Source organism: Myotis yumanensis, unplaced genomic scaffold, assembly GCF_028538775.1.
Source record: "Myotis yumanensis isolate MYYU_CA2020_CCGP unplaced genomic scaffold, mMyoYum1.0.hap1 SCAF_1, whole genome shotgun sequence".
Lineage (NCBI taxonomy): Eukaryota > Metazoa > Chordata > Mammalia > Chiroptera > Vespertilionidae > Myotis > Myotis yumanensis.
The window spans coordinates 47,738,638-47,810,726 of record NW_027223752.1 but is presented as its reverse complement, the minus strand read 5'-3'; the positions used below and the strand labels follow the sequence as shown (position 1 = coordinate 47,810,726).

The 72,089-nt window shown below is 39.1% G+C and overlaps 1 protein-coding gene and 1 non-coding gene across 2 annotated transcripts; both read left to right on the top strand.

Annotated features, from left to right (window-relative positions):
- Positions 1-32,120: 32,120 nt before the first annotated feature.
- Positions 32,121-46,998, top strand: TMX1 (thioredoxin related transmembrane protein 1). Its single transcript, XM_070419774.1, has 8 exons — positions 32,121-32,346; positions 35,837-35,952; positions 37,609-37,654; positions 41,033-41,161; positions 44,361-44,406; positions 44,501-44,602; positions 44,723-44,789; positions 46,521-46,998. The coding sequence occupies exons 1-8, from the start codon at positions 32,195-32,197 to the stop codon at positions 46,697-46,699; spliced, it is 837 nt and encodes a 278-aa protein (XP_070275875.1). The 5' UTR covers positions 32,121-32,194; the 3' UTR covers positions 46,700-46,998.
- Positions 36,071-36,203, top strand: LOC139000729 (small nucleolar RNA SNORA70). Its single transcript, XR_011469691.1, has one exon. It is a non-coding gene; the product is annotated as a small nucleolar RNA SNORA70 (small nucleolar RNA).
- Positions 46,999-72,089: the final 25,091 nt, after the last annotated feature.

The window sequence follows — 72,089 nt, the reverse complement described above, 5'->3', positions numbered from 1 at the left end:
TCTTTCCATCCTCCTTCCCTTTTTCTAGTTACCCTTCTCCCTTCTTTAATAGGATCAGTTTCCCATGCCTGATTGCTGGCCTCAACCCCACTACATCTCAGCTGACCCCATAGGTTGGCTTTCATTGCCATTGTTCCTATCAAAATCTAGCTCTTTATGCCATTTTCCCTTGATCCCCTTCTCCAGTTGTTCCTGGAGCCAATCTGCTTACACAGATTGAGTTAATGCAGTTGTGCCTGTCCAGTGTTTTAAAGCATTACATTGGTGGCTTCACTGAGTTTTATTTTGAGGTTATAACCTAAAACTTCACCAAAGGTTAATATAATAAATTGCCATGTGGAGAATGGTTTGCATCTTTTCCTGAATCACTGTTGAAAAAAAACTTCATTCTGCTGTTTCCAACATACAGAGTCACTTTTAAGAATTTAGTGTCAGAAAAAATGTCTTTCACTTGACAAACTGGTGGCTTTGCTCTTAACAGGTGATAATCATATAATGAATCATAATAAAAATTTCACTTAACTGGCTTCAGGAAACTTGGAGCTCAGTTAATGTGTACGTGCAGTTTAGGTTTGGGACATATTTATTTATTCTTTTCTGTGGCCTCTCTACTAATGGCCTTATGAGAAATGTATTTTTGATTTGGGGACACCTCATGTTTTCTTAGAAGATAACAAAATATATAATATAAATTTGATTATAAAATGTCATTCCTCCCAGAAGCCTGTGGAAGCAAATGACTTAACACAAGGCAGTGGGTATGATAATCTGGGACATGATATGGCCTTGGAGGAGATTTTTCTGGACTAGTGGTATTTTTTAAAATTTTATATTTTTACTAGAGGCCCGGTGCATAAAATTTGTGCACTCGGGGGCGGGGGGGGGGGGGGGGGGGGGGTGGTGTTCCCTCAGCCTGGCTTGCGCCCTCTCACAGTCTGCGAGCCCTCGGGAGATGTCTGACTGACAGCTTAGGCCCGCGCCCCATGGGCCTAAGCCAGCAGTCGGACATCCTTAGCGCTGCCGCTGAGGCGGGAGAGGCTCCTGCCACCACCACTGAGCTTGCCAGTGGTGAGCCCGGCTCAGGGCTTCTGGCTGAGCGGAGCACTCCCTGTGGGAGTGCACTGACCACCAGGGGGCAGCTCCTGCATTGAGCGCCTGCCCCCTGGTGGTCAGTGTGCATCATAGCGACTGGTTGTTCCCTCATTCAGTTGATTTGCATACTAACCTTTTATTATATAGGATTGATTTCAGAGAGGAAGGGAGAGGTAGAGAGAGAATCATTGATCAGCTGCTTCCTGCATGCCTCACAATGGGGATCAAGTCCCCATGACCAGAAATTGAACTGTGAACTCCTGGTTCATAGGTCGATGCTCAACCACTGAGCCATGCCTGCCAGGCTGGACTAGTGGTCTTTTGCTGTCCCCCAAATCACACTCTGAGGGTGCTGCTTTTACAAGCCCAGGCCCTGCCCATGGAGACTCTGCCTGTTTGTGTCAGGAAGAGAGAATTTGGTGACAGCCTGCTGGGAGCTGAGAGAGTTGCCTTAAGAAAGCTATTCAAGGTGATTTTGAAAAGCCAATTTATAACCTAGTCTTGCTTGGAAAGTTATGCAGGAAGAGTCTTTGAGAGGAGGAGGTGGAAGAGGAATTTATCAACAAACTCTTCTGATATAAATATTCAAACCTAGTTTTCATTGGTCTAAATGCTATTTTTGCATCTAAAATCATGCCCTGAGGAAAAAAAATCAGGGCAACTAGGGCATGCCTGTGAGCACCTGGGACTTCATAATAGTTCTAGTTCTAAGTAAAGGTTCTATTTCTTCTATTCATCTCCCCCAACCTAATTCCCGGCTAGTTCCCACTTAACTTAGAAGAAACCTTCACTTTAAAAGCCCCTTCACTGTGGATCTTCTTTACGTGATGTAAAATGGCCCCTTTTAGAATTTCATTCTGCGCAGCTGGACAAGCAAGGGGGCGAGGCAAGTTGCCACAGAAACTGCTGTCGGTTCTAGGACTCTTTATACTTTGCTCCTAAAAATAAGATGTAAAATGTACTGAGGGTGTGATTAGCACAGCACAGAAGGGAATTTCTAAAAAGAGAGCCAAGCCTTGCGCCCCCACAGGAACGGGGGTGTTCTTCTCGTAGCTGGAGGACAGGACAGAGATCCGGGAGCAGATGCTCAACACGGCTCCTCCCTCCAAAGGTGCGGGGAATGACAAATGGGAAAGTGGCTTTTGCAAAAGAAAACAGTCTCTGATCAAGCATAACACATATAAATTTCAAGGTTGGGGTGTCCTGAAATTACCCAGGAAGGAAATAGAACTCTTCTCCCCAACCTACAAAAATGCCATAGAAACTTGGCCAAGGGACTAGATCAGGACTTTGTATGTAGTTCAGTGTCTTGCCCATTACAGGATGCTGTCATATACCACCCTTGGCAGGTGGGCCCCTAGTCAGCCTGGACATGCTCAGTGACCTTTACTTCTTTAGAAGACATCTGACAGCTGGACTTCTAAAATGTTGTTGGAGTCTACCTTCTGTCACTTCCACTCACTTGCTTTCGTTTGCCTCCTGGGACAACCAAGAAAAGTCCATTGCCACAATATTTTTTGTGTGTCTTAATATGATCAACTTCACTTACTCCCCAAAAGGAGCAATTAGCCCAACTGTCCATTGACAGCTCACAGAGGCTGATCAAGCTGATGACTCAGTTCCTTAGATCTTGGCTTCGATGCAAAATGAAATGCCATTAAAACTGTTCATTTCATGGTTACATACAGAAAATGTGTATGTGTTTTTCAGCACATTTGACATCTGCTACTGCCAGGCACTGTGCTAGATGTACACATTATTTCATTTTATCCAGTTACAGGAGGTCAGGACCTTTATCCTCCACATTATAGAGCAGTGGTTCTCAACCTCTGCCCCTTTAAATACAGTTCCTCATGTTGTGACCCAACCATAAAATTATTTTCGTTGCTACTTCATAATTGTAATGTTGCTACTGTTTTTAATCATAATCTAAATATCTGATATGCAGGATGGTCTTAGGCGACCCCTGTGAAAGGGTCGTTTGACCGCCAAAGGGGTCGCGACCCACAGGTTGAGAACTGCTGTTATAGAGGAAATTCAGTTCAGTCTGAATGGGAGCATCCTCGTCGGAGTGGGCACAGAGGAAGATCAGTGGCAAGGGCACAGACTTCTGAGTCAGAGGGGGTTGAGCTTGAACACCAGTTCCTCCTCTTACTAAATTTGTAACCTTGGATAAGTTATGTAACCTCTTTAAACTTCAGGTTTCTCATCTCTGAAAACTGGGATGATAAAATGTCATACGTTAGTGGAAGTAAAAGAAAATGTTTAAAATGTCGAAAGTATAGTGGGTGTTCAATAAACCCTGGTTCCCCTTCCCTTTCCTTGCAATCCTAGAGGCCCCCTACTGCTGTTGTATAGCAGAGCTGTCAATCAAGTCACCTTAGATGCAGATGCAGTCAAGCCTGGAGAAGCTATCTGTACAGATATTAAATAGTCAGTCTGAGCAAATGAACCATTAAATGACTAAATCCTTTGCAAGCGGAATATGGTGAAATGATAAGAGCTGTTAGCATAAAAGATTTTACCTCCCCCAAGGAGGTAACATGGAGATCTCATAGCCTACTAACCTGGAAGGAAAAAGTAAATATGTACATACCATGAAGATAAAGGTTAAAATAGTCTTTGTGCAGGGTCTGAAATTCCTTGCTGTGACTGCTACTTCTTATCCTTCTATCTTTACTCGTTTTCACTGTGCCTCACCTGTTCTTTATATCCCTAAAGGGACAGACAGACAGCCCCTGGCCTCAAAGCCCCTTGCTTCTTTTGCCCTCAATTTCTTCCTACCCCAGTGGACCTCACAGGCAGCCTTTTTAGTGAGGCTTAGACTCCTTTCATGATCACCTCGCTGGGCCCCAGCTTCAGAGAAAATGCCACCCAGGGTAGGAAGGGTCCCTCCTGACTTTCAAGGGAATCTAATAAACATAAATTCTCAGGGATGCTAATACTGATTAGGGCCTCACTATTTTTTATATAAATATGAAACTCAATTAAATAACAGAGACACTTGCATTTTGGAATGCTTGCCAGACAGACTAGAGTTTAAATCCTAATTCTGACACTTTGAGTGTTGCCATGGGTCACTTGCTTAATCGGGCCTTGACTAATACAGACATTGATTTCTCCGACAACAATGCATTGCTGTTAGATGGGTTGTTCTGCTCCACAGAGCTCTCCATGAATCCAGGCTGGCAGGATGGCTCTGCCATCCTCAGCATTAAGCTTCACCATCACCATTCATGACCCATAATCATCATTTTCAAACAACTGGGAGAAAAGGGATGAAAGAGTATATAAATATAGGATAAAGAATTTCCTTTAGCCAAGTAAATCCAGCACTGTACAGAGGTTAACACTTAGTCACATAGTTGCTTCGAGTTAGTTAAGGGAGATTGGAAACATAATCGTTAGTTGATCAGCCATGTATCCAGAAAGGAGAGGACAGATGTGGGGAGACAATCAAGACTCTCCAGCATAAAACCCTATAGGATAGTGATTTTATTATCCCCATTTTACAGATACATGAAAATGATATCCGTTGGCCTGACCACAAACAGAAGTTGCCTGCTTGATAGAGCTATGAAAAAGGTCATTGGAAGGCACAGTTGACATGCCAGGTATGAAGAAGACACCCTATGAAGAGTGGGGGGCTGTCTTTCAAGAAGTAAGTCCAAAGCCATTTTATGGTACTGTGTCCCAAACAGGTTGGCCACATGGGCTGGGGAATCAAGGGATAGAAGTAGGAGACAGCACTGCTTCCCATTATTGCTAATGACCTACTTGGGGACTTTGTGCTTCCCATTCTCACAACATTGTCCCTGTGGGTCTAGAAGGTCCTTGTTCACAGAGGGGGCTGCCAGCTGGTCACTTAAGGCTCCTTGTGCCAGTAGACTAGCGGGCACACAAAGGAGTTCGCACACTGCCAGACATAGTTGATGCCGATCATTATGAGGAGGTAAGCCTGATACAAAATGGGGGTGGGAGGAACATAATTGGCATTCAGGTGATCTACTGAGGCACCTTGTGATCCTCCCATATCCAATTTTAACTGTAAATGGGCAAGTGTGTCAACCACAGACTGATAAGGCAGAGCAAGGTGGACCCCAGACTCTGCAGTGATGTGTATCTAAGTCACCCCACCAGGCAAGCCTCTTGGACTATGGAAGCAGTAGCCAGGGATGAGGGAAATCAAGAATAGGTGGTAAAGGAGGGCGTTAATAAGCATCAGTTACAGCCTTGGGACCAACTACCACTGTAGAAATCTACTTTCTTCCTCTAACCTTTCTCTTGTAAGTTTCACTGGGAATTGTGACAAACTAGAATTCAGGACTAGTTATATCTAGATGGGGTAAACTTAGTGTGAGAGGTCAATGGATTTAAGCACTGCATGGTTTGTTCTGTAGCAGATGCTGCTACACCCAGATAACCTATACCAAACCTATGCACATATCTTCCATCTTCTTCAAGTGTCATGGCTAGATGCTTGGGAGGTTATATATCCCCTTACTGAGGACAGACAATAATAGTCTGTTACAGGCAGGACGACTCTGCATTGTGATTTTTACCCATTGCAACCCCTCTACCAACCACATATATGACCCCCGCCCCAACCCCCCAAATGGATCAGGCTACAAGAGACCACAACCTTCTTCAGTATTTTGCTCTTCCCTATCCTGCCTCATTCTTACAGGTTTCTCCCTCACCCCCACACACCTTTTTTTTCTTCCTGAAAAGCACTCCCTCAATAAAACACATGCCCCAAACCTCTATTGCAGGCTCTGCTTCTAGGAACCTAATCTGAGTCTGTGCTATTTCTGACTCTAGGAGGCAGAAACAATTATTAAGCTGATTCAGACCAACTGGAAGACAGATTCAACCAGGGGTAGACTTCAGAAGGGAAAATAATCCCATGATATATTTAGGGGAAACTTAAAAAAACTCCCCAAATATAAGTATTGGTTAAGCCTAAAGACTGAAGAAAAAATAACTGAGTACAGCTGATCTCAAAAGCCAAATATTAACTAGCAATGACAGTGGTTATTTAAAGTAGTATTAAAACCATAGATATTTTGAAGAAATTTAATATCTGAACAGCCATTAAAAAGTCTTCCATTATCTTCTGAATTGGTCAGACTCTTAAAGTAGTTTATCCTATTTGATAAAAGAGAGTGTGGAGAAACTCCAGACCATGTAGGATACAGCAACGAAATTTATTAAAGTGGGAAGAGTATGGAAATTACTTTAACCTCTTGGGAGGTGGAAAGATGAGTAGATTTCTGCCCCTACCTGCCAAATCGTAAATGTTTCTCTTACCATTTGAGACAGCATGGAGGGACCTGGAGAGTATTATGCTAAGTGAAATGAGCCAGTTAAAGAAAGACAAGTATTATATGATCTCACTCATATGTGGAATCTAATGAACAAAATAGATCCAAAGATGTTGAAGCATGCAACAGACTGACAAATTTCAGAGGGAAGTGGGGAGAGAGAGGTGTAGGAGGGAAGGAGGTGGAAGAGATTAACCAAAGAATTTACATGCATATATGCATAACCCATGGACAGACAATAGTGTGGTGAAGGCCTGGGGAGGGGGAGGAGTGGGGTGGAGAGAGTCAGTGGGGGAAAAATTTTTTTAAAGGCACAAAAAAGAAAAAGAAAAAGAAAGTAAAATGCAGGGGGGGGGGGGGGGGGAGTTTATATAGTAGAGGCCCTACCTCGTTGAATCACATACCCACTCCAGATAGTCTCAATACCACATTTCTATCTCAAGGCTGTATCCTTGGATCATCGTCTGGGAACAGGGAAGGCAAGCAAGTGCACCTTCCAAAACACAGGGGAGGGAGTGAGGAGCCGCTGATTGCCCAGGGTCTGCCCAACAGTAAGTACAGAAACCGAGAGTAAGATCTTAGAAGCTTTTATAGCAATTTGATCTTGCTGAAATCCAGTATTGTTTATTAGTAATTCAATTGTATTTTACAAAACTATTGGTCTATGACAGTGAGAACATTTTTTAAAACTCATCCTTTATCACAGATACTTTGAGAAACATTAGTTTAAATATCTCCTGCTGAATTACAGGATATACTCAAAAGTGTCTTGATTAAACAAGATGGTGAATAAATCTGTGAATCTAAAAACATACCAAATGGCTGAGCTTGAGGAAAGAATGAGCCAGAAATCCCCAAAGCTGATTATATTGGAACACTAGAGGCCCAGTGCACGGATTCATGCACCAGTGGGGTCCCTCAACCTGGCCTGCGCTCTCTTGCAATCTGAGGCCCCTCAGGGGATGTCAGACTGCTGGTTTGGCCTGATCCCTGCAGGCCAGGCCGAGGGATCCCCACCAGGTGCACGAATCTGTGTACCAGGCTTCTAGTATGCATGTAAGATCTTTGGTTAATCTCTCCCCACCTTTCCCCTTCCCCCCTTCCCTCTAAGATTCATCAGTCTGTTCCTTGTTTCCATGCCTGTTCATTGAGCGTCTGCCCCCTGGTGGTCAGTGCACATCATAGCTACCGGTTGAATGGTCAAATGGTCAAATGGTCGAACAATTGCTTAGGCCAGCGGTTCTCAACCAGTGGGTCGCGACCCCTTTGGTGGTCAAACGACCCTTTCACAGGGGTCGCCTAAGACCATCCTGAATATAAGATATTTACATTACGATTCATAACAGTAGCAACATTACAGTTATGAAGTAGCAATGAAAATAATTTTATGGTTGGGTCACAGCATGAGGAACTGTATTAAAGGGCCAGAAGGTTGAGAACCACTGGCTTAGGCTTTTATATATATAGACGATATGTTGTGTTAGGACCATTTTAAACTTCAGATCTATCCTTGAGCAAATTTAATATGGTTCTCTCGGTATAAAGTTTATCAGTATGTAGAAGATCAAGATGTGAATATTGAGATAGCTGGTTTCATTATTTACTTACCTGAAGGCAATGGATTAGAACCAGATAGTTCCTTGGGAACAGTGCTCACATTGAATTCTTTTATTGAGCTGACTATGGGTAATGGGAAGGACTCCAAAAATAAAGTTAGTAATATATGGATGAGTGTGTGCAGAAAAGAGTAGGAGGAATTCACTGTTCAATCCCAGAGCAGTGATGACTGACATGACTAAGGCAGTATATAATGGAAGACATTTCTGACTGAAATTATTAGGAGATGAATGAAAGTTTCAATCTCTTAGTGACAAAGATTTCTCTCAACCTCAGTTTGAGTTTTGATTCTCCCTTGGTTATTCTGTCATTTGAAATCTTAAAACAGCTTGGCATTTCCTTTTAAAAAATGCCACCAGTCATAATTCAAGTAGTAATTTAGCTCCACAATGTTAACTTTAGGTTAAAACACAGAGTAGAAAGAAGGAATATTTATATTGCAGGGGATTTTAAATCCATGACTTTTATGATTTCTACTATAGATAATACATGGTATAATTATTAGTTAACTTCACATCATTATTCATCCATTCATTTTATACCATACTAGAGGCCCAGTGCATGAAATTTGTGCACAGAGGGGGGTTGTCCCTCAACCCGGCCTGCACCCTCTCCAATCTGGGACCCCTCAGGGGATGTCCAGCTGCCAGTTTATTGTGCCATCAAATGCCACTAAGTTAGGGTACTTCCTCTCACAATTCAGGACTGCTGTCTCCTAACCACTCGCCTGCCTGCCAGCCTGATTGATGCCTAACTGCTCCCCTGCTGGCCTGATCACCCCAACTGCCCTCACCTGCTGGCCTGATCACCTACAACTGCCCTCCCCTGCCACGACCCACTTCCTCCGCCAGGACCCGCCTCCTCCACGCCACACAGAGCTGCAGGTCCCCCAGGCCTCACTGCGCGGAGAGGCCACCTCTGCTGTGCGCATGGCCATCTTGTGGCAGCCATTTTGTGACGACCATCTCGTGATGACATCGAGTGAGAGCATCATGTGAGGGTGTGACGCCACCTAGGCTTTTGTTATGTGGGAAGATGTGTTGGGAAATAACCCAAATGAATGAACTAGATTAATAGAAAGTAGATTGGAATAAATCTAAGTCTGCAGTATGTAAGATATTCGTGCCCATGGGAAATGGGAACTTTATTTTTCCTTTTGAATGTATTATGTTTAGAAAATGGTCTGAGAAATCCATTGCTCCTTTCATTCATTCCAGCAGCCAACTGGGCTAAAAAATGTACATATATCAGGGTCTAAATGCTTAATGGCTCTTATAGACACAGGCATGTTTTATTGGCTTTTAAAAAATGAGATCAGAGATGTTTCTTACATAATCCTAGGCAGTGTAGAAAGCATTTTTGATCTGATAACTCATTATCTAGTGTTCTGCCTATAGTCAAATTGCTATATAAAACAGACTCGAATTTTTAAGAAAGTTGTATTTTAAAAGGAGACTTTATATTAGATAGCTCTCTCATGACCTTGTTCAACATCCAGTTCCATTGTATAATCAATCTTGCCTCCATGAAATTCTTTGTAGTCTAACCTGAATTTTTTCAGTAATCATTGAATCTCTCTTTCTACAGCTTCTTTCTAGAATTGCTTTGCTAAAATATGGCTGTAGGACAATGTATGGGACTCATATTCATAATTATTTGAAAGTTTTCTCATTGAACTTGAAACTTGCTGGACTTTTCCTACCAACCATACACCAGAGGAGGCAAAGCAGGACTCTCCTGATGGAAGCAAAGCAGAATGTGTAGGAAGAGATGGAAGGAAAGAAAGATGGCAGAGGTGGCTGTGTCTCCTGGGAGTTTAGTCTCCAGGGAAGGCTTTATACTAGGGTTTCCTATCCGTAATCCAATACTCCCCTGTGGCTAATAATTTCTGATTGCTTTTCATGTATTATTTCCAGAGGGAACATTGCTCTTAACAAAAAATACCATGCTATATCAGAAGAAAGACTCAGTAAAAATGGCAAGTGGGTGAATGTAGAACTTACTAGCTCACACATTAATTATCCCTGGTGAGGCAAAGTGTGGGTGAGCTTAATAAAGCTTTTCAAAACTAAATTTCAAATGGCTGATAGATGTCTATAGAGTCCGTCAACACATATCCTGTGTAGATATTTTTTTCATTGATAACATGAAATTTTAAGAAAAGTTTTATAAAAGTATACAACAGAATCTGTTGAACATAAAATCCAGGAGCCTTTCTTCACATTAACTATGTTACAGCTCTTTCATGTATATACTAGTAAGCATAATAAAGTACCCTAACTTAGTGGTATTTGATGGCACAATAAACTGTTATAAAAATTTCCTTCTCCCTGCAAAGACATTGAATTCTAAGGTATACTAATACTGTTGATAATTGCCTTCAATTAATTGTTGTTTGAGGCTCTATAAATACATATTATGTGGGGTAATCCCTAATATACTCCAGTAAAAAATACATAGGTTCAAACATTAATGTAGTAGAAAGGTTGATTTTTGGTTTCTGTGACCAGGGACTGTGGAATTCCTGATTTTGATATGCAAAAAATCTTATTTAATCTTTATTTGGCTTTATTCCCTTTTTGTTTGCTTTATGTTTGTTTTTGAAAATTAAACCTTTAAGTAAGTCTACATTTCTCCTTACATACTTGGATTGAAAATGGTAGGTAAATATTTTCTAGTGTATCTCATTAAAGGATGATTATTGAACTTATATTTCTTTGGATTAATTTAATCACTGTCTGTCACTGTTGTTATTTTATATTACTACTTAAGCACAGAGATAAACTATTGCATATTACTTTTATTACACTTATTATATCTATAGAAAATGGTACCATTTGTATTAAGAACTTTTGAAAACTATAATAAAAATGCATTTATAAAAATTTATTAAAATGCATTTATAAATATAAAACAAACTTCACTTATTTATGAAAATTCTAAAGAAGTATCAATAGAAAACTAAGTTTAATCTGTATAAATTTCCTTCATCATTTAATAAAAAGATAAGGATTGGGTCAGTTCATGCATTTATCACATTTGAAGTCTAGGACTTTTTTTCCATAATGAGGAAGAAATACTAATTTTTTTTTGGCTAAACAAGTTTGTTGGTTTTTTTTTGTGTGTGTTTGTTTTTAACCAGAAATGCTGTACTTTTGAGCATGATAAGCATATTGTTAGTCAACTGATAGCTAGCTGTTTCCTAGTTTCAGTAGTACGTGAGCTCAGCAGTCTTCTCTTAATGGGCCTGGGGAAATATAGAGACCACTTACAGCCATGGCGGGAACAACATACACCTCTGCCTAGCACGAATGCTTCCAGGAATCCAGCAGGTAACACACAGCAGAGAGGTAGAAGGCTAAGCCACCTGCTGCTCTAGGAGAGGCCATGCCAAAGGCAGGTTTAGGGTAGGAATGTTCTGTGGCGAAAAGCAGCCTGTTCCCCATCCCCTGCTGGTGCTAGCTCCTTCTTTGCTGCTTTTAATGTAATGTTAAAATGTGCTGCACCTGGGCTGGTAGTGGCAGGGGAGAAGGCTGTGACAAGAGAAGATGAGGGGAGTGATGAAGGATCACATGTCCACTCTGCCCAGGGAATGTGTCACTGGGTCCCAACTCAGAAAACAGGGGAGGCCTCTACATTTTCTATGTTCAGCACCTGCTGCAATATCACACATACCTTTTGTGTTAGCCCAGAAGTTAGTGCTGCTAGATAGCACCTTCTTGATTTTATAATCCAGCTTCCAGACGAATAAAAATACCATGTCCTTAAACATCAATTTAAATGACCCAATGTGTCGAAACTTGAAGTTTCTTGGTGGCTACCAGACCCTCCTTTAGTGGGTAATTTTACTTTGAGATTTTATTGTGTTTTTTTTTTTTTAAAGATATATTGAACACATCAAAGACAAAATAACTTCAAATTTAGGTCATCGGCAGCTACAATTTATATATGTCAGGAAATAAGAGTAGAGACTATTTAGGCATGGTCATTTGAATACAAAGAGCCTGAGATGAGTATTGACCTTAAGTTACCTCCCCCCTATTCATCTTATGCTCATGTTTCCATTTATATCGTTGGGTTCCTGAATTTTAATAGTCAGCATTTACAACTGTTTCATTGATTGTCTCCCATTTGTTTTCCAGGAAGCGTGTTTTTTTCAAAAGCATCTCATAAATCACTTTTACCCACTCCCCCATTCGAGCAGGATATGTTCTTTTCTAACAATACACGTTGAGGCACAATTTGTTCTCAATCCAAATGATATAAAATTGGCTGTGAGCCACTGCTCAAGTTCCTGTTTTTATATCTCCCCCTGCTTTTGGAAAAGATACCTCCTTTGAACACAGCTCTGATTTCTGTTCCCCTTAGTAAGATGCATGCAACATCTTAAACTTAATGTTTTTAGAATTATTTTTATTTCATCTCATTTTAATCATCTTTGAATTTCATCATTTCATCAGGGTGAACCAGAATTTCTGTGGAATCACATTGCCCAACAAAGGAGAAGCTAACAAATCCTTAAAATAGTATTTTACTTCTTATGAATGATAATTATCTCGAATGTTGATTGTTCATCATAGGCTACAAGGGAAGCCCAGCGATTTGCTGGTAGATTGTAGCACTGTATGAAGAGGAGCAGGTCTTCAGTGTGGGAGTTTGGGTTTTAACTCCCACAGGAAATTGCTAATGTGCTAACATTCATTCTTTAACTTTGTGTAAGTAGTGCCTCCCTCTGGCCTGACTGCAAGGACTCTCCTTTCCTCCTGTCCAGTCAGGATGGGCTCTGCCCATGGACAGGAGCTGCTTGACCCAAGCTGCTCGCCTCCCTCTTCTTTTCCCTCCTCTCTCTTCATCCCAATTGCTGCTCCCTGAAAGACCAGGCCAATTGTATCTGGAGGCTCAGACTGACCAAACTGGGGCCCACAAAGCATTTGAATAGATAGGCAAAATACCCCTCTCCACTTGCCAGAACTCCAGAAGTCTCACCCCAGTTCCTGTGCCCTTTGCTAGAAGGAGAAGGGAAGCCCCAGACTATGACTTTAGTTTAGAGCTAAATGTTCACAAACCAACAATAGTACCAATGATGCTTCTGGTTTCTAGAACTATTAGCACAGTATCACAATTCACCTGTATAATGCCCATGAGCACTGGAGAGATCCAACAAAGGAAAATACAGAAAACTGTGGTCTGTTTTCATATGACTTCCTTCATGGAGAAGAGATTTACTAATTTCACTGAGAATTGCCAAGAACTGTCAATGTATTACAGATCCAGTGGCGCCTAAGCTCAGTGTATATTTCCCAGCCTATTTTCTATGTCTAAATGCTATTTTTTCCTTGGGAAAGGGAAACTATAATCCAGTTGTAACATTTCCCCCAGTAGTTGTAAAGTGTTCCTTCCGTTTCTGTCAACTGTATTTCAAGATGGAGAGTGCTACTAGAAATTTACCAGCCTGTCTGGAAGATGTAAGAGTAGTAGACAGATCACTCAGATAATGCGTAACATACTTCAAAAAGCTATATAATGGCTGCAAATGGTGCTACACCTACTCCCTTCAAAAATATGAATAAGAACGTTTGTGAGACAGAAACGTCATTCAAAGGAAGTCAAGACAATGTAATGCACTTGGGACATACACTACATTCATGAAATAGAATATTCCTAATTTAATTAGGAATATTAATACCATCCAAAATTCTGCATCAGGATGGAAGAATCTTTTACTAAAGAGATAATCTGATCTTTACATTTTATAGAAGAGGATATTTTACATTTTGAAAAAATAATTGATCTTCATTGTATAAAAGAAAAAGGAACAAGTTTTATAGCTTTACCCAACTTATACTCCCAAATATGATACACTTTAAATCTCATAGTAGGTCATATCACGTAGAACAAGTTCCAGACCTGTCTTTTTAATTTTAGCTTCATACTACACTGGGCACCATCTCCTACAACTATGATGTTAACGTATTTCACATGATATATTAATCAGTGACACCCTTATGTGTCAGGCAGCCAGCTGGACCCAGCAGGTTCCCATAGCCTAGCAGATGGCCCACCATTCAAAAACATTGCAACACTTATTCTTCAGGGGACTCCTAACCCAGGCCTCTCCCTTAACTCGGATCAATTTTTTTTCAACGATGTGTGGAAGTCATCCTATTATCTTCTGCTACACAAAAAAAGAGTTCACATTTCAGATCTCTGTTGAGAGCTAGGGAGGCAGAGATGGAAGGGAATGTTTTTGAGCCCCCAGTGGAGAGAGTGTATTGTATCCTGTAGACAGATGAAACCATAGGGCAGGCCCCCTATAGCTACCCTCTGCTCACCGCACCGTCTGCTTCGCAGCTGGGACAATATTAGTGGGCCGCGTTAGACCACTAAGTCACCCCTGCAGATGGCCACCTTTAACCTGAAAATCAACCCAATTGCTCCAGATGGTATATTAATGCCAACCCATAGTCTATTTAAGATGATTTGGGCAGTCAAGTAGGTCCTAGACTTATCAGGGTGATCACTTTGGAAGTTGTATAAATGTCTTACCACTATGTTGTATACCTAAAACTAATATATTGTATATCAACTGTAATTTAAAAGTAAAAAAGTTTTTTGGAAAAAAATACACGATTTGGGCAGCAAAATCTTGAGATAAACTACTTAGTTGATTTTTAAAAACACTTAAGGGACTTTGTATTAAAAGAAAGTTCTTTTCTTAGAATGTTATGTTTTGTCTATAGTAATTTGAAGATGTAAGTTTACATATTCGGATAAGTTAGCCCTAGTAGCATAAAAGAGCCAGTTACAGATCCTGAACTATTAAGAGCTCTAGGAAGATCACTGTGGTTTGTGGCAAAAGTCATGCATAAAAATCCCTTGGATAGTTCTCTCTAAATTTCGGAATCTAGAAATGACTTTGTTTACTAAAAGAAATTTTAGATAGCTATACCTTAGCAAATCAATATTTTTATATGTTCAACTGCAACTCAAAATTCAGGTGTTGCTGTTAGTTTGAATTAGGGCAAAAGGGTAACCTATAATTTAAAATAGAACACAGCCAAACTGGTAAAATTCAATCTCAAAGTTCTTCATTAAACGGTAAATTAATGGAAACCAAATTAGGCCATGAGGCAGAGGGATTTCTAATTGTAAAATGAACCAAAGCAGGTCATTAAATTGACAAACAGCATGAATATATCTGATTCTCAAAACCAGAGCCAGTTTGACAACCATCACTACATAGGAAAGCTCTTGACTTGGCATATACAGTGGAGGGAAAAGGGCAAAGAGGAAGAGCTTCCGAAACTGGGGACACATGAAAATCTTAGTAAATCATTATATTTTCATAGGTCTTCACAGAACAGTCCACTGCTGTTTTCATTTACTCGAATATACTCTTTAGGACATGTTCTAAAGCCTTTCTAGTGAATCTTGGTGATGGTGTAGGGAGGATAACAGTGTTAAAAGGCAGCACTTCCTATTGCAGCTTGGACTCTCCAGAACCAAAAGGGTCATGAGAGAGCCAGAGTGAGCAGAAGGAAGACTTCTGTGTGCGTCCTGCAAAGCTTCTGCAGCACCCTCCCTGCCGGTCCTCAGGTGGATCTGCAGGGCAGTGATTATTGAGGCTGCTAAGCAGCAGGCTCATAGGTTGGTGCTAAATTGGATACACATAATCTCTGCTCTGGTGGGGGCGGGGCTTAAAGTCAAGTCTATAGAGCTTGGGCAGAAAGAATCAGGAAAAAGAATGATTTTCAATTATTGTCATATCTCCTCATAGAGAAGAAGAAAAAAAAGTAGAACTGAAAAAGAAATGGAGGAAAGAATGCTGATGCAAAAAAAACGAAATAAAAACAACTCGGAAATAATAATGGCTAATACATTTGGAGAATTTACAGTGCCAATTAGCTATTATTTTTATATATACATGCACATATTTAACATATTTACATTTAATTACATAATATATATTTATTAACATATGTTGAACATAGTTTTTAGGATGACAAATCCTAAACACACTATAAACAGTGATGATCTGGCTACTTATAAATGTTTGATACCCAGTTCTCAAAAAAAAGAAAAAGAAAGAAAAAAGTCATATTTGTAATGATTGCCAATTTCCATGTGTAAATATTTCCCCCAATCGTGGCCAATTTCAAGCTACCAATATCGCTGAACATGGGAGTCGGGCAGAAATTTACAGTAGCCCACCTTTATATACTATTTGCACCATACAGATACAATAGATATAAATAACCTAAAAACATAAGTAATAGTAAAATAATTAGGAAGTAATGAATTTTGAGTATTTACTACCTTTTACTTAATACTAGAGGCCCGGTGCATGAAAATTCATGCACTGGAGAGGGGTGTCCCTCAGCCTGGCCTGCCCCCTCTCACGGTCTAGGAGCCATCAGGGGCGGGAGGAGACCAGCGATCGGGGAAGGTGACGCCCCCATCACACCTCTGCTGCTGCTACTTCTGGCAGCACAAACCTCGGCCGGCCCTGGTTACCTGAGCCTCGAATGGCCCTGGGCGGCTGGGCAGCTGCCATCCGAGGCTTGCCTGTACCTCGGGCCAGCCCTGGACAGCTGGGGAGCTTAGGGAACTGGGGGACTCTGGAGGCAGGCACCGCCATCTTGTGGCTGTGGGTGCTGCCATCTTTGAGGGCATAGCAGTCAATTAGCATATTCCCTCCTTATTAGCTGTGGGCGCCACCATCTTTGCAATGGTGTGAGGGTCAATTAGCATATTCCCTCTTTATTAGATAGGACAACATTTATTTAACAACTTGAAAATTTAACCATTGGCTTTTGTAAACAAATACAAGTCCTCACAGCACTTTTTATGAAATAAGTCCTATTATTATCCCCATTTTACATTAAGAGGAAACTGAGGAAGAGAGAGGTTTAGTAATTTGTCTAAGGTGATATAATTGGTGAATGGCTGAGTTGGGATGACACGCAGGCTCCAAAGCTTGTTTGCCTCTCTGGCAGGGAAGTACAGACTTCAAACTGCCCCCAGAACCCCAAATTCACTTCAGTTTACACTCTAATTATTAGTTGCAGCAAAAACTATTTTGTAGATCTTTCGTGGAGAGGGTAGTTTTAAGAAGAGGTGGGTGATTCTCTAGCCTGGATAGTTAGAGGCTGGTTAGAGGGAGACCCCAAGGACTGCTGCTTCTCCCTCTGCACCCCAGCAGAAGGCTGCATCCAAGCTCAAGCTAATATGCAGAACCTTGTTGACATTCCTCAGGGAGAACAGCAATGTGAAATTACTTTTCCTCTTACATGAGAGTAAGCATAAAATGTCATTTCTGGCTAAAATGAATGATTTTATAGAATTGTAATAGTCATTTGGGCTAAATTCATATTTTCTCCAGAATCCTCACAGAGCTCTTTGTGGAATTCATAATTGAAAATGAGAAAGCCACAATACTTGGGGGGGAAATATGTTATCATTCAAGCAAAAAGTTTGTTATGAGAGTTAAGTAAATATTGCAGGTCATAACCATCACTAACTAAACTCACAACAACATATGACTTTGTCATGACTTTTATTGATTCTCATTTTTTGTATATATTTTGAAGTAATAATAATTCTAAAATTTAGAACAGAGAATATTAGAATATTAGATAATTTGGAATAGAATATTGACATTGATATTACATATATATTTTTATTGTAATTTCCCATTTTAATGATTTGTAATGAACAAAAAACAACTTATACCATTAATTGCTTTTTTTTACTATAACATTTTGTGGTGAACTAATTAATAACTTTAGATTCATAAATGAATATTTCAGTAAATTAAATCTATGTTTATAATCTATGATTCTGGGCTGCATTATTTATGAAACTGAAGCAAGTAAAAAAATCCACATTCATTTTTGACAAAAATGTAAATCACTTCAAATATTTTTGAAGTGAATAAATGTATAAAAATATTCATTGCTTAGAGGCTAATTCACTTGGGTTATAAATTTATGAAGATTGTGCTTCCTCTGGTCTCCATGGCAACAATAGTAAAACAAGTTAGCAGAAAAGGTTTCTCTTAATCTCCATAAAAGGGGTTAAAGCCTTTTTATGATATATAAAAATTTAAACCATCAAATCAAATTTATATTCAATCAGCTTCAAAGATTTAAAAGGTGATCAATGCACTTGAATGTAATGAAACCAAAACCTGTTTCACACTGACAATTTCAATGTTGTTTCAATAACCAAACAACTCAATTACCAAATTCTGTGCTAGGCTCCAGTGTCCTTTACAGCATGAGGATAAAAACAATAGTTTCATCTATTTTAAATCTCACTAAACTACTCATTAATATATTTGCTTAATGAACCTCATTATTTTCCTTGTTCAGGTTTTCATTTTTCATTCTACTAATAACATTGGCCACATTCCCAGGAATTCATTGGCTGCCACAGGTGGAGGCCGGGTCATGCTACAGGCAATGGCAAAGAGATCCAGAGGAGAGCTGAAGAGATGGCGGTAGAGTTCTCATTCTGACATATGAGCAGTGCCCTCAGGCAAGTGATGGCAATCTGAGCCTCTACTTGGCCACTGCATGTCCATTTTCCCTCTTTCATGCCTATCCACGAAAGCCTACTGTCTGCGTTAAAGCAGTGCAGAGCCATATAACATTTGAGATCTCTCAGTAACAGAATTCACGATAATCTATTTACTCTACAGCGTCGATTTTCAACCTTTTTCATCTCATAGCACACATAAACTAAAATTCTACGGCACACTGAAAAAAATATTTTTGCTGATCTAACAAAAAAATAGGTATAATTTTGACTCATTCATACTGGATAGCTATTGTGTTGTTGGCTGTCGACATTTTTTAAATTTGACAATCTAAGGGAAAAGAGGTCAGTGCCCCTGACTAAATAGTCAGGTATTGCATGTTTTAAAAATTCTTGAGGCATACTGGTTGAAAATTGCTCCTCTACAGGTTCAAAGATTAGGTGTGATGGTGTGATAACAGGGCAGGGGTGAGTTTTGCAAATTCTGCAGTCACGAATTTAAATTGCTTCTGCATAAGGAAGACATGAACGCTTTCATTGGGTTACTACTATGGGCTAGGCAAGGACTGCTACAGGTTCAACAAAATCTTTTCCTTTACCTCCTGGTCACAGAGCTAAACAACATTTCCCAGCCTCCCTTGCCCGTGACTGAGTTATGGCCCGTGGAACAAGGACAGAAGGATGTTGACCATTTCCAGGCCTATCATACAAACTTTTGAAGAGATCTTCCATACCTCCTTAGTTCCCACTTGCCAGCTGGATGCAGACAATCCAGCAGAGAAGTCTGAGGTCCTAGCAGATAGTGGGGACAAGTTCCCTGAATGACTGACCACATTGGAGGCTATTCTCCAACCCACATCCTCCTCATCAGACTTTACATGAGAGCAAAAAATAAACTTCTATTGTGTTAAGCCATTGACATTTTGAGACTTGATTGTCATAGCAACTAGCCTTACTTACTTTAGTATAATAGCAAAGGGGAAGCAATTTTATACAATATAAAAATTTTACCCTAGTGCCTTTGCCAATGCTGCCCTCTTTTTGTTAAATCTATACTACTATTTGCAATGGAACAATGCCTCTTGATGCGTATTAGGTAAGTCAAAAATAGCTATTTTTAATAGGAAAACAGAAGGCGTTATAGAAATTCAGGGAAGGGGATAAATATGTAAAATGTCTGACTTTTAGTAATTTCATTGCATAAAAATTCATATGCAAATCATGCACAACATAAAAATACAGGCAATCATCTCTTCCTAAACAGTGAATGGATGGAAATGAATATTCAGCAACAACTAGAGGCAATAAGTAGGCTAAAGTAATATTATACTGGAAAATTATAATCTAAATGCATAATATTTTAAATTGCAAAACTGGAAGAAATTTCTGTTGACGTAAGAAGCCTCTCAAAATTGTTATAGGTAAATATAACTTCTCTATTAAAAAAGTGAAAAGGAGCCAGTAAACCACTTATGAAAAATCAGTGAATCAATAAAGTGACAGTAAATAGCCTTAAATTGCTAATCTCCAACATACTTTTATTTCTTTAGCTTAAAAACTAATATTAAAAAGTTACTTGCCAGTAAAATTTACAATCAGTATGCAGCAACTCTTTTTCCCAAATTCCTAAGAAATTGGATTCTTTAAAGTTTTACGTATTTATTTTCATTTTTTGAAAAGTTCTTAATGATATACATTATATTGGTCTAACTTAAATGTCTAGTATGATTGTACATTTTAAAAGTGCCAATAAAACATGAAAGTTTGAATATTTAAAAGGAAACCAAATAAAAGGGTATCTATCACCTTTTATAATTGGTAGATCTTTATAATGAAAAAATAAAAAAAAATCACTAAATTCTAGCTTAAATAATAATACAAATAAGTAAGACATTTAACATCCAACAAACTACCAACCTCCAATAAACTATCAATGGCCATTCTGATATGCTCACTTCTTTCCCTTCCCTACTTCAAAGAATGGTTCTAACAGTTAAAAACGCTAATGTTTTTGAAAGCACCTTCTAAACTGTAAAGCATGATATGAACACAGTGTAAGATCTCATCATTCTGATTTGAGGAGAAGGTCATAACATAGCAAGTAATAGCATATGAGATTTAAGTTTCCTTCATTCAGTCATCAGTCCCACCTTCGTATCCAGGAATATGAAGATTTGAAGACACTCTTCGTTTATTTAAATAACATTTGTGTAGGCATGGGTATCACCTTTACTCTCTCAACTTTTTTTTTTCCAAAGAGGAACAACAGAAAGGAAACACAAGGATAAAGACACTCAGTAAAATTTTTCCAATTAAAGGAGGCCCAGCCCTGTGAGCTTTCCTATGAGTCACGCAGTCCTATGAAATTTCTACATAATCGCTGCCCCATTACAGATTTATGAAAGTCACATATTGCCACAAAGCTTAACATTAACCAATATTGTCTCCATAGTCTCATAGTTTCCCCATTATACCTTTAAGGTATTCATTAAATGTTTCTTAGGAAATAAAGAAAAATGCCTCTTTGCTATAATGGATGCCTTCTATCAGCTTGAGGCTTTAGAATAGGCTGTAGTTTTCTGAAGATGAGCACATTACATTGCAAAACTAACTTTCAAATGACTGTCATTTGATTTTACATATATATATACACACACATATATATACATATACATTGAGACGATTATAGTATAGTTCTTGTCAATAACACTTACAGGGAACTTAAAAATTTTTGGCTAAGGATCTACAAAAGACTGTGGAAAAACTGGCTTTCATTAATAAATTGCCTTTTTTTGGCATACAGGCATAATGGAAAGGAGATTTTGAGGGAATAGATTAAATATGATTTTTAGAAATTGGGTTCAAATGGCCACTAAATGTGAAAAGAGATAAGGGGTTGTGCCTACATGCATGTAAAGTCCTTAACAAACTCTATTTCATAAAGTCTTTAAGGATTAAGCTCAGATATTAACACAGATCTACAATATTGAGAATACCTAAAGTCAATACATGTCTAAACCTAATTATATCACACCGTGGTTAATCCTACAAAAAAAAATAAATATTCTCCCAGTTCTGAGAATTAGAGTGAAGTTGTTAATCCCTCAGGCTCTGAAATCTGACAGACCTGGTTTGAATCTGGCCTCTGCTACTGTGCACATGGTTTCTTCTCTTCAAAACCCAGCTTTTTCTTCTGCAAAAAGGAGATTAGCAATGTTTGTCTCCTCCGACTGCTGTGAGGATTAAACAGCATAAGGTGTGGACACCCCTTAGTCTGGTGTCTGGTACACAGCCATCACTCAATAAGCGTGGTTTCGATACTATTGCTGTGGTTGTTACTACAATATAGCCAACAGGCAAAAATTTCTGATTGCAGGGCCATGGGCTACTAGTGCTATATGCTAACCTATGAAGTCTATAGTGTGACACTTTTTATGTTTTCCAAAACCTGTTTCACACCGACAAAAAGGCTTTCTTATTATAATCACAAGAAGCATCCTCTGCCACCTAGTGGCTCCTTCTGACTAGTCAAGAGAAACATAAAAAGACATGCCCCTGCCCCCAATGATAGTGATAGCAGTAATAGTAATAATAACCCACCATATTTATTTTAAACAAAGGAACTGTGCTGTAGGTTTTCAAAAGAAGCAAACATCATAGAAAAAACTGCTTACATTTAAAATATTAAAATATTTTTCTCTATAATATTATACTGATCAAATTGTATTAGAATATTTTAATTTCTAGTAGCATCCCTGCAGTGACAAGAAGTCATTTTGGCTTTTAGGCGACAATTAAGTTCCTTGATTTTTCATGGCAAAGGTGATCCATAAACGTTAGGATTTTATTTCTTATACTTTAAAAATACAAATCACAGATGCTGATTTTTCAAAAAAAATGTTGAGTATAATGGCCTTCTGTTTATGTTTCTTAACCTGCGGGGGTAAGAACATGTTTATTTCATTATTATTCTTTAAGCTAAATATATATGTTTCACATAAGAGTGATAATTCACTGGGAAAAGAAGCAAGAAGGGTCCTCTAGACAGAGAGGACAAAGGGCAGGCTCTATGTGATAGCAGGTTCTATAAGCTGCAAGTAGTTCCATGTGTTTGGACTTTAAGGTTCATGGTGAAAAGAGTGGATAGGAAGATAGATGGGGCTGAATTCTCAAAGGCCTGGAATTTGATGTATCTGAACTTCAACTTGTGGAATATTAGGAGCCATCACAGATTTTTACAATGGAATTTAGATGATGATGATGATGATGATAGAAAATATTGATAAAGACAAAAGCTACCATTAAATAATTATCTCCTATGTGCCAGACCCCTTTTGTTCTGTTATTATCTTAATTCTTACAATAAGCCTTGAAACTTTTTCTCCCTTATGTTACCTACTAAATCTCATGGAAATTAAGTAACTAACTTGAGCTCACCCACCTGGGCATGCTCAATAAGTAAGTGAGCCTGGATTCAAAGATGATCTATCTCTAGAGCATGAGTCCATTCTAGTAAACTAGAAGGTCTGCGCTATGTGTCCTGATACGGTCACATTTGTTTGACAATTAATATCATTTTCTTATTTTGATTGACTTTTTGAAATTAGGGAGAATGCTTTGGGGTTGGGGGTTGTCTTTATAAATGTTTTTGTCTACCTCTGTGCACAGAAAGTGTTCAAATGCTTGCTGAATGATTTTAATGCAGTCTGCCTGTCTCTGACTCCAGAAAGGGTTGGTAGAAGGCGTGAAAGTGAAGCATTCTTACATGAACTGTATTTTTATCCAATTGCTCATAACTGCATGAGGAGGCACTATTTGAACAGTCTTCCTAGGGTTTTTGGTCTAACCTCTATTAATAAATAATGTGTATTGCATACATATTAAACATTTACATATATTAATCCATATAGGCCTTACAGAACCTATTACATAGACCCTGCCTTTGTCCTCTCTGTCTAGAGGACCCTTCTTGCTTCTTTTGCCCAGTGAATTACCACTCTTATGTGAAACATATACTAGTACATTTAGCTTAAAGAATAATAATAAAATAAACATGTTCTTACCCCGACTGGGGCACAGAAAACTTGCATAACTTGCCTAGTCTCAGGTTATTAATTGGTAGAGGCAGGACTCAAGGCCAGGACATCTGACTTTAGGATGCTCACTCTTCCGCACTTTGCTGTGTAGTCCCCACTGTGCTAGACTGCTCCTCAATAAAGACTTATTCTACACCATATGACTTAGCAGGCAGTCATCTCCCAGGATGAGAGTAGAGATGTGGACAGCCTGTGAGCAGCACAGAAGGAACAGACTTCAGCTCCTGCCACAGTACTCTAGGGCCTCCCGCCAAGGGGCAAGTGGAGCTCCAATTCTGCCTGTGTTCTATGGGCAAAGCCTGTGCCCTGGCCATTGTTCCTACCAAATCAGGTCCCCTGTAGGGAAGAAACTGTCTTTTCCTAATTTATATAAGGGTACTATATAGACAAGCAGCTCTGCGTGGGATCTGACTTGCTAGGGACAGTGTGGGTAGACAGATAGGACAGTGAGTGTGTGGAAGAAATGACTAACCTCATAGGAGAACTTCAAAAGGCACTGCTCACCCACTAAAAACTCTTTGAAGAGTCGTGTTTTAAATGAATTTAAAATGGCCAGTTTATAAGACATGGTTTTCCCTGAGGGCTGCTTATTTAATAACTGTCAGTCAGATTGAAAAAAATTCGAAAGGAAAGGTTGTATTAATACTCAACTTGTCTGGGAATAGGAATAATCATAGCTAGCACAGAGTTAATTTTGAAGATTCTTTCTAATAATCCTACATTGAATTGTAATAGTAAGCCTGTATTTGAAAAAAAAACTACAACAAATCGTGATTATTTATTTAATTAAAAAAATATTTTTATTGATTTCAGAGAGGAAGGGAGAGGGAGAGAAAGATAGAAACATTAATGATGAAGAAGCATCATTGATTAGCTGCCTTCTGCACGGCTCCCCTCTCCCCACCACTGGGGATCAAGCTTGTGCCCTGACTGGGAATCAGATAACCAAATAACCGTGACCTCCTGGTTCATAGTTAGACCCTCAACCACTGAGCCACGCTGGCCAGGCACAAATCATAATTATTTATTAAGGCCATTGATATTATTTAACTGTTATAAATGTTCTGCATTGGATACTCCTTGAACACTGAACATTAGAGGCATATATCTGATAGATATTAAATATTAAAAGAATAAGAAACTAAAATATGTGGTCAGGATCTCAACTTTAAAAGAATGGCAGAAATTCAAATAGCAGAATAACGAAGATCGTGGAATTACAGAAACAGGTGGAAACATGTAACTTGTCCGGAGTTGTTTCTTGCTAAGGCAATGTTTTCTAAGGGCTGGTGCCCCCTTTACTCCATCCCTTGTCCCAGTAGATATCAGATTCCTAACTACAATTTTCATCAGAACCGATCTTTAAAGGATTCTTTCACTAGCTATTTTATGAATATGACCAAACCCTCGCTATAGAATGTGAACTTCTTAAAGTCTATTAGACTTTTAACTTAACTCACACACATATTTATGATTGTTAATAGTTTATATCTCCCTCCTCCTTGTGAATTGTTGGCATCTGATTTGTGTTACACTCTCTCTGAGGTGAGTGTGTTCTAAATCACATGACAACTCTTCGGAAAGTATCACTGAGGAAAGACTACTTAGTTGGTGGGAAAAGAGGAATTTTAAGGCAGGGCCATCTGGGAAAAAAAGTCACTTGTAGGAGAAGAATCTTCCCCTTGCACTTAACAGTTTCATTACCTGTAAAAGCAATCCCAACTCTACTTACACCATCACAGCTTTGCTTTTAAAGTATTATTATGTACTCTCTCATATGACACAAGAATTTGAAAACTGTAAAGTACCACATACATCGATGTGAGATATTGGAGTGGTCAGGGGATACTGGGAAAGAAGTTGATGATGATGAAGTTGAAGTCGGTGAAGATTTTTAGAACTCCCTTGTGTCAAGCAATGCCCTGAGTAATGTTCATTCATTTTTAATTTTTAAACAAACATGTATGAAGCAAGTACTACAAGCCAGACATTCTTCTAAGCACTAAGAAAACGGTGGTAAATGAGATACAGTTCTTGTTAAGGCTCAGAAAAGGCTTCCTCATATGTTCCACTTGGCATGTGAATTATTTTGAGCTGAAGGCAATCAAGACCTTGCAGTCTCAGGAGAAAGTGTCACCTCTCCCTTAAAGAATTTAATAAGGGTCCTTGTCTGTAATAAGAGTTATCACCAGAAATAACTTTTTATAAAGAATTTAATAAGGGGCCTTGTCTGTAATAAGAGTTATCACCAGAAATAACTTTTTATGACCTATCTATAAAGCAGCGAAACTTCCAATTACTGAACATTTGCTCTTCTTACTGCCCTGCAATGATTCTTTGAAGCCCCAAGACACCTTATCTCACCCTTAGTTCAGAATGCCACATGTATCTCATTTTAACTTTCTGTCCCCGGGGTCTCTCTTTCATGTATGTGGGGTTCCCATGCACATGCATGTATTCAATTTGGTTATTTTCTGTTGTTACTCTGTCTCATGTCACTTTAATGACTACACCAGCGGAAAGGACCTAAAAGAATAGAGGAAAGTTCCTTCTTCCTCCACATCCTCATGGAACTAACATTCTAATGAAGGAGACCCATAGTAGTCAGCACATTCAAACAAATATATAATATAATGTCAAGTAGTAATAAGTGCTACAAATAAAAAAATAAAGAAGGACAAAGGAGTAAAAGGAATGGGCAGGAAAGGTCTCTCAGGAGGTAACATTTAGGTTTTCATGGGCAAATCATCCATGAAAATATAGGGAAAGAATGTTCCAGGCAGAGTGACAGCAAGTGCAAAAGCCCTGAGGTAGGAGAGGGCTTAGCATGTTTGAGTATAAAGAAGGCCAGTGGATGAGGTGCTGTAAGGAAGGGAGACCGTGAGAAGAAACAATGTCAGAGTGGTAGTTAGGTTAGGTGGTGGTGGAGGTGGAGGCAGGAGTAGTAGTACTATATCAAATGGTGGCTGAGTTAGTAGGTAGGCCAGGATCTGGTAAACCAGTTGGATTTCTAAATCTCATGGGAAGCCACTGGAGGATTTTGATCTGGGAAATGACATGATCTAACAGAAAGGATAGTTTTGTGTATAATAACTCCTTTAATGCTTACAGCAAACCTTTGAGGTGGAGCTATCTTTTCTATACAACAGATGAGGAAACGGAAAATTAGAGAGTAAGTAGGTAGTGCAATCAAAATTGGAAATGCTGGTCTGTCCAACTCCAGAACCAGGTTCTTAGCCACCATTAAAGTTATCATTAAAATGGAGCTGTTAAGTAACATTTCTGGTGTGCTCAGATAACCATCGCAGTCCTGGTCCAATTAAAGCATTTCTTGTTGTCCTGATTCTGCATTGTTTATTATTCCTTCTATGCCTTGAACCATCTGTGTGGTAAGAGTTGCTACTTGTATCAGGGACTTTAATACGAATTAAACACTCTTCTCTTTATCCTCCGGAAATAATGAGACTTCAGAATTTAGGCCTAGTGTCTATAGCTTTAGCTTCCCTTGTGCCATTTAGACAATTGCAATAACATATATCAAATTAATATTAAGCTATAAATCCCCTGTAATGTGCCAACTAATTATATCAGTAACTAGTAACTCCTCAGAAGGCCAAATTTTTGTGTATTCAATTTAGAGTTTCACATGGTATGACTTTGAACACTTAGAATTTTCTTTGGCTAGATTTAAACCTGTTATGCATGGACAAGAACATTATAAAACATTTAATAAGCTTCTTTAAAATTAAAATTTAAAGCCAACCTCACAAATTTAGAATGATCTTTACTTTTGCCTTTCTGCATCCAGATGGGAAAGGAGACTAATTAATCTTCCCAGTCTTGGCTTAAAGAGCCATGAGACCATTTGAGGACATTATCTCACAGAGAGTATAGTTGTCAGGGAGTTTAGCTGAGCTACTCCATAATATTGCTGCCTTGGCATCCATTTTGTGTGGCCAAGAAACCTGCAGGGGCCTTGAGTTGACACTAGGCCCTCCCAGGGGCACATGTCCTAGATAACAGCACACAGAGTCACAAGTAAATGTAAATTCCTGACCTGACTCCACCGAAGGCCCTTGTGATAAACAGTCACCCACTCTCCTCCTAAGGCCTTCACTTTGTGTGCCCTTTAGATAAGACTTCTGTGAAGCTTACCCAAACCATGCTCCTTCTGGTTTAAACTGGCAATTCTGGCTTTAGCCCAAAGCATCCTACTCACTGACTCTAATAAAGGCATTTGATCCAGGTCATGCCACTCTCTATTCCTGCACCCTGCCTTGACCTCCCTGCACGGACCCTCAAGACATGTTGTGCACTTCCTCCAGGACTTGTGAGTAATGAACTTTTCTATTGCAGTTTTCCTTGGGGTCTTCTATTGAACTATGAATAACCATGTGACACCCAGGGCTCTAATAACCTGTGTGTGTGTGTGTGTGTGTGTGTGTGTGTTAATTTAACAAAGTCACAACAAGTGGCTATACTAATATAAGACAAAATAGAACAAGAAAATATTACTAGATATAAAGAGGGACATTTTCAATAAAACAGTCCATCCACCAGAAATATATAACAATTATAAATATATATACAACAGAGCCTCAAAATATATGAAACACCAACTGTCAGGATCAAAAAAAGAATTAGACAATTCAATAGTAATAATTGGAAACTTCCATATCTAACTTTCAATAATGGCTAGATCACGCAGACAAATTAGTAAGAATTAGAACACTTGTGCCACACTATACACCACCTAGACCTAACACAGACATTTATAGAGCACTCTGACCAACAACAGAAGAATGCAAATTCTTCTCAAGGGCTGGAACATTCTGTGGAAGAGACCATATGCTAGGCCATAAAACAAACCTCAACAAATTAGAGATAATTGAAATCACAGACAGTATGCTCTCTGATAATAATATAGTGAAATTAGAAATTACTAACAAAAAGATTTTTTTGGAAATTCACAAATATGTGGAAATGAACAACACATGTCTAAATAACCAACGGATGAAGAGGACATAAAAGATAAATTGGTAAAAACTTAGACAGAAATGAAATGACATAACAAAAGTTATGGGACTTAGCTAAAGCAGTCTTAGAAGAAAACTTAGAGATTCAATGCATTAAAAAACAAGAAGAAACATGTCAAATCAGTAACCTGTTTTTCTACTTTGAAATACTTTGCATGGAAATGGGAAGCAAACTAAGTCCAAAGTATACAAAAGGAAGAAAATAATGAAAGAGAATTTTTTTTAGATAGAGAAAACCAAGGAGTCTAAAAGTTTGTTTCTTAAAAAGAGAAACAAAAGTGATAAATATTTAGCTAAACTGACCAAGAAAAAAGACTCACATTACTAAAACTAGAAATGAAAGAAGAGATATGGCTATTGACCTTACAGCTATTAAAAGAATTATAAAGAAATACTATGAAAAACTGTAGGCCAATAAATTAGATAACTTAGGTGAAATGGACACAAATTATCAAAACTGACTCATAAAGAAAGAAAATCTGAATAGATTTATAACAAGAAATTGGACTTGTAATTTAAAAACTACCCACAAAAAACACACAAAAAAAAACCTCAGGCCCAGACGACTTCATTGCGGAATTCGACCACTTAAAGAATTAATAGAAGTTCTTCACAAACACTTCCAAAAATTAGAAAAGGAGGGAACACTTCCCAACTCATTCTACGAGGCCAGTATTATCCTGATATCAAAATCAGACAAAGAAGTCATAAGAAAATAAAACTACAGACCCATATTTCTTATAGATATTGATGTTAAAAATCCTAAACAAAATACTAGCAAACTGAATCTAGCAATATATGAAAAGAAGTAAACACCATAACTAAGTGGGATTTATATCAGGAGTTTTGGGTTGTCAACCAAAAATTAATATAATATACCATATCAATAGATCAAAGGACAGAAACCACATGATCATCTCAATAAATGCAGAAAAAGCATGCAACAAAATTTAACATTCCTTCATGAAAAACATACACAACCACCTCAGAATAGAAGGGAATTTTCTCAATACTAGAAAGGGCATTAATGAAAAAACTTACACTCATTTCATACTTAGTGATGAAAGACTGAATCCTTTACCCCTAAGAACAGGAAAAAGACAAGAAGTGCAAAACTTATAATCTGAAAACTATAAAATATTGCTGAAAATTTTAAATAAATGGAAAAACATCCTATGGTAATGGACTGAAAGGTTTAATATTGCTAAAAGGGCAATACTCCGCAAATTGATCTATAGATTCAATGTAGTCTCTCGCAAAACCCCAGTTTGCTTTTTTATAGAAATTGACAAGCTGATTTAAAAATTGATACAGAGCCCTAGCCAATTTGGCTCAGTGGATGGAGCATTGGCCTGTGGACTGAAGGGTCCCAGGTTCAATTCCAGTCAAGGTTACATGCCTGGGTTGCAGGCTCAATCCCCAATGGGGGGGCGTGCAGGAGGCAGCTAATCAATAATTCTCTCTCTCCCTCTCCCTTCCTCTCTGAAATCAATAAAAATATATTTTAAAATAAATAAATAAAAATTATATGGAAATTCAAGGGTCTCAGAGTAGCTAAAACAATCTTGAAAAAGAACAAAGTTTGATTTCTAAACTACAGTAATGAAGACAGTGTGGTATTGACATCAGAGGACATACCAGGTATATAGATCAAAAGAACAGAACTGAAGATTCAGAGGGGAGGGGGAGACCAAACTTTCTACATTTGTAAACAGTTGATTTGTGACAAGGGTGCTAAGACCATGCAATGCTGAAAGAAGACTGCAACAAATTGTGTTGGGACAACTAGATGTCCACATGCAACAGAATGAAGTTGGAACCTCAATCTGACACTATTATAAAAATTAAATCAAAATGGATCAAAGACCTAACTTTAAGGATTTGATTTTACGTGCAGTGGGAAGCACTTGGAGGGTTTTAAGGAGAAATGGTTTGATCATATTTAGAAACTCAAGAGAGGACACAGGGAATTTGTTATTATAATCCAGGCAAGAGAAAATAGAACCATGGATTAGGGTGTTAGCAGTGGGAAAGGAAATAAGTGGTCAGACTCAGGATATGTTTTAGAGATAGAGCTCATGGAACTTGCTGATGGAGCACATAAGGAAGGAGAGAAGCGAGAGAACAATAAAGAACTAAAATGTAAATTTTTGTCTTGAGCAACCAGATAGAATTCGGAACCTTTTACAGAGATGGAAAACTAGAAGAGGGGGAATCAATAATTTTATTTTTTGGCCATGTTATGTGTGAGCTGTCTATTAGATACTCAAAATATGTCTGGCAAAGAGTTGAATTTATATGCCCAATGTTCCCAGAAGGGTCAGGGCTAGAACAGCAGGCATTTTGATGGCTTTTAAAGCCAAGATTGAGGTTATCTGAAGGATTGTGTGGATATAGGAAAGGAGGGGACCAGTACAGCATCATGCAACAAGCCCATGTCTGGCAGTCAAGTAGAGGAGCTTCAGCCAAGAAGTTTCAGAAGGAACAACAACAAAAACAAAAAGTAAGCGAGGCACCACAGAAGGGAAGACAACAAGGCGTTTCATAGAGGGTGTGGTGATTGTAAATTGCTGCTGGCAGTCAAGTAGAGTAACTACTGAGAAGAAACTACGGGCTTTATTAACATGCAGATCACCGGTGTCCTAGAAAGGGCCTTTCAGTGGAGGGTTGGGGAAGTGGCCAATTGGAGTGAGTTTAGAAGAGAGTGTGAGGTGCGAGGTGTAATGGCAACCATTTTCATTTGACTAATACTTTCTAGAGAGTGCACGTTTTGATTTGCATTTGTTCTCTTTAGATTTCTGATCTAGCATCTTTGTGATTATTGCATTAAAAAAACTGCAGGATAACATACATCCCAAAGTGCACTGATCTTAACATGTACAGCTCGATTGGCTTTTCACGTTTGTGTATGCCCATGTAACTAATGTTCAGATTAAGACATAGAATATAAAGGGTACTTAATAAGGTTCCCGTGTGCACCGTTCCAGTTTATAATCCTCCCGAAGTAAACCAATATTCTGACTCACATATACATCCATTAGCTTTACCACAAAAATTTCCCCAAAGGAAACAAATGAAAACTCTGAAGGGCATTTAATCGGAAACTACGGTAGTGTAGGTATGAAATGACAATCAGTTGGCGCCAAATCCTGACGCATTACTTTGAAAAGCCTTCCTCTCCGACGCCCCGCCCACTTTCTACACCACGCCCCCGTCCTTTTTTTTTCTGCCCAGCAACACTGGGGCACAACAGGCGGCGAGCAGAGACCGCTTTTCTGTCATGCGCACTAGGGACGGGCGCGCTTCCCTCCTTCCCCATTCAACCAACTAGGACAAGGCGTCCTCCCGCACATGGAGGGTCCACTAGGCGCGCGTGCGTCCTGCCGCGCGGTCTTGCGCATGAGCAGATCGGCCCGCGAGGGCGGAAGTGAGGAGCTAGCGCGCGGAGGTGGGGCCGCCGAGCTTGCTGTGGGGTGGGCGAGCGACCGACATGGCGACCCCCGCGAGCCCCCTAGCTCCCGTGGCAGTCCTGATGCTGTTGCTTTGTGGGGCTCCCTGGACCCACGGGCGGCGGAGCGACGTGCGCGTCATCACGGACGAGAACTGGAGAGACTTGCTGGAAGGAGAGTGGATGATAGAATTGTGAGCGCGCGTGGTTGTCTCGGGGCCCCCTCGGCGGGCTGGGCGGGCTGGGGTCCTAGGTCCGAGTCTGGGCACCCGACTTCACCCCCAGCCCCTCCTGCGGGGCCCAGGTTCCGGGGGGCTGCCACTGCGGTCTGCGGAGCCCGCGCCCCGACTGCTCTGCGGACGCCGGCTGGTCCCACCCCCTCGCTTCTTACCGGCGAATATTAAGTTTCTTCCTAACGCGCGCGCTGGTTTCGTGTCCGGGGCCGTGGTGCGCCTGCGAGATTGCGTTTCGGTTCTCCCTTAACTTTAATCCATGGCTTTGGGGTGGGAGTGGGGAGTGGGGCTGGCGGGACTAGTTCCGTTAGTTATTTATCTTAGAGGGGTGGGTGGTGCATAGACGGACTCCCAGATTTATTGTCGCCAGATTTCACAAAAGAGGAATTGGAGCAGAACCTCGCTTCTCCTTTTGTCTAATTGCCCTTAAAAGGTAGTCCATGTATCGTGTAGGAATTGGGGACTTTTTGTTTTACATCTTATTTTATGGATTAGGTATATATTTTTTTAATACCACGCACATTCAAGTTGGGTTAATTTTATTTTAATCTTCGTTCCCTGGATCATTTTTTTTTTCCTTGCTTTTCTCTTTCTACACCTCTCATTTCTTATTTGCGTGCGTGTGTGTGTGCAGAGAACTGAATGTCCTGGCTTGTGACTCTCAGTGCTCTCCTGGTGGTACTGCATTAAAGAGAAAATTAATGTATGAGTGTGATTATAAACTCTGTTCGAAGAAAATCACAAGTGTGTGGTGATTCCGTTATAACAAGATGCCTTTTGCATCGGTAGAAAAGAACCTGTCTGCCTTGGCTTTAGTTTTAAATTGGTGGTAGCGGGGCATTATTACTGATATGATATTAGTTGCATTAGTAAAAAAAAAAAAAATTCCCCGAAAACACCGTTATTGAGTGTTAACTGTGTACTAGACACTGCTAAGCACTTTACATACATTATTGCATTTAATTCTCTGCAAATTCTATAAAATAAGTATTATTTCCCACGCTTTACAGATGAGAGAGAGATACGTAGAGACCTGATTAGCCTGTCCAGGTCCTGCTGTCTCCGCGTCCTGTTTCCGAGCCTGGCACAGGGGAGGGTGCAGCAATAGCTGTTAGAACACCTGGCCCCTTCGCCAGGTCTCAGTGAGTGTTTTCCTGCATTGTTGGGTTGCCAGTTTCGGACGCAGGTGCAAGTGAGCATCGTTAAGGGAAAACCCATAATGCCAAGGCAGTAATTCCAGTCAAAAACCAAATGTTCCTTTATGTGGAGGGTAAGACAGGGGGAAATGTGTATAGTATGAATAAAACCAGTAACTCAGTGAAATTTATTTTCAGGCACCATTGATGTTTCAGGGGAGAGGAGCTACAGCACATTACAGTGTTTAGTTTTTATTAGGAACTTGCTTTGGATTGCGTTCATGAAGTATTGTACCACAGATAATGTGTTAAACAATAGTGATTATGAACTTATATGCAAAATACAGTCAAGCATTACTGAAGGAAATTTTTAGAAACTCAATTTGATCCAACTATATAAGTACATCAGTCAAAAGTGAAGTATAGGTGATTTGAATTAGAGCATCTATGTGAAATTAAGAGTGTACGATAGTAATTTTTTTCTCAGCTTACTGGTTTTGAGGCCGAGTCTTTAAAAAGCACTTAAAAAATAAAAAGGACTTGGTAAAGGGATCTAGTTAGTAGTACTAATGCTAATTATTACAAGTCATTTAGCTATATTAAATCCATCCTGATCAGAAGTTTTGTTACAGAGATATTTTCATTGTAATACTATTATGAATTTGTGTGTGGTACTAGTCTTATTCCACAAAGCTGTTATTTTTAGGGGAATTATTTTTAATAAAGTAAGTCAGGTATTATATATAATGATGTACAGAAACTACTTTTGTGTTTAACAGGTAAAACCTGAGGCAAATTATAAGAGAATACTAGTATATAATAAAGTGGAAAAATCAAATGTTAGGGAAAAATCAGAGCCTTGAAAATGCTGAATACTCAAGGAGTAATTTAAATCCTAACATGGCCCTGGTTTCACTCAGTGAATAGAGCATTGGCTTGCAGACTGAAAGGTCCCGGGTTCGATTCTGGTCAACGGCACGTATCTTGGTTGCAGGCTCCTCCCCGGCCTGGGCCCTGGTCAGGGCTCATGCAGGAGGCAACCAATTGTGTTTCTCTCACATCCATGTTTCTCTCTGTGTTACCCTCTCTCTTCCACACTCTCTCTAAAAATCAATGGAAAAATATCCGTGGGTTAGGTTAGGTTAAAAAAAAAAATCCTAACATGCTTGATCATAGGTTTGGAAACTTGAGATCTTAAAAACAGGCTGGCCTGTCTAATGTTTGTGTCTGTGGCTTACATTTTGAGGTACCATTTATATAAAAATGCAGAATTTTGGGCTTTTATGTAAGAGCTTGCCATACTGGGCCAGCAGTTCTTGTGGCAGTCATCCTGAGTAGTGGTTTCCTGCTTCAGGTGGGATGCAAGTTCCTTATTCACCACAGTCCTGGTGCTTCCTGTTTTTCTCATACTGGCACCTTGCATTTGACATTCCTTCAGTGTAAAATTATTAAAACTAGTCAACTCCAAATTTGGCTTTGAGTTTTGTGGTGGCCACATTTTTAAAAAATATATTTTATTGATTTTTTTTTTTTACAGAGAGGAAGGGAGAGGGATAGAGAGTTAGAAACATCAATGAGAGAGAAGCACCAATCAGCTGCCTCCTGCACACTCCTACTGGGGATGTGCCCGCAACCAAGGTACATGCCCTTGTCCGGAATCGAACCTGGGACCCTTCAGTTCCCAGGCTGACTCTCTATCCAGTGAGCCAAACCAGCTAGGGCAGTGGTGGCCACATTTTAATAGAGAAATCCAAAGGTTTTTTGTTTTGTTTTGTTTTGTTTTGTTTGTTTTTTTGTTAATTCTCACCTGAGGATATTTTTCCATTAATTTTTTAGAGAGAGTGGAAGGGAGGGGGAGACAGAAACATCGATGGGTGTGAGAGAGACACATAGATCGCCTCCCACATGCACCCCAACAAGGGTCGGGGATGGAGCCTGCAACCGAGGTGCATGCCCTAGATTAGAATCAAACCCAGGACCCTTTGGTCCTGAGGCCAATGCTCTATCCAGCTCTATCTATTGGGCAAAACCGGTTAGGGCCAATAGTTTTTTAAAAGAGATGTTTGCATGTGAAAAAGTCCTGTTGTCTTAGCTTAGTCTCAGAATTACTTTTATGTGATTAGCATCATCAATTCATAGTTCTTGATTGCCCAAGTGTTAGGTCTACATTTAAAACTTTTTCATTTTCACAAAATCACTCTACTATCTTGCTTTTAATATAAAATATTCATAAATTACAGACTCAATAATTTTTATTTCCAATATGGTTGTATTTGAATGTTTTTTTAATTTTTTATTTTACATGTTTTTCTCAGTTTTGCTCCGTGGTGTCCTGCTTGTCAAAATCTTCAACCAGAATGGGAAAGTTTTGCTGAATGGGGAGAAGATCTTGAGATTAATGTTGCAAAAGTAGATGTTACAGAACAGCCAGGTACTGTAAGTCTGTGGGTAGTTTTGTTTCTTTGCATGTTGGGCTGATATGTTTATTCTGTTTTCCACATCACATGGTCTTAACTCTACCTTTCATTAGGTTTTCAAAACATAACTGTCTGCAGTTAGTTAAGCCGACTCACACACCTCCCTCATGGGGGCTTAGTGTGCAGTGGCTGCAAAACAGATTCCCTGGTTTTATACACAGCTCATTCCTTTTATGTGTTGTTCTAAGGGACCTTGGGGACATCTTCCCCACATAACTGATTCTGATCCTTTTTTGCTTTGTATCCTAGGCCCCAGACTAGAATGTAAGATGCCTTTAAGAAGTCTAGAACACTGTGGTCTAGGTGGGCATTGGCCAAGCCACCATTTTCATCCATAGCAAGCTTTGGGATAAGGAGCATGTGGTTGAGGTTCTTTGTAGAGTCAAGGTCATATTTCTTGACAAGTGTCTGAATCTGTAATTGCATTCTGAATTTAATACCTGTGATTTGAAGACATGGCTCTTAATTTTAAAGCCTGCATGGTTGTGGGGTCAGGTACACTCCTGACTTGGCCCTCTGGACCAGTGGCAGGTCCTGCCCTTAGGGATGCTCTTTTCTTAGCCTAGTCTCATTTTATCTGTTCTTGGTCATAGTATACCTGGGTTCTTGACTCTGCTCCTATTCCATCTATCTATATAATAAAAGCCTAAGCAACCATTATGGTGGAATGACCAGAATGACTGGTTGCTATGATGCGCACTGACCACTAGTGGGCAGACGCTCAACGCAGGAGCTGCCCCCTGGTGGTCAGTGCGCTCCCACAGGGGGAGCACTGCTCAGCCAGAAGCCGGACTCACACCTGGCAAGTGCAGCAGCGGTGGCCGGAACCTCTCCCGCCTCCGCGGCAGTGCTAAGGAGCAATGAGCCGAGTGGTAAGGAACAGCGAGCAGGCGGGCAGTAAGGAGCAAGGGGTCCCAGACATCCCCTGAGGGGTCCCAGACTATGAGAGGGCGCAGGCTGGGCTGAGGGACCCTCCCCCCACCCAGTGCACAAATTTCATGCACCGGGCCTCTAGTATGGTAATAGCTAATATTGAGCACTTGCCCACTAGAGGTAGTACTTCAAATGTTTTGCATTTATTATGTAATCCTTACACAGTCTTGTGAGATAGGTAACATTCCACTTTGTAGATAAGAGAACTGAGGCATAGGGAGATTAATTCTCCGTTACATTAATGCTAATGCTTGATTAATAATAATGTTAGGTGCTATTATTATTGCCCATCTTATGATTCATAATGTTTTCCATTTTTAACAACGCCTTAAACTCAGCCTGTGTCTTCTGAATGTCAAATGCAATTGGATTTGATTTTAGACCTTTAAAATATAGACCAGTGGTTGCCAACTTTTTGGACCTTGCGGACCACCGGTTGGCAACCACTGATCCAAAGGTTTCACTTTTTAATTGATAATATGTTTTTTTAAGTTGCTGTAAGTAAATAGGATTTTTTATTGTTTATGTTATAAAACAACTACTTGTAGGTATAATTTAATATTTTTTTCCTTATTAGTATTTAAATCAGAATCATCTTTTAAGTAGCTAGTGATTGGCCCATATTAAACCTACTTTGTGTTCTTTCTTGTATTTATTTCTAATCTTTATATTTGTAGGACTGAGTGGACGATTTATCATAACTGCTCTTCCTACTGTTTATCAGTAAGTATTTAAAGATTTGGTAGTTATGGAGAAGGAGGCATCATAGTATAATCAGAATAGTAGGCCTCTGGCCTATATCATGTTTAAAGAGCATTATATTCATGAAGTATTTAGAAGGCTTATTAACCGCTAGTGCCATCCTAGGTGCTGTTAGATAGATGAACGATATATGAAACAGTCCCTGATCTCGGAGATTTGTAATTGTTTCCGAAGGTGATGTTCACATGAAATGGTTTGCTACTCTTCAGCATAGTTAAGTGTTTTTGAGCTCAGAGTTGTGGTAGGTCCTGAAGGAAGTTCGGTAAGGGAAAAATCACTGGGCTGGAGTGGTTCATGGAGATTATGGAGTTGAAATGCAACCTTGGAGGTAGAATTTTCAAAAGTTCAGAGTAAGCATTTTATCCTGAGTGTAGTCTCATAAGTATTCATAAGTAGGAATGTGATATGTTAAAAAATTAGCTAGGACATGCTATAGCTCAACCTTGGGAAAATAGGTGGGTGTTAAGTCAGAATGCATAAGATTATGTAGTCTTCAGTATCACGGCTTTTAGTTTGACTTTATCATCTAAGTGGGGATAAGAAATCTCAAATCTGTGTACCTGCCCTATACCTTAATACTCATCTAACTGGTGGATTGAATGCCAGCAGGTACCACTCTCCTCATTTAAAGATATGAAAATAAGTTGACAGTTCTTTGTGTGTCTATATTTTGCTTTTCTTTGTTGTCTTTCCATGTTTATATCTGTTTACCTGTACCTTTTTTATTCTTCCCTGCTCCCTTTGTATCTTTAAATATCTATTCTCTTATCTCTGTAAGTCAGTGATGGCGAACCTTTTGAGCTCGGCGTGTCAGTATTTTGAAAAACCCTAACTTAACTCTGGTGCCGTGTCACATATAGAAATTTTTTGATATTTGCAACCATAGTAAAACAAAGACTTATATTTTTGATATTTGTTCTATATATTTAAATGCCATTTAACAAAGAAAAATCAACCCAAAAAATGAGTTCGTGTGTCACCTCTGACACACGTGTCATAGGTTCGCCATCACTGCTGTAAGTCCTTCTTTTCCTTTTCAATCAGTATGTTTCTCTACAGGCCCCTTACGTGGCTATAAATCAGACTTCCCGTTTTCACTTTTCAACACCCCCTAAACATACCTGGAATTTCCTGCCCATTTTCTTTTAGTCATGTTTATCGTGCCCATTCCCCTAATTTCTGCCTTTTCAAATCATACTTGTCCTTCCAAAACAGCTCAAATGCCATTTTTCCCCACAAAACTTTTGTATTTTGGCTTACTTGTGGTATTTGACTCTGGATGGATAAAGAATCCTTTAACCCTATTGTAGGTAATAGGGAACTATTGAAAGTTGTTGCATTTAAGTGATAAAAATAAAAGTCTTAATAAGTAGGATTAGACTATTATTTAAGACTAGAGGCCCGGTGCACAAAAATTTGTGCACTGGGGAGGGGGGTCCCCCAGCCCGGCCTGTGCCCTCTCGCAGTCTGGGACCCCTCGGGAGATAACGACCTGCTGGCTTAGGCCTGCTTTCGGGTGGCAGAGGGCAGGCCCAATCCCTAGGTGCAGCCCCTGGTCGGGCTCAGAGCAGGGCTGATTGGGGAGTTGGGGCGCCACCCCCTGTCATGCACAGAGCAGGGCGGATCGGGAGGTTGCGATGCCACCCTCAGTCATGCTCAGGGTAGGGCCGATTGGGGGGTTGGGGCACCGCCCCCTGTCACACTCAAGGCAGGGTCGATGGGGAGGTTGTGGCGCCACCCCCTGTCACGCACAGAGCAGGGCCCATCAGGGGTGTTGGGCTCCGTACCCTGTCACACACAGAGCAGGGCCCATCAGGGGTGTTGGGGCTCCGTACCCTGTCATGCACAGAGCAGGCTCGATCAGGGGGTTGGGGTGCTGCACCCTGTCACACTCAGGGCAGGGCCGATCAGGGGGTTGGTGCGCTGCACCCTGTCAAACACAGAGCCGCAGGGCGATCAGGGGGTTGGAGAGCTCTCCCCTATCAGGCACAGAGCAGGGTTGATCAGGGGGTTGGGGCACCTTCCCCTGTCACGAACAGAGCAGGGCGGATAGGGAGGTTGTGGCCTCGCCCCCTGTCACACACAGAGCCTCAGGGCGATCAGGGGGTTTGGGCGCTGCCCCCTGTCAAGCTGATCCCGGTGCCGGGAGCCTCACTGCTCTGCTGATCCTGGTGCTGGGAGGCATATTTCCCTTTTACTATATAGGATAGAAGCCTGATGCACGGGTGGGAGCCAGCTGGTTTGCCCTGAAGGATGTCCTGGATCAGGGTGAGGGTCCCCACTGGGGTGCCTGGCCAGTCTGGGTGAGTGGCTGAGTTTTCCGGAAGCGAGTGACTGAAGCTTCCAACCGCTCCTTGTTTTTTTTTTTTTTTTATTCTGGGCCAGCTTTAGCTCTGAGGCCTCGCTGCTGAAAACATCGATACAAAGTTTCAGTCCGCCTGGCTTTCAGTCCAGCTGGTTTCTGGAGTTTTGTTTATCTTCTTATTTGCAACATAGTACATAGTTGCTTAGAGTTGTAGCTCAGAGGCCGGCAAGTGAGGCGGAGAACATTGGAGTCCACAGCAAGCAAGCCTCATGTTCGCTTCCAGCTGCTTGGCTGCTGGCCGCCATCTTGGCTGACAGTTAATTTGCATATACTCACTGATTAGCCAATGAAAAGGGTAGCGGTCGTACGCTAATTACCATGTTTCTCTTTTATTAGTGTAGATAGTTTAAGAATGGTGGGAGTAGGGAAGGTATTTATGACCTTTTGACAGAACATACTAGTACATTGGGATTGGGAAGAACCAGGTAGATGTTAGGAAGAAGGCACAGCAGACTGTAAAATAGAATCACTGAAATAGGACGGAGGGAAACACTTAGCCAGATGCCTCCAGTGACTTAAGGTCTGATGCCTGAGATGATGTGATTATGACTGAAAGTACCAGAAAATTGCCTTAAATGCTTAACTTATAGCTTAACAATAACTGACAATAAGTATCAGACACTTTCTAACAACTTTTCATGTAATATGTGCTTTATACATAAGGCTTAAAAGTCATTTTCTGAGATTTCTTTACATTGTATCCTATAACGACATTATTTTTCATAATTTTATTATTTGGAAGAATAACAGTAACAGTCTTAAGGCTTATGATTGTATAAAAGTATAACCTCGTTGTTTAATTAAATTTGGGGCTAAGATATTGTGAGTTGATAAATAATGTAATTTGCTATTTGTGCATTGCTAATGACTTTGAATATTAGGATTAATTGTATAGTGAGATTAAAGAAATAGCAAAACAAATAAAAAGTTTATTTATTTGGTGCTGGTTAATATTTAAATCTGATCCTCTTCAGTTGTAAAGATGGTGAATTTAGGCGCTATCAGGGCCCAAGGACTAAAAAGGACTTCATAAACTTTATAAGTGAAAAAGAGTGGAAGAGTATTGAACCTGTTTCATCATGGTTTGGTCCAGGCTCTATTCTGTAAGTACAAGGGATTTTTTTCTTATTTGAGTTTTAATTAGAACAGAGAATTATATTTCATGTAAATAAGACATACTTGGACTTCTTATGTGATATTTTTGATTTGACTCTTCTAAGTTAAACAGATCCTTTGATTCTTACCAGGTTAGGAGACATTTTATAGCATTAAGTTGAAAGCCTTTTCAGGAATGTTTTAACTCTGTATATGTGGTCATTTGTGTCATCAAAAGTTAAGTAATCCTAAGAGTGTGAACAACGTAATGGGTAAAGCTATCATTTGAGCTTAATATTTGAATGAGAACCATACTTGTGCTAACCTTTAGATTTTAGTTCTTGATTTAATGTGATTGAATTATTCCACTTGTCTGATAACTTCTTGTTTGAATAGATGGATGAACAATAACCCTAATATGACTGATCACTGAGCTTTACATATACCTAGAGGGTAGCAGTTTGTTATGGAGCAGTAAGCATTGGAAATAGCATGCATATTTCATTCTAGTCATTGGGGGCAATGCCTTATGGGTCATTTGAGAGACTTCCAGGAATATTGAGTTTTGTTGAGGTCACCATGGACTGACTTAACCTGGTGTGACTAAGCTATCTCTTCCTTGTCCTCTTAACCACACATGCTGTTGGAATATGGAGCATTGGGGCACCAATTGTATAAGAGATTAAAAATGGATTCTGGATTCTGGAAGTGGGGGAAACATAAGCCCTTATTTTTGGAGTATGCCTTTTTCTAACTGTCCATGTGGGTTTTATTATGTGAAATAATCATTAGTTTTACTTATATGATGATTTAGCATTTGTTTTCTATATAATTATTTTATATATCATTAAACTTAGGGCAGCAGCCAATACCTTTTTTTTATTGGTAGACTGAATAAGGGGCACTCACAATGAGTGTCAGCTCAGCAGGTTCACTTACCCAATGATTGGCAGTTGAATCAGATCATCCTGCATATAGGAACTTTGGCTTATGTATGAATTGGTTTATGTGTTGGCGGCAAACACCATAAGCCCTTATTTTTGGAGCATGCCTTTTTCTAACTGTCCATGTGTGTTTTATTATGTGAAATAATCATTAGTTTTACTTATATGATGATTTAGCATTTGTTTTCTATATAATTATTTTATATATCATTAAACTATCTCAAATTAATGCTATTGTAAGTTTTATTTAATGTTAATATGGAAAGGGGGTAATCTTCAAGTGGGGGGTGCATCCTTCCGCTCAGTTAGTGCCCCTTGTTCTTCCTTCGGGCTCTGCTCATGAAGGGATTCTCTGCTTATTTGGAGCCATTGCTTTTCACTATGCCTAACTTTAACTGATTGGTTCATAGAGCTTGTAACCTGTTACTCAGAGTACATTGGAGAAGTCATCAGATGAAAGGTGAAATATTAATGTCAAAGCAATAGGAAAAAATGAAAAAACAGTCATTAAGTGTTTTATTTATGAGAACATCACATAGTGGCAACAGTTTTCAGAAACTTAATTTTCATTAGTAAGTCTTCTTATTACAGTCTTGAAATTAGTACTGCAGGAATAATCTTGTTGAACACCAGCAATAATCTAGCCTGCTGGGAAATTAGAGTAAAAAATAGAAGATATACACACATATTGTACTTCAAAGATGTACTAGGTGTACCGGTTAATAATGTGGATTTTGTAATCAAAGAAAACACGATAATTTCAAGAGAAACATCAAAAGAGCTTTATTCAAAGTAATGTCCATTGCTAGCTACACATTTCCACCATCTTTAGTTAATTTGTGGATATGGTCCCAATAGAACTTTTCTTGTTTTGAGGCAAACCATTCAGAGACCCAATTTTCCACTTCTTCGTACGTTTTAAAGTGCTGCTCAGAAAGTGTGTGTGCCATCGATCAAAACAAGTGGTAATCTGAGGAAGCAAGGTCTGGTGAATACAGGGGGTGGGTTAATACTTCCCAGGCAAGATCTTTTAACGTGTCTTTAACTGGTTTTGAAGTGTGTGATGGTGCGTCATCATGAAGCAAAATTACTTTGCCTGTCTTCTGGCACATTCTGGTTGTTTCACGATCAAAGTGTGGTTCAAATTGATTATTTGTTGTTGGTAGTGATCAGTATTAATGGTTTCACCTGGTTTTAGAAGCTCATAATACACCACACCTTCCTGATCCCACCAAACGCAGAGCATTGTCTTTCTGAAGCAATTTGGCTTTGCAGTCCATGTTGATGGTTAACCTGGATCAACCCACGATTTTGTGCGTTTGGGATTCTCAAAATAAATCCACTTTTCATTGCCAGTCACAATTCGATGCAAAAAAGACTTCTGTGCCGTTGAAGCAACATTTTACTGATGACTTTTCGGTTTCCCATTTGTCTTTCGTTCAGTTGATGTGGCACCCATTTTCCTTCCTTTAAAATCTTTCTCATTGCTTGTAAACGATTGGAAATTGCTTGCTGAGCAACATTCAATCTTTCTGCAAGTTGTTTTTGAGTTTGACATGCATCTTCATCCAATAATGCTTGTAATTGTTGGTCTTCAAACTTTTTTGGTTGACCTGGACACTCTTTATCTTTCACATCAAAATCATCACTTTTAAAGCATCTTGAGATGGAGCATAAGCTTCCTGAAGTATACAATAACTCTCCGCAGTACTATTCTTCAAAATAAGGTAATGAATTAAAACTTCCCGTAAATGCTCTTTTTTTGGCATGAAATTCGACATTTTTTTTAATATACTTTATTAATTTTTTACAGAGAGGAAGGGAGAAGGATAGAGAATTAGAAACATGGATGAGAGAGAAACATCGATCAGCTGCCTCTTGCACACCCCCTACTGGGGATGTGCCCACAACCAAGGTACATGCCCTTGATCGGAATTGAACCTGGGACCCTTCAGTCCGCAGGCCGACGCTCTATCCACAGAGCCAAACTGGTTAGGACAAAATCCGACATTTTTAAGAGTAAAAATATCTATGATGTTAACACCTTCAGCAAATTTGACATATGAAGTTTTGAAGCTTACTGTCAATACAACAAAATAGCATACATATCAAATTGCATATATATCAACATGTGTAACTCCCTCTATTGAAAAAAATCTGCATTAACTGGTACACCTAGTATGTCTTTTTTTTTTTAAATCTGTTATAGTGGGAGCAAATGTATATCTTATTCGGTTTTTTAATCATCTTGCTTTTATTTTAGGATGAGTAGTATGTCAGCACTCTTTCAGCTATCTATGTGGATCAGGGTATGAGCTAAAATTTTATTTCTATATTAAACATTTTTGACATATGCTTTTTAAATGACCAGGTTTTTAGGTTGTTTTTTTCTTTTAATTTTAGACTTGCCATAACTATTTAATTGAGGACCTTGGATTACCAGTATGGGGATCATATACAGTTTTTGCTTTAGCAACTCTGCTTTCAGGACTATTATTAGGACTCGTAAGTACTTTATTTTTAGAGTACTAGGAAGAAAAATATCATAAAATTTGATAATTTTATATAGTTGTACTAGCTTTTTCATATATTATATATTTGAATTTCTTATGTTTGTTTTTGCAGTGTATGATATTTTTGGCAGATTGCCTTTGTCCTTCAAGAAGACACAGACCACAGCCATACCCTTCTAGTAAGAATATTTTTATTTTGTTTTATTCTTTTGGATTCTTTTATTACTTACTTATTTATTCATTTTTAAAATTTATTTTTTATTACAGTTGACAAATAGGCTACATGATTTGAGCTGTTTTTCATTCTGTGTGTTTGGCTTAGATTTTGAGTTGCTAGGGAAATACCCAACTCAGTCGAGCTTTAAGCAAAATAGGAATTTATTGGTTTATGTAGCAAGGAAATCTGAGGGCAGAGTTGATTGGATCCTAGGGCTCAGATGTTATGTTTCTGAATTGCTCAGTTTTCCTTGTCTTTGTTTGCTCCATTTTTGGCTCTTTTCAGCCCTTAGCATAAAATGATTATTGCACACAATCGCAGAAAAAGAAGGAAATATACCTTTTCCCTACCCCCATCTTTTGGAAAAATCCTGGTGCACTCCACTTGTGTAAAGGGCTCACTTGCAACAGTCACTGTAAACCAGTGCTTTTCAACCTTGACACTATTGCCCTTTTAGGCTGCATAATTTTCAGTTATGACGGGCTGTCTTTTGTATGCTGTTGGATATTTAGCATCCTGTTGGTCTCCAATAGCACCACCTCTCAATTTGACAATCAAAAATATCTCCAGACATTGCCAAATTTTTCTTGGGGCAAAATCACCCCTGGTGGAGAACCACTGCTGTAAACTGCAGTGCTCACTATAACTACAAGAGATGTGGTATAGGGAAGAGACTATTGACCAAACAGGAAGAGGGATACCATCAGACAAAGGAACAGATTTTCCACTATGTGGTAATTTCTCCCCATAGTTTTTTGATTTACGCTCTGTTCCTGTATTTTTCCCCCTCCATTCTGGATTGGTTGCTCAGGATTAGGGGCAATCTAGGAACACTGAAGAGAGTAAAGCTCATTGACCCAATTCTGTGTTTTGATGTCATTTTAACATGGTGTGTTCTAAGTTTAAGTTAACTAGCAACTGGCCTTATTAAAAAAAGTAAAAAGAGTATATATGTATATATTTAAAAATTAAAATTAGCACATTTTATTGTTTATAATTATCTATCTCTCTCTCTCTATATATATATATATATAAGCCTAATATGCAAAGTGTCCCCTTGGGAGTTTGACCGACTGGGAGTTCGATCACTCGCTATGATGTGCGCTGACCACCAGGGGGTGGCGCAGAACGAAGGGAGGCCCCGGCCGACAGCCGCTGGGGACCCTACCCGTGCACGAATTTCATGTACTGGGCCTCTCGTGCCTTTATAAAAGTACATGTGGCAAAGAGGATCACATTTATGAAAACACTTAAAAAAAATGGGTAGGAATATAACCTTCAACTGTAAATGTTTGATTGCTGTTCACTTGAGAACTGAAACAAGGGTAGTGCTGAAGTTTGTTTTAGTGTACTTATTACTTAAAAGATTTAATAGCAAATTATAAGAGTTATATTTGATATAGTATATTTTCTTAAAACATCCATATTTACAGTGTTAATTCTGATTCATTAATTTCAATTTATAAATAGGTAATAATAGTGAATTTGGTAAATAAAATGGATCTTGCAAACCAACTTTTTTGTTTTTATGCTATCTCTTATTCTTGAAGATAACTGTTTTCTTTTGGAAATCAAACTTACGATTGATAAATAAATGCCAAAACAGTTTATGGTATATGAATCGTGTCTTGATTTTACACTAATGTAAATCTAATACATCAACAAAAAACATTTTTTGGTCTTTATCTTTAAGAAAAATTATTACCAGAATCTTCTCAACCTTTGAGAAAAGTGGAGGAGGAACACGAAGCTGATGACGAAGATGTTTCAGAAGAAGAAGCTGAAAGGAAAGAAGGAACAAACAAAGACTTTACGCAGAGTGCCATAAGACAACGCTCTGTGGGTCCTTCATTGGCCACAGATAAATCCTAGTTAATTTTTATGACTATCAATATGATTTGGACATAAACAGATGAATCATTTCTTTTGGTTTGAAGTGAACTGTAACTTTGTACACTGGAGGATTCAGTCTATATTGTCATTAGATTGAAAGGTCTGCCTTCACAAAATAAAAGATAGCACTGTGTAAGAAGTTTGAAATAGGATATAACAATAGTATGGTGGTTTAAACAGTTTTTTAATATTTTGAAGAATCTGGTGCCAAGCAATAAGATTTGTGTATGTTTGTTTAATAACCTTTCATAATAAAATTTTTCTGAGTTAAAAACTTACACTTCCCAAGTATTGCATTATTGAGGTATTTTAGGCGATTACAGAAAAAGATTTCTCATTTTATAAAGTTTTTCTGTTTCACTGTGTGAAAAAACACACACCATATTTCCCATAAATGGGAACTTTGTTAACTATCTCAAAAAATAGTATTTCAGTGACAACTCTGGTCCTTTTAGAGATATAGTTCAAAAATTCCTTGTATTTTTAGATTGCACAACTAATAAAAACTACCTTAATTATAGTTTTTTACACATAGATATGCTACTGATTTAGGAAGTTTTCATATGTCCATGGTGTTGTCTTGATTCCTATAAGGTTGGTTGCTGTTTTTGTTCCTGTGATCAGTGTCTTTTTCTTACCATGCCATGGGTTACATTTTTCATTTTCCAAATTGGATAGTATCCTGGAAATATTTTTCATGTTTTAATAAATAGTATTTTATTTTGTTGTTGCAAACAAGTTTACTGAGGGCTGTTTACAGTTGAAGAGTTGGCCCAGCCACTGTGGCTCAGGGGTTGAGCATTGACTTATGAACCAGGAGGTCACGGTTTGATTCCCGGTCAGGGCACATCTCTGAGTTGCATATTCAATCCCCAGTTGGGGCATGCAGGAGGCAGGTGGTCAATGATTTTTATCATTGATATTTCTCTCTCTCCCTTCTCTGAAATCAATAAAAATATATTTTTTAAAAATTGAAGAGCTGCCTACTGATATAACATTTTGTCCACTGATTAGATTTTTAAATCATTCTTGTTGAACTTGTACTTTGACTTTTTTTTTTAATGTGAAGGTGAACATTCCTGATTTTTATTTGATGTGGAAAAGCTATTTTACATTTTAAGAATTTATAGAAGCTTAATCTGATATAAAGTTAGCATTCTACTAAGGCAGTGATGGCGAACCTATGACAAGCTTGTCAGAGGTAACACGCGAACTCATTTTTTTGGTTGATTTTTCTTTGTTAAATGGCATTTAAATATATAAAATAAATATCAAAAATATAAGTCTTTGTTTTACTATGGTTGCAAATATCAAAAAATTTCTATATGTGACACAGCACCAGAGTTAAGTTAGGGTTTTTCAAAATGCTGACACGCCGAGCTCAAAAGGTTCGCCATCACTGTACTAAGGAAACAGCATCTTTTATAGTATTAGTTTTCAGTATACATTTGTCCTCACATACAGAAAATTCTTAAAATGATTTTGCAAAGTCGTATCATTTTAAAATGTTTTTATGTGTTTGAGAAGACATACTTTGTATTCTATACTTTCTATTGTGTGTTATTTCATAGGTGGGAATCATCAGGATGGGACATTTAATATATTTTTACTCTTTAAAGAGTTAGAACACAGCAAAAATGAGGTTAGTGTGGGGTGGCAATAGAGAACTGTATTGGCTTTGAGAAGGAAAAACTAAGTATTCAGAATGAATCACCTGTCTATTATGTAATAGATGATTTCTGTAATGTCCCCTCTCATCTAGATTCTTCCTCTGTGTTGGTTCATTAGACTTACAGTTTCATAATGTACAACAGTTATCTTTAAATGCCTCTCCTGTAGAATATTAAGTATTCTACCACTGAAGAGTTTGGATGTGTAGTAATTTTGTGATGCTTTAGAAAAATAGTCTAAGCACAAAATAAACTTTTCTAAGACTTCACTAAAGCTAAAGACGTGTGATTTCTAGCTGAATATTTAGAAATGCTTAATTTGTATTTAACAGTGTTCAAATGAATAGTTGTATCACTATGTACTTGATACATGTAATCATACACATCTTTTTCTGTTACCTGAACAAATGATAGAGGAAAATAGTTCTCATTAATAAAGCATTCTATTTTCTAGTATACATAACATTAACAAAATTCCAAGTTTTTAAGTAATTAGAAAATATATATACGGAAAATTAAAAGGCTGAATTGGTAGAGACTTGATATTTCAGAAAATCATCTTGCAGTTCTTAAGCACTCACTGTAGACATCTGCATAATCAATTTTGTTAGAGGCTCACAGAAATGATGTGGGATCATTTTACCTTTAGCAGACCCTTTTTGTTTGCATTGTTGGTTTATTTATTATATATACTAGACATTCGTGCACTGGGGGAGGTCCCTCAGCCTGGCCTGTGCCCTCTTGCAGAGTGGGACCCCTCAGGGGATGTCTGCTTGCCGACTTAGGCCCTCTCCTAAGGGTCCTTGGCGCTGCTGCGGAGGTGGGAGAGGCTCCTGCTACCGCCACTCCACTTGCCATCCATGAGCCTGGCTTCTGGCCGAATGGCACTCCCCCTGTGGGAGTGCACTGACCACCAGGGGGCAGCTCCTGTGTTGAGTGTCTTCCTACTGGTGGTCAGTGTGCATCATAGCAACTGGTCATTTTGCTGTTCGGTTGATTTGCATGTTAGAGTTTTATTATATAGGATAAATTGTTGACAGTCTTAACAGATGTCTCCCATTTCCCCCCCTTTACTTCCTTCCACCCAGCCCCTATTTACCCCCCCACAAGGTCTTCACCACCCTATTGTCCCTGTCCATAGGCTATGCATATCTACTTATATCAAAACCCTGGGTGGTGTTCATCACGACCAAAACCGCGACCAAGCGGAAGGAAGTCAGTCCTACAGTGGTTGTCTTGGCAACAGCTGGGCCCTCCCCAAGCTGTTTCCCAGAGCTGTTTCCTGTAAGGGTGGGGTTTGAGGCAGGAACCCAACCTGGGAGCGTGGAGGTAGATCTTTTTAAAGTGTACCACGCGCCAGCACGGCCAGGGGTGAACCTGAGTGGGGGCGGCTGAAAGGCTTAGAAAAGACAGACAAGAGAATGAAAGCCGGGTCTTGGTGGGACGCTGCTTCTCTGAGAGACAGTGACCATGCCCACAGCCATGCCTTTATTTTATAGCAGATGCTACGAGGCAAAGTAAGGGCGTGACCAAGATGTTTACAACATTCTCCTGGGTTTCAGTCCTACTCAACTACATGCACCTGAACTCTATCAAGCCTACATCACTCAGGCACGTGGGGCCACGTGTTTGGACCATAGGTTCAAGCTTACAACTACAGCTGTTGGCTATAATTGTGCTGGGAGGGCCCTGCCCTCCAAGCTGGGACTTGCACATGGCACTGTGCCCTCTCATCAGTCCAAGGCTTGAACCTGTCCAAAACTGTAGCAGCTCCCCACAATTAAGTTTTAATTCTGTTTCTTTGTTACTTATGTTGTGGCCCCATCCCATAACAAAGAAACAAAGGAAAATTTCCCCATCGAATTTCTGAATAGTATTACTCCTTTGGGAATGCCATGTCATAAATTAAAATTGAAAGTGGGTGCAATCATCATGCTATTGAGAAATCTCAATAGTAAATGGGGTCTTTGTAATGGTACCAGATTTATTATCAAAAGATTATGACCTAACATTATCAAAGCTGAAGTATTAACAGGATCTGCAGAAGGAGAGGCTGTTCTGATTCTAAGAATTAATTTGTCCCCATCTGACACTGGCCTCCCATTTAAATTGATTCGACGATGGTTTCCCGTGATGCCAGCATTTGTGATGACTATTAACAAATCACAAGGACAAACTTTAGACAAAGTAGGCATATTCCTACCTGAACCCGTTTTTGCACACGGTCAGTTGTATGTTGCTTTCTCTCGAGTTTGAAGAGCATGTGATGTTATAGTTAAAGTTCTAAGTACTTCATCACAAGGGAAATTAGTCAAGCACTCTGAAAGTGTTTTCACTCTTAATGTAGTGTACAGGGAGATATTAGAACAAGTTTAATCACGTTATCAGTCATTGTTTGCATCACTGTTGTTTTTACATCATGTTTTTGTTTTCATATGTTTTTGTCATTTTTATATCATGCCTCTGTTATATTCTTTGTTACTGTTTATTTATTAATAAATGTATATATTATTTTCATATACATTTTACTAATTTCCTTTCATCTCTCACACTTCTATTATAGAGAAAGGGCAAATAGCAGTATTAAAATATCTCTGCTAATTAATTCCCTTTTTTAAAAAAATACATTTTATTGATTTTTTTACAGAGAGGAAGGGAGAGGGATAGAGAGTTAGAAACATCAATGAGAGAAAAACATTGATCAGCTGCCTCCTGCACAACCCCTACTGGTATGTGCTCGCAACCAAGGTACATGCCCTTGACTGAAATCGAACCTGGGACCCTTGAGTCCACAGGCCGATCTATCCACTGAGCCAAACTGGTTAGGGTAATCAATTCTCTTTTAATGTGCATGAATTTTGTGCACTGGGCTACTAGTCTATATATATAAAAGCCTAAGTGACCGTTATAACCGGTCAACCATTCGCTATGACACGCACTGACCACCAGGGGGCAGACACTCAATGCAGGAACTTCTCCCTGGTGGTCAGTGCACTTCCACAGGGGGAGCACCGCTCAGCCAGAAGCCAGGCTCATGACTGGCGAGCGCAGCTGCGGCGCCTGGAGTCTCTCCTGACTCTGCTGCAGCACTACCGAGCGGCGGTGGCAGGCACAGCAGGCCAGAATGAGCACAAGTAGCGTGGTGCTTGACCCCAGCTTGGGTTCCTCCCTGGCCACCTGCTTCTTGGCACACTTCTACATCCCCTGAGGGGCCCCAGATTGCAAGAGGGCGAATGCCAGGCTGAGGGGACCCTCCCCCCACCCTGTGCATAAATAGGTGCACCGGGCCTCTAGTAAGTATATAAGTTCTTTGGTTTCTCTCTTCTCATTCCCCCACTCCCACATCGAGGTATGTCTGTCAGTCTGTTACATGCGTCCATACGTTGGGTCTTATTTTGTTGGTCAATTCATTTTGTTCATTAGATTCCACAAATACGTGAGATCATGTGATATTTGTCTTTCTCAGATTGGCTTATTTCACTTAGCATAATAGTCTTTAGGTCCATCCATGCTGTCCCAAAGGATCCTGCTTTTTTACAGATGCATAGTATTCCATCATGTAAATGTCCCACAGCTTTTTATCCATTCATCTACTGATGGATACTTGGGCTGTTGTCAAATCCATACTGTTTCCCATAGTGGTTGCATTAATCTGCATTCCCACCAGCAGTGAACTAGTGTTCCTTTTTCTCCTCATCCCCATCAGCACTTGTTGTTTGTCGATTCATTGATGATAGCCATTGTGACAGGTGTGAGGTGGTATCTCATTGTGGTTTTAATTGGCATTTCTTTGATGATTAGTGACTGAGCATTTTTTCATATGTCTCTTAATCATTTGTATGTTCTCTTTGGAGAAGTGTCTATTTGGGGCCTCTGCCCATTTTTTAATTGCATGGATTGTCTTCCTTTTGTTGAGCGGTATAAGTACTTTATATATTTTGGAGATTAACCTCTTATTAGATGTATCATTGGCAAATATGTTCTCCCATACATTGGGTTACCTTTTCATTTTGATGGTTTCTTTTACTGTGCAGATGCTTTTTATTTTGATGTAGTCCCATTTATTTATTTTCTCTTTTATTTCTCTTGCCCTAGGAGGTGTATTGGCAAAAATTGTGCTATGTGAAATGTCTGAGATTTTACTGCCTATGTTTTCTTCTAGAATTTTTATGGTTTCCTGGCTTACATTTAAGTCTTTTTATCCATTTTGAGTTTATTTTTGTGTATAGGGTAAGTTGGTGGTCTAGTTTCATCTTTTTGCATGTGTCTGCCCAATTTTCCCAGTACCATTTGTTGAAGAGACTGTCTTTACTCCATTATATGTTCTTGCCTCCTTTGTGAAATATTAATTGACCGTAATGGTGTGGGTCAATTTCTGGGGTCTCCATTCTGTTCCACTGGACTATATGCCTGTTCTTGTGCCAGTACCAGGCTGTTTTGATTATAATAGCTTTGTAGTATAGTTTGATATCCAATATTGTGATCCCTCCAGCTTTGTTCTTCTTTCTCAAGAATGCTGCAGCTATTCAAGGTCTTTTATGGTTCCATATAAATTTTCAGAGAATTTGTTCTAGTTCTGTGAAGTATGCCATTGGTATTTTAATAGGGGTTGCATTGAATCTAAAGATTTCTTTGGTAATATGGACATTTTAATGATCTTAATTCTTCCAATCCATGAACAAGGTGTATGCTTCCATTTGTTTGTATCTTTCTCTATTTCTTTTTTCAATGTCCTATAGTTTTCCAAATACATATCTTTTACCTCCTTGATTAAGTTTATTCCTAGGTATCTTATTTTTGTTGTTGTTGTTAAAATGGTAAATGAGATTGCTTTTTTAGTTTCTCTTTCTGAGAGTTGATTATTGCTGTATAAAAATGCTATCGATTTCTGGATGTTGATTTTATATCCTGCTACCTTGCCGAATTCATTTTTTAAGTCTAGTAGTTTCTTGGTAGAGTCTTTCTTTGTACAATATCACATCATTTGTAAATAATGACAGCATTACTTCCTCATTTTCAATTTGGATGCCTTTTATCTCTTCTTGTCTGATTGCTGTGGCTAGGACTTCCAGTACGATATTGAAAGTGGACATCAAGAGTGGTGAAAGTGGACATTCTTGTCTTGTTCCTGTTAAGGGAAACACTTAGTTTTTGCCCATTTAGTTTGATATTGGCCATAGGTTTGTCATATATGGTCTTTATTATATTGAGGTATGATCTCTCTATTCTCCCTTTACTGAGAGGTTTTGTCAAAAAAGGTGCTGAATTTTGTTGAGTGCTTTTTCTGTATCTATTGATATGATCATGTGATTTTTATCTTTCACTTTTGTTTATGTGATGTATCACATTTATTGACTTGCAAATATTGTACAAGCCTTGCATCCCCAGAATAAATACCACTTGGTCATGGTATATCATCTTTTTTAGTATGTTTCTGGATCTGATTTGCTAATATTTTGTTGAGGATTTTAGCATCTGTGTTCATCAGGGATATTGGCCTTTAATTCTCTTTCTTTGTAGAATCTTTATCTGGTTTTGGAATTAGGATAATGTTGGCATCATAGAAAGAGCTTGGAATTATTCCTTCCTGCTGGAATGTTTAGAATAGTTTAAGGAGTATAAATATTAGTTCTTCCTTGAATGTTTGGTAAAATTCTCCTATAAATCCATGCGGTCCAGGACTTTTTTTTGTTGTGAGTTTTTAAACTACTGCTTCAATTTCATCAGTTTTTGACCTATTCAGGTTTTGTGATTCTTCCTGATTGAGTTTGGAAGTTGTACATTTCTAGGAATTTGTCCATTTCGCCCAGGTTTTCCAGTTTGTTGGCATATAGTTGTTCATAGTATATGCTTACAATCCTTTGTATTTCTGTGGTGTTTGTTGTTATAGTGCCTCTTTTATTTTTGATTTTATTTATTTGGGTCTTCTCTCTGTATTTCTTGATGAGTCTGGCTAAGGGTTCATCAATCTTATTTATCTTTTCAAAGAACCAGCTCTTGGGTTTATTGATCTTTTGTACTGTTTTTTAGTCTCTATGTCATTTATTTCTGTTCTGATCTTTATTATTTCCGTCCTTCTACTTCCTCTGGGCTTTTCTTGCTGTTTTCTTTATAATTCATTTAGTTGTATGGTTAGATAGTTTATTAGTGCTTTTTCTTGTTTCTTGAGGTAGGTCTTTAATGCTATGAACTTCCCTCTCAGGATTGCTTTTCCTGTGTCCCATAGATTTTGAGTGGTTGTGTGTTCATTTTTATTTGTTTCCAGGAAGTTTTTAATTTTTTGCTTGATCTCATTGGTAACCCATTAATGTTTCATAACATGCTATTTAGCCTCCATGTATTTGAGTGTTCTTTGAGTTTTTTTTATTGTATTTGATTTCTAACTTCATGCCATGGTGATCCAAGAAGATGCTTGGTATGATATCAATCTTCTTGAATTTTTATAGAGTTTTTTTGTGTCCTAACATGTGGTCTTATCTTTGAGAATTTTCCATGTGCACTTGAGAAGAATGTATATTCTGTTGCTTTAGGGCAAAATGTTCTGTAAATATTATATCCATCTGATCTAGTGTGTCATTTTAAGGCCTCTGTTTCATTGTTGATTTTTTGTCTGGAAGATCTATCCAGTGACGTCAGTTGGTTGTTTAAGTCCCCTATTATGGCTGTATTACTGTCAATCTCTCCCTTAAAGTCCATCAAGAGGTGTGTTTTTTAAATATATTTGGGTGTTCCTGTATTGGGTGCATATATGTTTACAAGGGTTATATTTTCTTGTTCAATCATTCCCTTTAGTATTATGTAGTGGCCTTCTTTGTCTCTTGTTATGGCCTTTGTTTTGAAGTCTATTTTGTCAGAGAGGAATATTGCTACACTAGCTTTTTTTTTCTTTCCATTTGCATAGAATATTTTTTTCCATGTCTTCACTCTCAGTCTGTGTATATCTTTTGTTCTGTGGTAGGTCTCTTATAGACAGCATATATATGGGTCATGTTTTCTTATCCATTCAATCACCCTATGTTTTTTCAATGGAGCATTTAATCCATTTACAATTTAAGATTATTATTTCTAGGTATTTATTTATTGCCATTTTTATTTTCTTTATGCCTGTGATCCTCTCTCTCTCCTTTCCTTCTTCTCCTTAAAGCAGTCCCTTTAACATTTCTTGCATTGCTGGTTTAGTGGTAATGTACTCCTTTAACCTCTTTTTTGTCTGAAAAGCTTTATATTTCACCTTCAATTTTAAATGATAGCCTCGCTGGATACAGTAATCTTGGATTTAGGCCCTTCCTTTTCATTACTTTGAATACTTTATGCTGCTCTCTTCTGGTTCTATTGAGAAGTCATCTGACATTCTAATGGGAATTCCTTTGTAAGTAATTTCTGTCTCTCTTGTTGCCTTTAAGATTCTTTCCTTGTCTATAATGTTTACCATTTTAATTCTGTGTCTAGGTTCTGTCTCTTTGGGTTCATCTTGATCAGGACTCTCTGTGCCTCCTGAATATGTGTGACTTTTTCCTTCATCAGGTTGGGAAATTTTCTGTCATTATTTCTTCAAACAGGGTCTCTGTTCATTGCTCACATTCTTCCCTTTCTGGTATTCCTATGATGCAGATGTTGTTACGTTTCATGTTGTTCTAGAGTTCCCTTAAGCTATCTTCCTTCTTTTTAATTCATTTTTCTATTTGCTGCTCTAATTGGGTATTTATTTCTACCTTGTCTTCTAAAACGCTGATTTGATCCTCTGCTTCATCCAATCTACTTTTACTTTCTTCCAGTGTGTTCTTGAAGTCAGATATATTATTCCTTATTTCTGTCTGATTCTTGTTCTTGGTTTCTATTTTCTTTTTCATGCTGTTGTAGTTCCCACTGAGTTTCTTGTAATTTGTACTAAGATCCTTAAGCATCTTTATAACCATTACTTTGAACTCTATGTCTGATAGATTGCTTGCCTCCATTTCATTTAGTTATTTTTCTAAAGATTCCTTCTTGTCTTTTATTTTGGGGTTATTTTTTTGTCTCCCCATTTTAGTTGCATTATTGTTTTTTTTCTTGTTTTTTAATCCTCACCCAAGGATATTTTTTCCATTGACTATTAGAGTGGAAAGGAGAGGGAGAGACAGAGAGAAACACCGATGTGAGAGAGACACATTGATTGGTTGCCTTCCACATGCCCCCGACAAGGGCCCATGCCCCCACAGGGCTGGGAGCCTGCAATTGAGGTATGTACCCTTGACCAGAATTGAACTCAGGTCCCTTCAATCTGCAGGCTGATGCTATGCCCACTGAGCCAAACAAGCTAGGGCTGCATTATTGGTTTAAGGGAGCTCATCATGGCATGTTAGCTACAGATCACTTAGGAAAGAATAAGGTGCAGTACCAGCATACTGGAGAACTCTGCTGCTCTTCCCTCCCTTGGCTCCAATCACCCAATAGTCATTCAGCTCTATCTTGTAAAATCCGATCACTCCAATGGACAATATAGTGTTCTACCACATACTATCTAAATAATTAATCAGAAAGACTGACAAAAGTTTCAGTGATGATTTCCATTTATATAATACAGGCAGTCCTCGGGTTACGTCGGACTCGATGTACGTCATTTCGTGGTTACGTTGCCATCTCCCATTTACAGTATTTATTTTTAAAAAGTTCGGTCATTTCGACATATGTACATATGTGCTTTATGTTTTTTATTATTTATTTACCACAAGCAAAGGTCAGGAATTTTTATCTTTCTTTTAAACTCTTGTTACTGTTTCACTTCATTACTGCTGTGTATGTGCTCCATGTGAGTGACATAGATGCTTATGTAGGTGGGTTCTGATTTACGGTGAAAATTGAGTTACATTGCTCTGTAGGAACGGATCTCTGATGTAACCTGAGGACTGCCTGTAATAGCTACCATTCACTGATTACCTATTGGAGTTATTCTAAGTTTCTGTAATAATTCATTTAGTCTCAACTACAATGTATGATAGGTAAGTATTATACATCTTTCAGGCAAACAGGCTCAGAGCTATAGCAGAAATAGGTACAATATGAGTCCAGTTCTGATTTCAAATCTTATGGGGATTTTTTCAGTATGAAACTGAACATTCCTCAATCTAAATGTTAAATTAAAATGTAAATTTTAATACTTAAAATTTCAATCATCAGAATATTGGAACAAATACTATTCAGAAACATCAGAAATTAATATTTGAAGTCATGTGATTCTGCATAAAGAATCAAGGTTATTACAGTAAGTGATGTTTTTGAAAACAAATTTCTCTCAAGTCAGTTGTCTCCTTATTCAGCTCAGTGTATAGAAGGCCTATTTGTGGACTTAGTTATGTTATATTGAAGTGAACATTTTGAACATTTTAACTCATTTTAGGGTTATTTAGGATATTCTAATTCATAGTTTAAGGTAGAATTCTTTTCATTATTTAATTTTTTCCCCATCTTTACTGAGGTATGATTAATAAAGCAGATTAATTCTGATGTGAATCTGTTATTAATAAGACTAGAGGCCCAATGCATGAAATTCGTGCAAGGGGGGGCGTTCCCTCAGCCCGGCCTGCACCCTCTCCAATCCGGGACCCCTTGGGGGATGTCTGACTGCCTGCCTGCCTGATTGCCCCCTAACCACTCCCCTGCTGGCCTGATTGACATCTAACGGCTCCCCTGCTGTCCTGATGGCCCCAAACTTCCCTCCCCTGCTGGCCATCTTGTGGTGGCCATCTTATGATGACATTGTGCGAGGGCGTGACACCACCTAGGCTTTTATTATATAGGACTAGTGGTCTGGTGCACAAAATTCGTGCACATTAAAAGGGAATTAATTAGAGGAAATATTTTAATATTCTATTTGCCCTTTCTCTATAATAGAGGTGTCAGAGATGAAAGAATATTAGTAAAATGTATATGAAAATCTCCCTCCTGTCAGGGTCTGGGGTGCGCCATGGGACCCAGAGTCAAGTTCCTGTCCACCTGCATGCGCCTTGAAATTGCACAAGACCCAGACCCAGCTAGCCCCACCCCGTCAAGCCCTGCAGGGCGGGGGCGCAGCCTCAAGTCCCCTGGCTCTGGTGCCGGGGTGGGGGTCACAGCCTCAGGTCCCCTGTCAAGCCCCACTGGGCGGGGGGCACAGCCTCAGGTCCCCCTGCCCAGCGCTGGGTGGGGGACATGTCCTTAGGTCCCTCAGCACAGCCTCAGGTTCCCCAGCCCTGGCGCGAGGGTGCAAGGGCACAAGGGCATGATGACTTTGCATATTAGCTCTTTATTATATAGGATAATTTATTTGTGATCGAATTTAAATGAATGGTCTTACTGAGTAATTCTATAATTCTAAAAGTAACATTTTAAATTGAATACTCTACTTTCAGATGCATATAATGTTGTCTATTTGATCCATGAATTATAACTGGTGATAATGTTAGTATTTTGACTATGAATATCAGTATCCCTCCTTTTTACCCTTTTGGTTGTGTGTGACATTGCTTTTAAACTTGTTTTCATTGTGCTATCACAACTCAGACTGGTTATGTCCTAAAAATGAAAACACGAAAAACAAAAGTATAAGAAGTCAATTAATCGATCAAATAGAGGTTTAATTTATCTGAAATTTCTTTTAAATCTAAATATAATCAAGGGAGTAATTCTAAATTCAGTGAAAATATTATTCAAAATACACTTTGATGAATAACTTAAGCAATTAAGAATTAAAAAATAAAAACTTTTCCTAGCTTCAATGTTTTTAATAAGGCATGCCAGAGAAATGAGGTTACTCATGAATTGGAATATATCAACTCACATATTTGGGAAGATTTAACATATTGCTACCTGGGCATTCCTCTGAAACTTTCTCTAAACTTTAGTTACTTCTCTGCTTTTACAGGATCAAACGAATAACTTGGTTGGATATTTTAAATGCTCCTAACCATATCTACTCTGTCCAACCCAACTAATATTCCTAATATTACTTTAGGAAATCAGATGTTATTCCATGAACATACCTCACAATCCATTTGTTGGTTCAAGAGTCAGCTCAAGTCCTGTAAGTACTTTCTGGCCCACATAATTTTTTTCATAAATTATAATGTGGGGGGTTTTACCGTTCTCTGGCAATTAAGTCACATTCTGTCTTACGTCTTCTCTTACATTTATTATACCAGTTAATTAAGTGACATTGAGCAAATCTCAATACATCTCTAGTCCTCAATTTATGAATAAAGTGATTTCTGAGGTTCTTGAAATGAATAATAAAGTTATTTGCCACTTTAGCTTCCTGGGCAAGTTTTCTAGAATTGTATCATTTATTTTTTCTCTCTCTTTTTAAAAATTGACTTTAAAGAGAGAGAGGGGGAGAGAGAGAGACAACATTGATTTGTTGTTCCACTTATTTATGCATTCATTGGTTGTTTCTTATATGTGCCCTGACTGGAGACCGAACCTGCAAGCTTGGGATTTAGAGACAGCGCTCTAACCAACTGAGCTACCCCACCAGGGCAGTTTCTAGAATTTTAATGCCATGTGAGTGAAGACAATGGAACAGTAACATTGTTAATGTTGATAGCTGTCTGGATGAAAATGGTTGCAGTTCTCAGTATCACCCCCTTATTGCCATTTGGCCTGAGCTGAAAGATTCACAAGATGTGATCTTACCATCTTTATTGCAAATCTCTACTGCTATTTAAGGCATCATGGTGAGGTTTCCCAAATGGTTGTTAAAACATCCATAAGTGTTACATTTTCCTGTCCTTTTCATTGATCATTTCTTTAATGATGCAATGGGACAAGAGTTACATAGCAACATTGAAAACATGTGATCACCCACTTGAGTCCCTATAACAAATACCAAGAGAAGGTTTATAATCAGTTCTTAGAGGTCTAAGCCATGAGTGAAGAGTGCCCAAATTAAGCCAGAAGAACAGATTTCATTTCTATTATGATGCGTCTGTAGTGCCAGATATGGGCTCATTAGCCAAACTACTTAATTTATGATTTCTTTGTGCTAGAGAGGTTTGCAGGGATACAAACACACCATTTCCCCCTTAAAACGGCATATGTTCTCTCTCAAGACACCAGCATTATATCAGATGAAGAGTTCTGTAGCTGTGGCTTTTCTAGCTACCCCGTTTTTCTCATATCTCCCTACTTCTAGGCTCTTGTAAAGTGAAGTAAAGAGTCTAGAGGAGAAAAGAAAGCAATCCAGAATTCTTTATGAGTGGCTAGGGTTTCAATTCAAATTAAGGCCCAATTTTTCTCCTTTTATTAAGGTTACTTAATTTCTTTCTCTAACAGAAATTAATGAGTCAAAATGGAATGGACTACTTGAAGGCAGTTATCCATTTACCAAGGTAAGTCTCTGTCCAGTTTGCAGGTGGTAGCCAATAGACTCTTGTGTTACAGATCTAATAGTGTTACAAATCCAATTTTGTGTTACAAATTTAGTCATTAGTGGCCAGTGAGTCATCTGTTTGGGGTCAAAATACCCCCATGAGGTTGTCAAATACTTTTTTATGATTTGGGGCCACTTATGAAGAGTAGTCTTATTTTAGGTGATGAAATTTAAGTGTCAACACCATCAATCAGGCAGATCTAAAGCGAAAAAAAAAAATAACGTGTTTTACCATAAAATTGGATATAGTGAGACAGCTTTCAAATATGCACTATCTGTTCCCTGGTTCTCTTCCAAACTACATATCTATGAAAGTTCAGGTATCAAAGCTAGCGCCCACAAAGGTTCCAAGTATTAGTTTTGGTGGAGATAGGAGTCTTTTTCTCTAGATGTGATATGTTAGAGGATCCTAGGTTTCTGGCTATTTCTTTGTACTAATTGCCATCTAAAAAGTCACCTAATGAAATGATTGACTCTAGTTACTCAGGAAATCACCTGATTTCATTACAAGGAAATTGGACTAAGGGAAACCGGGTGGCTCTTCCCAAAGGACAATGTTGGTTTATAAATATAAATCTTTGTTTTTTAGGTTGTACATCTTTTAGGAAAGGCATTTAACTCATACCTGTTGATAAGACTGGATGTATCACATGAGCCTCATGTAGTGTTTGGTCATACGTGCTTGCTAGACATATGTGGAGTCTGGAATCAGTTGTAATATTTCTAGATGCCTGGACAGGCATGTTACTCATAAGGCAAGAGTTGTTGGGCCTTGGAGGAGTCATTAAAATCAATGAGAATATCAGACCAATGGTTTTCTTTCTAGTCCTCACCCGGATGTTTATTTATTTAAAAAATGTATTTTTATTGATTTCAGGGGAAAAGGGAGAGGGAGACAGAGAAACATCAGTGATGAATCATTGACCTGCTGCCTCCTGCATGCCTCCTACTGGAGATCAAGCCCAAAAGCCAGGCATATGCCCTGACTAGGAATCGAACCATGACCTCCTGGTTCATAGGTTGACACTCAAATACTGAGCCACACCAGCCAGGCCATTTATTGATTTATTTTTATTTTTATTTTAGAGAGAGGGTAAGGAAGAGAGAGAGAGAGAGAGAGAGAGAGAGAGAAGAGAGAAACATTGGTCGGTTGCTTCCCCTATGTGCTCCAACTAGGGATTGAATCTGCAACCTAGGTATGTGCCCTGACCAGGAATTGAAATGCAACCTTTTGATGTATGGAACAATGCTCCAAACTGGGCCACCTGGCCAGACCAGCTATTTTCAACCAGTGTTCTATAAGAATTTTTTAAATGTGCAATACCTGGCTATGACTGGGGCACTGCCATCAGTGTGAATGTCCTGTCTTGAGCCATAAATACGGAGTGGGCAAAGTAAGTTTACAGCTGTTTATATGGAAAATAATACAATAATTAATAAATAATGTAAGAATAAACTCTGTGTTTCTCATACTCACAACTATAAATCTACTTTTGTCCAACCCTATATATAGGTCGTGTAACAGAGTTGCATCTCATTAGTCACTTTGCATAATAAGATCACAACTGATGGGTTAATTTTTGGTACCAAAAATGCTTATATTCAAGTATAGGCATCTGATTTTTTTAAGAAGTCACTTTGGAGCAAAAAGGATAGGTAATTATTATTATTTACCTAAGGGTAGGTAAAAATTATTATTTTTTTGTAAATCAGACAAAATTATACCTATTTATTTGTCAGATTGGCAAAAAATATAATACAGTTTTTAGTGTGCTGTGGAATGTTAGTAATTAGTTTTATGTGTGCCGTGAGATGAAAAAGTTGAAAATCACTATCTTAGACTACGAGCTTTGAAAGTCTCTGAGAGCTTTGCCAAATTGAGTTTCAGAATTCCATTTGTTCGTTTTGCTTTTCCTGGACACTGGGGGCAAATGGATGGCAGGCTTCTAAGTGGTTTGGCTTTTCAAAGCTCTTTAAGTAACAGTCCCAGAAAAATTGGTACCCTTGTCACTAGAGAGATAGATTTGAATTCCCCAGATTGGGGCCCTCTAGTACTGATATTTATTTCTGCCAACCACTTGGGAGTGTTTTAAACTAAATTCTCACTTTGGAGTTTTTCACAACCAAGGGTGGTACAGATTTTGTCTTTGTGTGCAGGGCCAGCCCGTGGCTAGGAATTCCCAGAGGAAACTTGTGGCTTCTCCCAGAGCTATGGTAAAACAGACACATTTCCTCACTCTCCTCCCATCCTCATCTTACATCTCTGAGGGAGTTATTGGTGGGTCTCATCTCATCAGACCTGGCACCCTAGGTCCTAGGCATTGTCTCCAGTGTCCCTGTTGTATAAAAACCAAAAAGCTAGAAATCTAATATACTGGTGGTCAGCAGAAGGTCCAGTGATAGTTGTTAGCTCTTACATTTGAGCGCCTCACTTGATTCAAGTTTTGGGTTCATTTTTGGCCTACAGAGAGTTTCTCCTTAAATGCCACACTATGATTTTAAAGACTTAAAAGAATATTTTATCCAGAACTTTTAAGCATCTGTTGCAGGAGTTTTTCTGAAGTTATTTACTTCACTAAATTACCTGGAACAGGAGTACTCTCCTGTTTTTTGTTTTGTTTTTTGGTATTATAGGTTTATACTTAAAAATCTCTTTACCATTACTTTATTAGTGTTTTGAGAAAATCAGAGATAATAAAATTTTATTGTGGAAGATTATTTAACTGTTATGTTGGGGTTTTCTTCATACTGAAGCAGAGGGGTGATGATGTTGCAAACTCAGAATTGAGTTTAAATTTATAGCTGCATCCTGAAACTGTGTTGCTTTTGTTCCTTTTTTTAAATTAAATTAAATTCTATTTTATTTTTACTTTCAGAGGGGAAGGGAGAGGGAGAGAGAGATAGAAACATCAATGATGAGAGAGAATCATTGACTGGCTGCCTCCTGCACCCCCCCCCCCCACCCCCCAGTGGGGGTTGAGCTGGCAACCCTGGCATGTGCCCTTGACCGGAACCAAACCTGGGACCCTTCAGTCTGCAGGCCAATGCTCTATCCACTGAACCAAACTGGCTAGGGCCCCTTTATTTTTATTTTTTATAAATATATTTTTATTGATTTCAGAGAGGGAGGGAGAGGGAGAGAGATAGAAACATCAATGATGGGAAAGAATCATTGATTGGCTGCCTCCTGCATGCCCCCTACTGGGGATCAAGCCCACAACCTGGGCATGTGCCCTGACTGGAAATCGAACCTTGACCTCCTGGTTCACAGGTTGGTGCTCAACCACTGAACCACACCAGCTGGGCACTTTTGTTCCTTTTATTGTCAAATATACATATATTTGACAGTTGGGTTTGGCAGAAGAATGTATGTATCTAAGGGTATGTTCTTGTGACATTTCACTCAGTTAAGTTATTATAACTGAGCTTCAATTGGTAGATTCTACTTATTTTAGTGAAACTTTACAATGATGTTAAGTAGATACCACAGCACTAGCCAGTTTGGCTCAGTGGATAGAGCATCAGCCCGAGGACCAAAGGGTCCTGGGTTTGAGTCTGGCCAAGGGCGTGTACCTTGGTTGCAGGCTCCTCTCTGGCCCCAGCCCTGGTCTGGGCACATGCAGGAAGCAACCAATTGATGTGTTTCTCTCACATTGATATTTCTCTTTGTCTTTGCCTCTCTCTCTTCCACTCTGTCTAAAAGATAAATGGAAAAATATCCTCAGGTGAAGATTAATGAAGTAGATATCACAAAGATATAACTGTTGAGACTTTTACTTCTGGATGTACTTTCCTTAATGATAATTCCTTATTAAATTATAAAGGCCAGAAAGTGACCTTTTCATGGGACAGAAGAGAAACTATAGAAAAAATACCTGAGAATTGTTGTCTTAAGATCTAATTTAGATAAAGATCTTATGTTTTGTAGCAGAGAACAAAATTGTTAACTAACTTGGTAAAGATAAATTTTCTTTTATGTTGAAAAAGGCACATTTGTAATTAGTTTTATGTCTGAGGCAGGATTGACTCAGCAACAAATTCTTAATCAATATGGTATATTGCAAACCTCTATTTGGATAAAAATGAATAGGGCAGGGGGTTCTGAACTCTGGACTTCATAGGGTTTGGACTCCCCTCAAAACATGTTCAGTTCTGCACATATATATTCATTCATTCATTTCACAGGGGCAAACACTCCTTGGCCTCAAGTCCCCTTTGACCAGATACTTTTGTGCAGAGCATAGACTATGTAACTGGACGTGGTGGCTATGTTTCCTCAAAGCTTCCATCCCATTGTTTGAGAAACTGAAAAAGGTAAATGAAAGCAACATTATTCCACATATTGCCGTCCATCTGTACAGATATTAAAAACGGTTTATTTGTATTGGCACCTCCAATTCCAGTTCTGTATCACAGGATTCATTTCAGCACCCTGCCCCTCCCTTATTTGCAATGTCTTTCTTTGATAGTGAGAAAACTTTCTCCCATTATTCATACCCTATGAGCTCCCATCCTTCTGAACCTATTAGTTCAGAACCAGTATTCACATAAGATGATTTCAGCTTTGCTAACTATATCCCCGTGCAAAACAAATTTTCTGAGTAGACTACAATATTTATGCACAGGTCTTTTTGTCTTTGCTTCTATTTACAGTGGACAGTCAAAATACCTTTTCTTAGGATAGCTCCTGCGTTCCCACTTCCCTCAAGTGAGTATTGATCCTCTGTAATACAGTTAAGTTCATTTGTTACTGTTTATTCCACTTGGGGTCCTTCCCCACCTCCTCATTTACCTTATTCATTTATTTATTTTGGGGGTATGTGAAACATTACATGGTTTTAAGAATCAGAGTTACTTAAAGTATACTCAGAATAGTTTCACTTCCCTCCCTTCCTTATCACCACCCTGTTTGTCATTCCCATTTTTTTCTGCCCTTTTCCCACTCTATAGGCAATCAGTCTAATTAATTTGTGGTTTATCTTTTTGGCATTTTTTGTAAAAATGAATAAATGTATATACATACATATACATATCCCCTTCTGTCTTACACAAAAAATAGCCTACCATGATAGTTTTTTGCATTTTGCTTTTTAAATTTAATATGACCTAGAAATTATTCTACATAAATTCACAGAGATCTTCATTCTTTTTTATATCCATTGTGTGGATATAGCATACTTTATCTACCCCTCTCCTACATATGGCATTGAGCATCTGTAATATTTTGTAATTACAGTGCTGCAATGAATAACACTGTACATATTCATTTTGTATTGTTGGAGATTTATCTTCAGAGTAGATTCCTAAAAGTGGAATTGCTGGGGCAAAAGTTAAGTGCATCTATAGTTTTTGTTAAGTGCTGTCAAATTTTCTAGAAGAGTTGTATCAATTTTCATGCCCAGATGCAATAAACAAGAGTGTTTCCCCACAGCCTTGCTGGCAGAACGTTATCCTTTCTAATTTTTGCCCGTCTGACCGATAAAAAATGGCATCTCTGTGTTGTTTTCATTTCTCTAACTATAACTTTTTTTCATATATTTAAAAGCTGTTTTATATTTCTGTGAGTGAATTGTCTCTTCCTGTCTCCTTTCCCTTTTTCTGCCGGGTTTTTGGTCCTGGCACCCTTTGATTTTCAAGAGCTCTTTACATATTAGGGATATATCTGTTGCAAATATTTTCTCCCAGTTTTTCAGTTGTCTTTTGCCTTTGTTTATGGTGTTTTTTGTTTGTTTATTTTGCAGTGTATATTATATTTATTTTTATGGGGTTAGATGATCAATCTTTTCCTTTATTGCCCCTCTATTTTAAGTCTTTATAGCTATACCAAGATTGAAGAGGAATTTACTCCTATTTTCTTCTAGTTTTTATATTGTTTTTATTTTCTGCACTTAAAAATCTGATACATTTAGAATGTATTGTTTTGTCTGGCATGCAATACACATCTAAATTTATCTTTTTGTCCCCAGTTGGCTGGCCAGTTGTCCTGGCACCTTTTATTAAAAAGTCCATTTTGCCCTAGTGCTTTGAGATTCCACTTTGATCAAATACTCAATTGCATGGAGTCACCTTTAAATATTCACTATTGCTTTTTTTGTACTAAGTCATGGTGTGATTTGTCTTATACTATCTATTCATTGCCTATGGCCACAAATAACGTTCCAGATTGGTGTTTGCTCTTCTGAAAGAATAGTTAATGATTGTACCAATAATCTTGAAAGTTAGAGAAATTTACTTTCTGGCTATGTATCTATAAAACACTGTTACCCAAATTGACCCCACAGCTCAGAGACATTGCTCCTTCTGTCCAAATGCCATCATCAGTCTCTGTTTATTGTAAAACCATGAGGCTGAAATTCTAAAATGAGCCCGAGTGCTACTTTGGAAACACCATAGTGCAACCTTGAAGAATAGCCTCATGAGCACTGGCTTTTTGGCTCTTTGACTTGTTTCCTTAATTCGGCTGCTGAACCTAGGTAGACAGATTGTAATTCTGCGATTGCTGCCAGAGTCGAGTCATTAGAATTATGAGGTAATTTAACTTTTGTGTGCAACTACATCTAGAGTATAAAGTTTCTTGGCAACTACCAGATTCTTGTTAAAACAGAAAACCTAAAACAAAGTCCAGACATTGTCCTTCCAGAATGACTTTATTTATTTATTTTTAAACTATATTTTTACTGATTTCAGAGAGGAAGGGAGAGGGAGAGAGGATAGAAACATCAACGATGAGAGAGAACCATTGATCTGCGGTCTCCTGCACGCCCCCTACTGGGAATTGTGCCCACAACCCTGGCATGTGCCCTGACCAGGAATAGAACTGTGACCTCCTGGTTCATAGGTCAGTGCTCAACCACTGAGCCACACCGGCTGGGCCAGAATGACTTTATATTGACATGAGGAGGAACACCATCCTAAAGAATACTCCTGTTTTCAAATAGACAATGATCTATTTGGAGAAATAGATTAATGAAGGCTAATGCAATATTTTCTTCATCTTATAAGGCCCATCGTAGGAATTTAATTTCTGTAGGTCTGGCTTTGTTTACAACACACTTAAATTCTTTGGATTCAAATTTCAGAGTATGTGGGAAGTGTCAGAAAGCCAGAGGAATTTTGTTTTCTTGCCTTTATTTTTTTCTTTTATTTTAATACCGACATATTTTAAAGTGAAGAAAGGTGCAGTGATTTCTTTTACAGACATGTTATTATTCTGCTCTTGACCTCCAGAGGGAGCAAGAGGGTTATAGTTAAGTAATAATTCCTGAAAAAGCGTTCTCTCCTCCCCTCGCCTCTTTCTCTTTCTCTTGAACATGCAGACTTTGAATAGTCATGCCCTTTTTCTATTTTCGTGGTTCCTTTTTGTGACATTTACATAGGTTTCCCTCAACCCGAATTACATATCTGTCTTCATTTCAGCCTTTCATTCAATTCCCTTATGATGGGAAGAATAATTATAAAGGAAGCCAGATGGAAATTCGTTTCAGCAGGTGGGGCTATTTCTTCAGAAATAGTGTTAGTCCTTTCACCCCCATTGCTCCACCCTGCCTCCTGAAAGGGGGCCTATGCATTATTTTATCCCTGTTCCCACCTAACAACAAGAATATTAGAGTGTATGGCCAAGAACTAAACCACAGGTCCTTTTGAGTAGTTAGAGAGCCCACCTTTCAGGGGACTTCTGAAAAGTTGATCCATTCCATTAGGAAGTGCTTTTTGTTTGTTTGTTTTTGTTTTTTTGTTTTGTTGGTCTTACCCTTGCACTGGGAGTTATCTCCATGGTAACAGGTCTCCAATAATTATTTGTAATTTCCTCTGGATAAAAGCCTGTACAAAAATGCCCTAGTTTTAACATATCCATTTTCTTTCTCCTCTGTGGTTATTGCTAAAATCAAGATGGGTTTGTAGTGCCTGAGCCTGGACCTTACATGTTACCCTGAATCTGAGAGCCTGCCTGGAGGTATGTTTGGGTCAGGTGGGAGTTTTTCCTCTTTGTCCTGGCATGGCTTGGCCTACAGAGGCTTCCAACCCTGGTGCAGTCTGAGCTTGGACCTCACCTTTCATCATAAGGTCCATTGGGCTTTAGGCACCACCAGTATGCTGCCGACTCCCCAATTTTTACCATCATCTTTGACTTCCCTTCTTAGTGGCCCTATTTTACATTATCACTTGGATGTCGAATTGGAATTTCAAATGTATTAGAATCCTTGACCTTTTCCACCCTAAACCCTGTTTCTTGCTCAGAATTCCGCATTCCAGTAAAATGGACCACAATCTGTCTAGTACTGACTTAGGAGTCATTCTTAGTTCCCCATTTTCTTCACTCTCTACCATCTAATCCATTAGTAATTCTATTAGTTCTTCTTCCAAAATATTTCTTACACTTGCCCACTTTTCTCTTTTCTACTCTTTACTCCACTTCCACCAGATAACAATTTAAACTATCCCTTACTCAGACCATTAAGTTAGCTTCCTAACAGGTGTAATGATGGCAATGGTTTGGGAAAATTAAATGTGTTTTTCTTTTTTTTTCTGAATGTACCTATTCAGAGAAGGGATAAAAGAATGCAAAATGAGAGAGTTAAGATTTGGCTTTTGACATTCAAAAATAGGGTTCTACAGAAAGACAATAGGCTTGAAAGCTAATCTTTGTAGGAAAGAGAAAGGTTTTTATAAATGTTTTTAGTTTCCATGTGCATGGCAAGGATCAGGATGGCAATATTAGATTATAAGTTTCTCCATAACATACAGAATGTTTGCACTATTCATCATTCATGCTTAGTGATAAAGATGGAGTCCAGAAGATGGGGCCCTGGTGATAAGCCTGTGCTTCTGCCCAAACAGATTTTTGGAGGAGGAGGACTGAAGGAAGACAGAGAAGGGAGATGGTCATTTGGGGATTTTGATCTTCCCTTGGGCCCGCAGCCCAGAGAGAGAGGTCTGTTAAATACCTGAGGGAAGCAGAGAGCAGAGGGGCTCCTCCCTGGCATCCTGGAAGTTTAAAGGCTCACACCTGGGACACTAGGAAGAGTCACCTGTTGGCTCGCACCTGGGACACTGGGAAGAGCCACCTGTTGGCTCTGTAAGAGGCCTTCTTGGCCAACCTGGAGGGTGATCACATAAAAATAAATGCAGAGATGTGGACAGGGAGAGTGGGGTGTAATTTGTATGCCCAAGCCTTCCTTTGTTCTACCAAGGCGTGAACTCAGAGTGAAGGGCCAGCACAGCTGGCATGGCTCTGTTGAGATGGGGACTTTGAGTCACTCTGATGGGCCTATAATGCCAGTGAGAGCTGAGGTGACACTAGCCAGTCAGGGGATCACTGGGACCTGACTGAGCTCAGAGCTGGTACAAACCAAGACATATACCAGCTGTAGCCTCAGTTACAGCCCCTAATGACATCAGTGATAAGGGACATTACCAGGGAGCCAAAGGAACCAGAGGACCCTGCCTGCTTCTGAGGACTCTTTCACCCAAATCCTCAAGGTCATGCATGCTTCTCTCCCTCCATACACCATCGTGGGGGCAGAGATGGTACCGAAATCTAAAGATTAAGCATGTCTAACAAAAGAGGCAGAGTTCTATATAAAAGAACAGTTGAAATTATGGAGTGGGTCCAAGGTGACCCCCCTGCTCCTTTTGCTTCTCTATAGTGGGTAGGAGCTAGTGAGCAAGAATAGATCAGTTCTAGACCAAGTGGAAGTCGACTTCTCTGCACATTTGAAATTCTGAGGTGAGTTACTTGCAAGCCTGCTTCACTGGTTGCTGCTACCCTCACTGCTCCTACAGTGCCTACTCCACACAGCAGGCAGAGCGGGCCTCCAAAGTGTGAGAATCTGTCATGTCTCCTGTCTAGGCCTTTCCAAGGCTCCTCATTGGGCACAGAATGAAGTATTAGCACCTCACCATGGCATTTAAGGTCCCACAGGATCTAGACCTGTCTTCCTCTCTGCTTTCATTCTATACCTGGTCACGTGACTCAATGCGGTGGCCCTCTGTTCCTTGAACGAGCTGTGCTCTTTTCCATCTCAAGCCTTTGCACCTACTGTTTATGCTGATGCCTTCCATTTGCCCATCCAGACCCAACTTCCACCTTTTCTCACCATGCTCTATGCCCAGTGGGCTGACTGTATGTATTGCATCAATGGTTTCTCTCACCTCCTGGCTTCCCGTTGGAATTGACTAGTGGGAAACACTAGCAGGGGACCAGAACAAGGAAGGGAAAAGATATTTATTCAGGTTACTTATTCCCTTTGCTTCTCCCTGCCTAGGTCCCCAGGGGTTGGCTGTATCCCTTTACCAAGGGCCATTGCTCCTATGGGACCTTCTTTATCTTTTGGTAGCACCTCCTCTGCCCTGCAGGCCAGCAGTGCTCCTGACTCCCCTCCCCTTTGGTATCCCTGGGTTATTGCAATGGCCTTGCTAGTTTCATTAAACTGTGTCTGTACTTTTGGACAGAGTCCCTCTTAGGTGTCTTCTGCTTTTTGCTGCTAGACCTCAGCTGTCACATTCCTCCTTCTGTGGGCTTCCCTCTGGGCTCTCTGCATGCTGGTTTCGTCTTCTTTCTGAGTTTTAGCTCAGATGTCACCCCCTCCAGGAGGCCTTCCCTGACTACCCACCATCTCCACTCCCTGCATCTTGCCTCCTGTCCTTTACTCTTTAACACAACATATTTTTTATTTGTTGCATTACAGTGATCATAACTGACACTGTCTTTTGTTTTATTGTTTCATACTTGTTTTTTTCTTATTGGACTGTAAGCCAAGAATGGATGAAGCTTGTCTGTTTCACTCTCCACCGTGTCCCCAGCACCTAGAACAGAGCTTGCACATAGTAGGCAGCCAATAAAGATTTTTTAAAGACCTGAATGAGGAGCTGATTTTCTTGCTCCTGAGAAGCCCAGATCTCAAGGCGGGGTGTTTGTGGAAGTGTCACAGCGTGTCAGGAAGTTGTCTCATTTCCTTGTACCTTTATTGCATAAGGCGCTAATAGTGTTCTCGGGTACTATTTGTTAGCTAACTCAACCAAAAATACTTAGGAAGTAGCACAGAAGATACAAAATGATCGGATTCCAGATGAAGCCCTTTTAATGGCAACATGACCCTACCATCTAATCTCTGTCTCCTTTACCTGGCTTAGGTATGTCCAGTCTGAGCTGGGTATGGAAGCTGCTTTGTGTTTCTTTAGAATCCTGAGGCCATGGAGTCGGGGATGTTGCTGAAAGAGTATCAGAAACATTTTCCATGCTCAAAAGTGTGCTCTGAGGGGACTGTATTGGAATGCTTAGGCTGCATAAAAATACCAAGATGAGTGCCTGGCAGAG

Bases quoted from the DNA above. Each gene is read 5' to 3' on its own strand.
- TMX1 (XM_070419774.1), top strand. From the start codon at position 32,195: ATGGCGACCCCCGCGAGCCCCCTAGCTCCCGTGGCAGTCCTGATGCTG. The intron at 41,162-44,360 runs GTAAGTACAAGG...CTTTTATTTTAG, and splicing joins TTTGGTCCAGGCTCTATTCT to GATGAGTAGTATGTCAGCAC. The intron at 44,603-44,722 runs GTAAGTACTTTA...TTGTTTTTGCAG, and splicing joins CAGGACTATTATTAGGACTC to TGTATGATATTTTTGGCAGA.